Genomic DNA, 72,089 nt, shown 5'->3' with positions numbered 1-72,089 from the left:
TCTTTTGGACACAATCTCGCTTAAATCGACGATGTCTGGTTCACAATAGAGGCCAGTGGCATGGAAGGATCGGTAGGCACAACCTACCCTTAACATAGTCTTTTATCGTTGAGTCAATTGTGCTCTAAGAACCCCAAAAAACACTGAAAATCCGACCAAAAACTATTTACCTAGACTTCAAAATTTGTTAAATCGGGTGTATATTCCTTATCAGGTCCAAGCCCGACATCGCAATCAGCATATCAGTGCGCAACAGTCCTGTTACCTGGGGATGGCCGACCACCAATCGCTGATATCGGCGTCTTCCGATCGCATCAGCATCCCGCTCTCATATCAACTTGATGCTTTATCGTCGATCGCATCGCAAGTCAACCCCTGCCATCACCGATATATACCTATATATATATAGTCCTCTGATCTAATTTCCTTCCGATCCGCCGATCCACTTTAATCAAAGATCGGCAATCGGGGTTTCCTCTGCTCCCTTCTTTAAGTTTGTCTCCATGAATCCTTCAATTGTGATTTTTGCCTCTTAAGGCTTAAACCCATTTTTAAAAGAAAATGCCCCATTTTCTTAAGGAACAAAGCAACCTTCTTTTCGCAATAGCTTCACCATCCGAACTCGGATTGAAGTATAGTTCGCGCTATTGGGATCAGGATGACGAGATCTATGCTCTGGTCTTGAGTTGACATCATTCTGAGCACTTTGATTTCTGAGCTTTTCCATGCCATTGTATCTGAAGATCCACCTAGATCAATCCTCCCCATTGAGGAGCTTTTGGACCACCAAAAGCTTTTCGTTAGTCAATTGGAAAGTGAGGGAATTGTTCCCTTACTTTCTCTTTCTCCAGCCATCTGGCCTTGCTGGGGTGCATTCCCTTGCAGCGAAATCGAAGATATTACACTTCTCCTCGCTGTGAAGTCTTGGTTCTTCTGTTGAGGATGATGTCTTCAGGAAATTCATCGAGATATTCTAGTGCAAAATCATTGACTGTAGGAACTATGCCCACCTCATCAATGTCCATGATTAAAGGTGATTCATATAGATTTAGGTTCTCCACATTCACTACTAAGTACATCGAAATATATACCAGCAAGTCAAGACGAAAGTCATTGTTCCCAATCTTCTCCAAAATAGTGAATGGTCCATACCGGATTGGTCGCAACTTCTTTCGTTCTCCCTTCATCCTGTCTTTGCTGATGTGGAACAACACTTTGTCGCCCACTTGGAATTGATGGTCGACTCAGTGCCTATCATGTTGAGCCTTATAATGGGCTTGACTTTTCTCCAACTTCTCTTGCACTGCTTGGTGAATCAGTTGGATTCGCTAAATGAACTGCTGAGCTTTATCCCTGTCACTACGTCCACTGGAACCATCTTCCCTTCTAAAGACCATATCCAACGAGTCCTTTGGTAGGTAACCAAAACAGATCTCAAAAGGTGAACGTTGTGTAGATGAATGCACTGCTCGGTTGTAGGAATGTTGTACATAAGGGAGATGTTCATCCCACAACTTGGGATGTTTCCCACAATAGCCTCGTAACAAGTGTACCACAGTACAGTTTACAACCTCTGTCTGTCCGTTAGTCTGCGGGTGAAATGTTGTGCTTCTTTTCAGTTTGGTGTCCATCATCCTCCACAAGCTGGTCCAAAACTCTCCAAGAAAGCGAGATTCCCGATCTAACACAATTGATGTGGGTCATCGAAAGTGGACCCAAACATGCTGAAAGAAAAGAGAAGTAGTCTGCGCTGCAGTAATCTGATTTTTACAAAGCATAAGAATACACATCTTGCTAAAACGGTCAACGACGACATACAAATAGTCGTGAACCTTCCTAGACAAAGGTAAACCTCCTACAAATTCCATTAACACACTTTCCCATGGACGACTTGGAATAGGGAGTGGTGTGTAGAGCCCAAGTTTTCTATTAGAGGGATTTGAAACAGAACACATCACACAACCCTTTACATAGCGAGTCACAATGTTTTTCATATGAGGCCAAAAACAAAATCTTTGTACATGACAAAGTCTTTTTGACACCAAAGTGTCCAGACACAATAGAGGTGTGGGTCTCTCGAATTACATGTACTCTTTCCCCTGTGTGAATACATAATTTACCAAGGTGATACAACAGTGTCCCCTGCAAGTGATAGTTGTCCACCTATGAACCATGGGTTAGTTTTGCATAAATCTCCTTAAAGTCATCATCATTAGCATATTGTTCAGCATAACTCTCAAAAGATAACGAAGCATTATGCAAAATAACAAAAGCAGAAATAGGAGGGCGAGATAGCATATCGGCCACTTTATTGCTAGTGCCCTTCTTATACTTTATTACCAGATGAAACTGTTGAAGAAAGCCCATCCACCTGAAATGACGAGATTGTTGCAACTTGGTTTGTGACTGAAGGTACTGCAAGGGCTGATGATCTGTATGGATGATGGTCTCCTTGCCGATCAGGTAGTGTTTCCACTTTTTCACACTCTGCACCAAGGCATAAATCTCCTTGTCATAAGTGGGATAGTTTATCACAGCTTGAGAAAACTTCTCAGAATGGTAACAAATCGGCTTCTTTTGTTGCATCAGTACAACTCCCATGGCATAACCACTGGCATCGGTTTCGATCTCGAATGGCTGTTGGAGATCGGGTAAGGCTAAGACTGGCGCGGTGCTGATATTTTCCTTCAATGTTTCGAAGGACTTCTGTTGTCTTCCTCCCCATTGGAAGACCTGTTTCACACTTGTCAATGTGTGCAAAGGTGCTGCAATAATAGAGAAATTAGCAATAAATCTTCTCCAATACTGGATTGCACCTAAAAAACTGTGGACCTCGGTTACACTGGTAGGCTTAGGCCAATTTACAATTTCTTCAACTTTAGAGGGACCAATTTTTAACTGACCATGACCAACAATATGACTTAGATAACCCAAAGAGGTTTTTCCAAACTCACACTTTGACAATTTAAAAAAAAAATCTTTCTTCAGTACTTCAAGCACTTTTTTTACATGACATACATACTCAGCCCAACTCTTACTAAATACTAGTAGTATATTATCTAAATACACAAGAACAAAATCATCAATGAAAGGCTGAAATATGTCATTCATAACCCTCATAAAGGTGGTTGGAGTGTTGCAAAGTCCGAATGGCAACACCATCCGTTTGAACAGCCCCTGCTTGGTCTTGAAGGCGGTTTTCCACACGTCCTGCTTTGCAATTCTGAACTGGTGGTAGCCACTGCGCGAATCCAACTTTGTGAAATAAACAGAACTTTTTAATTGATCCAATAAATCATCTATGCGTGGAAGGGGATAGCGACTTTTCACTGTGATCTTGTTGAGCGCATGGTAATCCATGCACATCCTCCAAGTGTCGTCTTTCTTTGGCACTAAAACAATCGGCGAACCACACGGGGAGGTGTTCGGCCTGATGACGCCTTGGTCTAGCAATTCCTGCACTTGTCGCTTGATTTCTTCCATCTCAATCACCGACATCCTGTACATGCCAATATTTTGCAAAGGCGCATCCTGCTGCAGATGGATTTCATGTTGGATTTCCCTCTTCGGAGGTAATCCCTTTGGCTCCTGAAACAACTCATCATAAATGGAAATTAAGTCAGATAATTCATGTTTATGCTCCTAATCACAGCCCTAGAAAGCATCAACGAATTCTTCCTCTTTTTCCCTGACCACCATAAGCATGCATCCCTTACTGCAATTCACCAGTGTTTTCATTTTTCCATCGCTTACAAGGTTGGCATTGATTTTATTTTGATGAGCCCTTACGATATATTCCACCCCATCTTTGGTGATTTGATATTTGTTTTCATGATGGAAAAAGACCGTTTTTCTATCATATAGATATGGGCTCCCTAACACCATGCCACAGATATCCAATGGTATTACGTCCAATTCTACTTCGTCTACCAGCTTAGACGCGATCACAAATTTGACTTTACACTGTTGGGTTACATTCAGTTTGGCTTTATCATGTATCCATCCCAACAGGTAAGGTTTCGGTGTGGCTTTGTCTCTAAGCCAAGTTTCTTTACCAAGGATTCTGCAATTAAGTTTGCTTGGGACCCAGTGTCAAACAGAGTTTCAATTTTGGTATGATTATAACTACTCTAATATGAAACAATTCAATCCTCTTTCAGTCATTAGAAAGGGACTCATTTATAGAATTGGTGCCTTCATGCGATTCAGAATTAACATGAAGGGTACGAGTACCTTTTGTTCCTGCTGCTGCGATCAGCGCTTCATCTCCCGAATCTGACCCAAGGTCTTGATGTGTCGCTGCCAATGTCTTCTACTTCCCTTTTCCTCCATACATCTTTCGACGCTTTTCTGGGTGTTACTTCCAACAGTGATCGTCATCGTGGCCTTCCTTCTTGCAATGATTGCAATAAGACCGCTCTCCTTCTTTGGTTGTTGTTGTTTTCTTCTCCTTCCCTTTCCATTTTGCTTTGGATTTTCCATTGGGAGGTTTAAACGGTGGCTTTCTAGACTGATCATCTCTTTCATTTTTGCCCATGTTCTCAATATGAATTGCTTTTACGCTAGCTGAATCAATAGTGATTGGTTTAAACAACAACAATGAATGTCTAATATAACTATGCAGGGAGCCAATATACTTAGTTACAAAAGTGTAATACCCAAATTCAGTGCTTGCTTCCTAAATTCTTCTGTAAAACTCTAAACATCCTACCCTTTGCCTTGCCTTAAATACTGCCAATTCATTAAAGCTTTCTGCTTGTATCCTAAGGGATAAAATTGTTCCTTTAACGCAGAAATAAAATCAGGCCATGAAGAAAAGAGTTTGCCCACATTCTTACTGCTCTGCAATTTGCTCTCCCACCAAACGAGAGCGGTGTTGCTTAGTCGTAGGGAGGCTAGCTGGATCTTTGCCTCGTCCTCCACAATCTGCGGAACCCTGCAGTAGACCTCAATCTGCGTAATCCAATTATTAAGCTTCTCTGCATTACTTTCACCATTAAACATAGAAAGATCAAATTTAACATCTAATTTAAAGGAAGGATTCTTAGATGTGTCCCTGGGATTTCTGAGATTATTATTCGATCTGTTGAATCATGTAGTAGACCTCAATCTGCCTAATCCAATTATTAAGCTTCTCTGCGTTACTTTCACCATTAAACATAGGAAGATCAAATTTAACATCTAATTTAAAGAAAGGTTTCTTAGATGTGTCCCTGGGATTTCTGGGATTATTATTGTGAGGGGAAGAAGAACCTTCATTCGTGGGAGGAGAAGGAGGGGGGTCTCCTCCACCATCTCCATGTGTTGAACCTAGTTCTTCTGCAATTCTTCCCTCTGCTCTCTCTAGCCTTAAAACCAACTGACTGACATTCTCTGCCATTGAGTAGAAGGTCTTTCTGAAATTACGCTCCTCTTCAATATGAGCTTCATCTTCAGCCATGTTTCTTCTTCGAAGTGCACGCCCTGCTTCTGGATCAAAAGGTTCTAGTTCTCCTTCACCTCTTTGAATCCTGTTTCTTGTTAGCAAACAAACATGCAATTCACATCTAAAAAGCCCTGCTCTAATACCACTTGATCCAGGATACTTTCGCTTATAGATGTATGAAAAGAATCACACTTACAAATTGCAGCGTAACACAGAATTTTAATGTGCTCACAAGAAAAGAAGAAGAAAACACATAAAAGGCACAAAATAAGACACCAAGGCTTGATAACGGAGTTCGTCCAATTCGGACTACGTCTCCGGGCCTAGCTCGAACAATGGGGAGGCATTTATATTAAATGGCATGAAAAGAAGAGAATTTACAATCATCAGCTGTGTAATAGAGGCTTATACCTCCATTCTGAAAGATGGTTGTGAGAAGAAGACCTCAGATGGAGAAGTGGGCAGCATCAAAGTGTCCGTGGCTATGAAAGGGGCTTAAAGACATCTACAACTCGTCCCAAAATAGGCGAAGTGCACGATCGGCCTCCTGCCAAACGAACAGCGTGCTGCACAAATCCTCTTCCCGTGCTTTCCAACCATCGTGCTTTTATAATGGGTCTTTTGGACACAATCCCGCTTAAATCAAGGTTGTCTGGTTCACAATAGAGGTTGATGGCGTGGAAGGATCGGTAGGCACAACCAACCCTTAACATAGTCTTTTATTGTTGAGGCGATTATGCTCTAAAAACCCCGAAAGACACTGAAAATCTGACCAAAAACTATTTACCCAGACTTGAAAATTTGTTAAATCGGGCGTATATTCCTTATCGGGTCCGGGCCCGACATCGCAATCGGCATATCAGGGCGCAACAGTCCTGTGACCCGGGGATGGCTGACCGTGGATTGCCAATCGCTGATATCGGCGTTGGTCGATCGCATCGACATCCCGCTCTCATATCGACCTAGTGCTTTATCGCCGATCGCATCACAAGTCGACCCCTACCATCGCCGATATATACCTATATATATAGTCCTCCGATCTGATTGCTTTCCGATCCGATTTAATCGGAGATCGAGGTTTCCTATGTGCCCTTCTTTAAGTCTGTCTCCATGAATCCTTCGATTTCGATTTTTGCCTCTTAAGGCTTAAACCCATTTTTAAAGGATAATGCCCCATTTTCTTAAGGAACAAAGCAACATTCTTTTCGTGATAGCTTCACCATCCGGACTGGGATTGAAGTACCATTTGCGTCATTGGAATCAGGATGACGAGATCTACGCTCTGGTCCTGAGTTGACTTCATTTTGAGCACTTTGATTTCTGAGCTTTTCCATGCCATTGTATCTGAAGATCCACCTGGATCACCATGCAACCTAGCCGGTGCACAAAACTAGAAGAAATGCATAAAGGTTTTTAACTACCCACAATAAGGATAGTGAGATCTCTAAATTTCCAAAGGAGTTAAATTTCTCAACCACCCGAAAATTGTTTTCCTAGGCTCTAGCTTAGGGTTCCATTCGCTTTTTGGTGTGAAAAGTAAAGTTTTCTTCTTGGATTTTAACATCCATAACTTATTCACAGATTGTATCCATAGGCTTCTTGGTGTGAAATGTATAGTTTTTTTTCTTTGATTTTAGCATCAATAACTTATTCACCAATTGAACAAAGACTAGCATGCCACACAGTGACTTGTAGTCATCAATGGCTAGTATTTAGTGAATGCTTTAGATCTATTTCAGCTCAAAACCCTCCAAAACGCAAGCTAAGATGTTGAGCCTAATTATTCAAATACCTCCTCTCAGATGCACAAGAAGTACTAATTGACTCAATATATCATTAAATTATTAAGGTGTAGTTTATCAAAAGATCAAGCGGGATAATGATAAGTCTTCTATATCCAAAGTCTCATAGACTACTCTTTGTGAAATGATAATAGATTCAAGTCCCTTGTTTATTAACTCACATAAAATTAAAATAAAATAAGAGTAGATTGCCATGATGTTGCCTTGAGATGAGTATGGGCGTGCCATAATGTTGACTTTAGATGAGTATGAGCTTGCCATGATGTTTCCTTTTGGGGCATTTTTACAATAACTTAGGAGATTAGTTCTTTATTATACTTTGTTGTGTGGGTTCTACAGTTTGGGGCTTGTATATATTTTTGAGCTATCCTCCTAGCTTTCATGATGAGATTTTTTTTCTAAATATGACTAATTCCATTAATGTAACAAAAAATAGTACATGGAGGTACCGGCCTCTACAAATCTTGTCTCATATTATTCCATGTTTAACAAAAAATAACTGGAAATGACTACCCACATCAGGGAAACCAGTCTAAAACTAGAGGAGTGTGCTGCCCACGCAGGGGAACCAGCCTGTAAAACCATAGTGGAATTTTTTTTGAACAAAACATCAAAAATGACAACAATTACAAAAAGAAACAGTAGAGAAGACCCCTAAGTTTGGTGACCATGAGCTCCAAATGTGAAGTAAACTTTGGTCGACTAGGTGTCATTAGGTGGCGGAGGTTCCTCCACAATTAGACACCTATATGCCTCCATGTCATCTTCTTCGTGCTATTGATCTCTCGTCGTAGCTTCCATATTCGTGTAGCCGTCTGAAATATTGTGTCCACGCACTGCGCATGTACGGTCCGGAGCTTCCTCATGGGTTCTGCGTGTCCCGGAGCTGCTACCATGAGTTTTCCTTCTGTTGGTGTTGCGAGCTGGGTCGTCAGAGCTTTGAGGCTCCTCCCTGAAAGTAATTGAAATGGTAGCAATTACGCAAGGGCGTTCCATCGTGCAACGAAACTGGAATTGGGTGGAGTGGCTGGGTTGCAGCGTTGGGACAGAGGCAATAGGTGACCGAGGTGCCTCTTCAGCGCACCTAGAGCCGGCCGTCTAAGCACGCCCTCTATCGCTGCGGGTGGCAGGATTACGACCCGCGGAATGAGCTTTCGTCGAGGGGGAGGAGGAACCCGAAGGGGTAGAGTCAAAGAGGGACAACGAGGGGGACGAATTGCTCTTCCTCTACTACTGCCTCTTTTATAGTGCATCCTGTGACGCAGCCTAGGCATATTCGCCTGGTCAGAATTGGGCCAATGAGGACTAAGAGGCGCAAAGCGAGGGATAGAATGGCCAATGGGAGCAGGAGAATCAAGAATGCGAGGTTCAGAAGCAAGATTCAAGGCCGAAGCAACAGTTCGGAAGCAGCAAAGAAGATTATGCGAGAAGTGGGCACCTTCAACCATTTCAATACAGCAAAGAATTTGGCAACGTCTCCCCATTGTCGTGCGCAAGCTCAGCTCTGCAGCAGCAGGGAGACAGTTGCAGTTCAAAGGAGGCGGAACAAGGGGAGGGCAGTCCAAAATCGCCATTTTATGGATCAGAATGAGGTTTCCTTGGCCCGCACAAAGCATTAAAATGCCATTAATTTTGGTAGTGAGCTTCTGGGTGGAAGCGTGGGTGGCCATGTGGCCGCGCCACTTGCCAGCCCAGATTTGCTGCGTTGTACCAGTGATATTAAACATCCGCATCCGGGAGCTACCATGATGAGATTAATGTGCCTAGATTTTAGCATTATCAGGGAAAATGTTAGAATCATACAAATTGTTTGTTGTTAGTGGTAAGTGGTGGGTATTTATCCTATCAAAGCCTCCCTTGATTCACACAGGGAGTCATTTGGTTTTGTGTGTGCAGATGTACATCCGCAATCACAAGTACGTCATTTCGAAATACATGACTTATATTAGCTATTTGCCTACACCAAACTCAACAAGCAACCATTGCTATCACTTGCATTTGTTGCTCAAATTGTACTTCCAAAACAATTTTTTTTGTTGGTTAGGTTTACAACATCATGGGAAAATGATATATTATAAGTTGTGCATTTGAAGATAGAAAATAGACACTATCATGATTTTTGCTTGAAGCTGAAGTTTCAAGGTGATTGTAGTGGTCATATTGGTGTAGTGGTTCAAAGAATTGTGATACATAAGGAACACAATTATGATTTTATGCCATTGGTCAAGTAAACGTGTTTAGAAGTGAATTTCTTGATTGAATATTGTTAAGTTTTGGTATGTTCTATGCTAGAGCAATTTATTTAAATTTTCACAGTGAGCAATCACATCAGCATTACGATAAATTGCAGATAGAAAATAAATATAAAACACAGAAGACAAGCCAAGACAAGAGGACACAAGATGTGGCGCGAGCCAGGGACAAACCCCACAATGTGTGGGGAAACCCTTTGATCAAATCTTCTTTTATCTTCAAAGTTCAGCAGAGAGAGAGAGAGTACATATACATCATAAGTCAAAACTTTGACTTGACAAGATAAGAGAAGAGATCTTCATCATGAAGATGATATAATGAGGTTGCAGATCTGATGACAAGGACTGCAGATCTAAACTTAGGTGACGACATATTTCTTCAAGGTGATTTCATCACCGTACTGCATCCAACCATGCTGCATCCAATCATGCTACATCTTCCAGAATGCTGTCCTTCTCCGGCAGTACTAGCTGTCGCTGCTATATGAGCTGGTGCATCAAACTTCAGTTCTCTTCCTTTATTCAGTCATGCTCCAAGTTGAGGTTTCAGTACTGCCATACTTGCAAGACTGATTTGCGCAACCCTTAACACAATCTATGCTGCTGGCTATGGCCTGTGGCTTAGCCCGGCAGCAAGTAAGGTCTACACATTGACTCAATACACAACAACCTTGCCTCCAAATCTGTTGTCCCACACTTCCCTTGACTGTTCCTGGTTAGGGCACTTTAGCACACTGCAACAACCCTCAAATAGTCCATGAACAGTCCTCAAACAGCCTTCAATACCTGCAGCCCACCTTAGTGTGAACCCTCTACTTCTACGCTGGAGATTAGGGCACAATACAGCCCCAAAACAGACCCACGCAAGTGTTTAGCTGTGGTGGTATGGCCTGCGGCCTACCACACAGCCTACCTGTAACTTACGTTCTGCCCAAACAGCGTTTTCTTACCTTTTCAACGTGCCACAACAGACCTGCCCTACTCCTTACCTAACTCGGCCTCCCAGCAAGTGAGAACAGAGTTCAATACAGCTCCAAAAGGCTCCTACGCTGCCTCTTTCCCACGCTGAAGTGTCCTCTGCCTGAAGCCCAATCTAAGGTAAGAAGTTCGAGTTCCTTTTCTACGGATTAGGCCTCTTCTTAACAATGATATGCCCTGTGTATAAGAGCCTTCAAGAACTGCGTATAAGATCTCCATGATCAACGTATAAGGTCTAACCATGAACAGCGTATAAGGTCTCTGTTTGCTGTGTGGATCATCCTTATAAGCCTGCGGCTTACTGTGGTTAGGGCATCACTGTGGTTAGGGCATCATCTTTTGCTGCGTATTAGGGTCTCCTCAATGGCTGTGGATCTAGCATTACCCAAGCCTTCCTTTGTTGCGGATAGGGCCTTCCCTTTAGCTGCGTATGGGGCCTCCTTTACTGCGGCCAGATCTTCTTCAACTGCGTACAGGTGTCTCCCCTTTCAACTGCGGCTAAGTGACCTTAGTTGATTGCGTCTAGGGCTCTCATAGAAAACCCTTTCCACTACGTCCTCCTTGAGAGAGGACAACCCAAACAAGTGGAGAAGAGAGATCATATGAAGAGTGTTCTCAAATGACTTCAAATCCTCCTCTATTTATACTAAAAACAAGGAGGTTGAATAGACACGTCAACTGGGCTTCTAGAGCCTACATAAGAACTGGTCGGCTTGACTATAATTACATAAACAAAATAAATTCATATCTCCATAAATACTTATCGGAATCGGATGATCTTTGGATCAATCCTACACCTCTCGACGAGAGGGATCCAATAAAAATATTAGCTGCCATAAATAAGCCGACCCACATGGAGTTTGGCCCTAGTTGCCAATTTAACACTCCCTCTCAACTAGGGAGAACTCCATCCGCTGATCCATATGTATGACTGTACTATCTCTGCCATTAGTGCCTTGCACTACTCTGCCTAGCTCTGCTGGCTCTGCTCAGCTCTGTTGGCTCAGCTCTGCTCTGCTCAGCGCTGCTGGCTCTGCTCTGCTCAGCTCTACTGGCTCTGCTCTACTCAGCTCAGCTCTGCTAGCTTTGCTCTGTTGGCTCTGCTCTGCTCTGCTCATCTCCGTTGAACTATGAAGAGGAAGAATTGATCGAGAATGAGTCATATCATTCTCCACTGACCTGAAGTCAGTCTCAGAGTGCATACCACTAGTCCCTGACCCGAAGTCAGCTTCATAGTAAGTACCACTCCTACCACTGGTCCTAGACCAGTATCGCAGTCTCAGAGAGTGTACCACTGGTCCCAGACCAGTCTCAACCGACCCGAAGTCAGCGTCATAGTATGTACCACTCTCACTGGTCCCAGACCAGTACTGCACTGACACGAAGTCAGTGTCGGAGTATGTACCACTGGTCCCAGACCAGTCTCAACCGACCCGAAGTCAGCGTCATAGCATGTACAACTCCTACCACTGGTCCCAGACCAGTATCATTGATCCCAGATCAATGAAGGACATCCTAGCGTAGGGAGTACGGTAGATACAACGATGCATCCATCGGTACTACTATGGTCCCTAACTTCATTTCCCTGCTCATTGATCAGATGAGAGGTACTTCCCATGAGTCCCAGACTGCATGGGTAGAATGCCTCGACAGGAGAACTTAATCAATCCTGTCCTCACAGGAGAACACATCAATCCTGCTACAATCGCCATGGAGAACACATCAATCCAGGCTGCCATGGAGAACACATCAATCCAGGCCTCACAGGAGAACACGTCAATCCTGCTACAATCGCCATGGAGAACACATCAATCCAGGCCTCACAGGAGAACTAATCATCCTGCTACACAAGAGAGCGAATCATCTTGTCCCACAAGAAAGCGAATCATCTTGTTTCAGAGCGCACCACCAGGGGAGGGTGAGTCACCCTGTGGTCGTATGCTGCTCCAATAGAACTACAAGCCCCTCAAATCTCCTAGAGCTCAATGTATGTAGCATGCAGGACCCTTTTACGAAGGTCTCTCGACGACTCCAAGTCGTTCGGGAAAATCACAAATTTGATCTTTCCTCAGGGCTCTGTCCTGTACATCATCTCAGAGTGATGAAGCCTCCTTGATCATCGACTTACCATATCCCAGATAAGGCAGTATTTGATGTCTATCTGCCGGAGCAACTGTCAAAATACGGGATTCCTCAATAATCGAATCCCATCTCTGGTTGTCACAGAGAATCACAGTGGTATTCATCATGTGTACAAACAACTCACTAAAGAGCTTCAGCAACCAGACTGCCTCACAGAAGCCCATACTATCAGCAATGTATTCTGCCTTGGTGGTGCTCAGAGTCACCGACTTCTACTTCCTGCGCATCCAGGATATCGAGGCAGATTCCAAAGAGAAACAGCACTGAGAAGTGCTCTAGTGATCCTCCACACTGCCTGCCCACTCATCATAATCATGTGGTTTCATATTTCCGGTAGTGTATCTCAATCCATGACAGAGTGTGCCCTGAAGATATCTCAGAAGATTCTTGGCACCAATCCAGTGAGGCTCAACCAAATATGAGCTCACCATGCTAACTGCAACACATATGTCCAGACAGAGGTTCTCCAAGAACATCAACGCGATTGAGTTTATGAAACTCAGAGGCATTTCTCAAATCTGGTCCGACATCATTACCATATAACTTCTGAAAGTTAAGATCCTGGAGGCAGTCACAAGCTTGCAACTTAACTTCCCACATTCAGAATCCAACTCCCTCTGTCTCCTATAAATGAGAGGGTCTGCACCTGTCAGACATAGGTGCTGGTACGAGAGGTCCACAACCTTCGAGTAATGGTTTGGATCGGTTTCACTCCTAGTGAATCTCAGTTGCATTAGACAGCTATCAATCCTCTCATACTATGCCCGAGGTGTTTTTCTTCAAGCCATAGAGGGCTTTCTTCCACCTGTATACATGAGATTCCTTGATCATGATTCTCAAACTCCTCGGGTTGTTCCAAACCTGTGAACCTGCTGCATGAGGGGAATGGTCCCCTTATAATATTTTCCTTCGGTACATTTCAGACATGCACCTTCATGCTTCTTTTTGAATTCAAGCATCCTAGTCACCATCTGACTCACAGACCTCCGGTGCGGAGTCAATGGACATGGTCCCCAGTGGACTTCCTGCAACTTGATACAACCCTGAACTTAAAAACATCTTTAAAAGATCTATTTTCAAACACGTACCTTTCCATCGATAAGAGCCACCTTGTAACCTTTGACTTCCATTTCCGAGATAGACATCAGGTTCAATCAGGTACATAAAAGAGATTTTGGGGTTCCTTGCTTTCGTGGAAGAGTCGACCATTTCCTTGATGACCTGCATTACCAGTCATTCTTTTGATCATGGAAGATGTCCCAGGAATGATTGTTATCTTCATCAAGAGATGTGTCTTTGCCATTCATACACTCCTTCGCATAACGGCCGAACTTATTTCAACAAGGCATCCGCCTTTCCTTCCACCCTTAGATCCGAACTTCCCAATGAAGTGATCTTAAGATGGACCATCAAAATCTTCCGCTGCGCCATTCTGATAACATTATCTGCTTTGACTTCACCCTAGGTGAATTATGAGGAACCCATTGTTCCTTCTGTCTTGTCCCAACTGTCTTTGGTGATTGCTCTTTCACTCTTGCTTGGGCATTGTCTTCACCTCAGCTCCGATACCATGTTAAGTTTTGGTATGTTCTATGCTAGAGCAATTTATTTAAATTTTCACAGTTAGCAATCACATCAGCATTACGATAAATTGCAGATAGAACATAAATATAAAACACAGAAGACAAGCCAAGACAAGAGGACACAAGATGTGGCGCGAGCCAGGGACAAACCCCACAATGTGTGGGGAAACCCTTTGATCAAATCTTCTTTTATCTTCAAAGTTCAGCAGAGAGAGAGAGAGTACATATACATCATAAGTCAAAACTTTGACTTGACAAGATAAGAGAAGAGATCTTCATCATGAAGATGATATAATGAGGTTGCAGATCTGATGACAAGGACTGCAGATCTAAACTTAGGTGACGACATATTTCTTCAAGGTGATTTCATCACCGTACTGCATCCAACCATGCTGCATCCAATCATGCTACATCTTCCAGAATGCTGTCCTTCTCCGGCAGTACTAGCTGTCGCTGCTATATGAGCTGGTGCATCAAACTTCAGTTCTCTTCCTTTATTCAGTCATGCTCCAAGTTGAGGTTTCAGTACTGCCATACTTGCAAGACTGATTTGCGCAACCCTTAACACAATCTATGCCGCTGGCTATGGCCTGTGGCTTAGCCCGGCAGCAAGTAAGGTCTACACATTGACTCAATACACAACAACCTTGCCTCCAAATCTGTTGTCCCACACTTCCCTTGACTGTTCCTGGTTAGGGCACTTTAGCACACTGCAACAGCCCTCAAATAGTCCATGAACAGTCCTCAAACAGCCTTCAATACCTGCGGCCCACCTTAGTGTGAACCCTCTACTTCTACGCTGGAGATTAGGGCACAATACAGCCCCAAAACAGACCCACGCAAGTGTTTAGCTGTGGTGGTATGGCCTGTGGCCTACCACACAGCCTACCTGTAACTTACGTTCTGCCCAAACAGAGTTTTCTTACCTTTTCAACGTGCCACAACAGACCTGCCCTACTCCTTACCTAACTCGGCCTCCCAGCAAGTGAGAACAGACTTCAATACAGCTCCAAAAGGCTCCTACGCTGCCTCTTTCCCACGCTGAAGTGTCCTCTGCCTGAAGCCCAATCTAAGGTAAGAAGTTCGAGTTCCTTTTCTACGGATTAGGCCTCTTCTTAACAATGATATGCCCTGTGTATAAGAGCCTTCAAGAACTGCGTATAAGATCTCCATGATCAACGTATAAGGTCTAACCATGAACAGCGTATAAGGTCTTTGTTTGCTGTGTGGATCATCCTTATAAGCCTGCGGCTTACTGTGGTTAGGGCATCACTGTGGTTAGGGCATCATCTTTTGCTGCGTATTAGGGTCTCCTCAATGGCTGTGGATCTAGCCTTACCTAAGCCTTCCTTTGTTGCGGATAGGGCCTTCCCTTTAGCTGCGTATGGGGCCTCCTTTACTGCGGCCAGATCTTCTTCAACTGCGTACAGGTGTCTCCCCTTTCAACTGCGGCTAAGTGACCTTAGTTGATTGCGTCTAGGGCTCTCATAGAAAACCCTTTCCACTACGTCCTCCTTGAGAGAGGACAACCCAAACAAGTGGAGAAGAGAGATCATATGAAGAGTGTTCTCAAATGACTTCAAATCCTCCTCTATTTATACTAAAAACAAGGAGGTTGAATAGACACGTCGACTGGGCTTCTAGAGCCTACATAAGAACTGGTCGGCTTGACTATAATTACATAAACAAAATAAATTCATATCTCCATAAATACTTATTGGAATCGGATGATCTTTGGATCAATCCTACACCTCTCGACGAGAGGGATCCAATAAAAATATCAGTTGCCATAAATAAGCCGACCCACATGGAGTTTGGCCCTAGTTGCCAATTTAACAAATATTCAATGTAAATTAAGGTATTCAATGTAAATTAAGGTAGGAAGAACTGACCATTTATTATTCTACTAAACACCATGCAACCTATCCAGTGCACAAAACTAGAAGAGATGCATAAAAGTTTTTAACTACCCACAATAAGGATAGTGAGATCTCTAAATTTCCAAAGGAGTTAAATTTCTCAACCACCCGTAAAATTGTTTTCCTAGGCTCTAGCTTAGGGTTCCATGCACTTTTTGGTGTGAAAAGCAAAGTTTTCTTCTAGGAATTTAACATCCAAAACTTATTCACACATTGTATCCATAGGCCTCTTGGTGTGAAAAGTATAGTTTTTTTCTTGGATTTTAGAATGAAAAACTTATTCACACATTGAGCAAAGACTAGCATGCCACATTGTCACTTGTAGTCATCAATAGCTAGTATTTAGTGAATTCTTTAGTTCTATTTCAACTCAAACCTGTCCAAAATGCAAGCTAGGATGTGGAGCCTAATTATTCAAATACCTCCTCTCTAACGCACAAGAAGTACTAATTGACTCAATATATCATTAAATTATTAAGATGTAATTTATCAAAAGATCAAGTGGGATAATGATAAGTCTCCTACTACTTTTAATTTATTTTAAATAAGGACTATAATTGAATCAAATTTCTACTTACATATTTATTTACCCCATTTACCATCGATCCAAAGTCTCCTAGAATACTCTTAATTTATTTTAAATAAGAACTATAATTGAATCAAATGTCCACTTATATATTTATTTACCCCATTTACCATCTTTTTCCTGGACTAATCTTAATTTATAATTTATTTTAAATAAAAACTAAAATTGAATCAAATTTCCATTTATATATTTATTTACCCCTCAAAAATATCAAGTATAAAAATATTGAAACAAAATGTCAATATATTGACAAGTGAAACAGTCATAAAAAAAAATATTGACATTACAAAATGTCAATATATTGACAAGTGAAACAGTCATAAAAAAAAATATTGACATTACAAAATGTCAATATATTGACAAGTGAAACAGTCATTAAAAAAAAAAACCGTTTAGTTTAATTTCCAAAATATAAAATATTTACCAAAAACATAAAAAGGAATGTCTAGTTAATTCCCAAAATATAAAATATTTAACAAAAGATAAATTATTTATAGATTTTGGTGTCAATGTCAACATATTTTTAGTTTAATTACCCAAATATAAGATATTTATAAATTTTTTAGTTTAATTACCAATATAAAATATTTATACATTTTGGTGTCAATGTCACCATAGTTCTCATATTTATTCATATTTTTTTGTCCATCACATTCAATTGTGACGAATGAAGAAAATTTGCCAATACATGTGAATCACCTTTGGATGTACTTCTTGAAGCTTTCAACGAGGGAGTGAGCTATGGAGTAACACATTTGAAAGAATCTTTAGACTTGCTAAAACTGTTTAAATAGAAAAGAGAAATTGATACTTAGCCACTATCATTCCACAGATATGTCTCCTCTTTCCTAACTTTCTTGATGGAGTGACGTACTAACGACAAATGGAAATAATCACTGATAAGCTCCACAGGACAGAACTCGGTGTGAATGGATTCCACACCCTTCCTTTGCGTTACACCTTGGAAAACTTCACTGTTTACAAGTTCATGTATACATGTTGCCAAGATTGATCCTCGCTAGACTAGGGGTTCATCAGAGCTTCGCTCCATGCATACAACAGTCGAATTTTATTGATTAAAAAGAAATATGTTCAACAACATTAACTGCTGATGATTCAGAGTAGAGTATTTTCTGAGAGCAATATTTACAAGATTCCTAATTTGTAATAATCCCAAAAAGAAAAAGGAAGGTGCTCAGTTTAAGACCAGGAGTTCCCAACATAAACCGTAATATCGTGTACTCGACGAATGATGAAATCCCATTTCCCATATACCAAAATGTTATGTTCCCCTGAAATGGCTAGCACCTAAAACCGTAGGAGAAATTTGTTGTACCTCTGCATCCGTATCACAGATACATTTTGAAAATGTTAATCTGAATATATCATCGTCAGACAGCCGTTGCTACGAATTTTGTAAGAATAAATTAACAAAAAATCCAAATAATGCCACGTGGAGAATAGTCAAGCAATCATCCATGCTAAATAAGTCAGTTATCAAACCTTAGCACCTGATATCATCAATTCATTGAAATTAAGAATTATTTTCAAAGCATATGCAACAACACATAGAAGTTACGGAGTGCTGATATCAGCAATTCAGTAGAATTTATAATTATTTTCGAAGTTACTGCACTAACACAATATATTCCAAAAGGGGTAACCAAGATTGAATCACTCTGATTAAGTCACACCTTGGCTGAAAAAATTTGCCTTTATTCTGCATATATTTGGTTTCAGTAGGGAGTTTTGCAGAGTTTATTAGAAACGGTCATTTTCCTTCCGTCCAATATTTGTCCAGGTCGCGTTTGAAAACTACCGAATAAATTTCTTGACCAATAAAAAATTGCATCTAAAAAAGATATGATAACCAGTTTGTAAAATACCCGTTTAGCCGGCTCAAAAGCAGCATAACATGACAGTAAGTTTGCCTTGTGTAATTAATTGAGTTATTCAACACTGAACAATGACCAATATAAACCCCATACCACCTAATTCAGATTTATTATTGTGAATTGTACGTGCATAGTGCAAATAGACATCAGAAGTAAGATAATCAATGAATAGATATATTACTGTATCAGGAGTTGCAAAAGCCCTGACACTCGAACTACATTGACACCATAGACTCTCGCTGATATTAAGCACACGTTACGATACAATTATCCCTCAAGTAAGTATCAGCAATTAGAAAGTATTGAAATAATCGTGAATAAAAATGTTACAATTGGAGGAATATTGAACAGTCATCAAATATTGAACAGTTACCATTGATGAAGCTCTCCCAAACGAATTACCTTGCACTCGTATTCATAGTAAGAACGCCCTGGTACATTTTGATTTACTCAAAACAGGCTTAATTTGCAACAAAAGCTGATGGGCTAATTTTGATATGATGCTTGTTCTGCCCACCAGAAACCCAAGCAAGAATAAATCTTCGAGCAGAATCCCATATTTTAACCAACTACTACTTTTCGGAAGACATGTCACGGTGATGTCAAACTACAACTTTCGTAGTTGACACCTGATTAAAGGAATCAGGAAATATCATTATTTGAGTTATATTTTCAAAAGAATTCGGCTGCCTTGGACTGAAATTTTCTATATCCAAGGAAGAAAGTAACTCTGCTTAGTCAAATACGATTTGAAGTGAAAATATGGTAAGCCTTAGATATAGACCTGCAGTATTCAACCATACATGATAAACACAGACTGAGAAGAATTCATTAACTGCTGAAATATCCTTCAGAAAGCACCATATACTCCTCGCTATTTTGCAAATTGCAACTGATGCTAAGATTTATCAGCATCTTACACGAGAGAGGGAGAGAGAAAAGGGGAGGGAGGTGGGGGAAACTTTAACTGGCAACTAGTTTATCATGCTCTATCTCAAGAAAATAAAGCATTAATCTTTCTCCATTGTACAAAAAAATGAATGAAAAACAAAATATTACTTCGGCAGGACATTGAACATTACAATGTAAAAATTTGAGAATCTCCAGTCTTGGACAATGCCGCAGGTTTTGCTAATGCTGAGGCAAATGAGGCCTATTCTCCAACTTTTCGTAGTATACCAAAAAGTTGTCCTGCAATGTGATCAGATTTTCAAACAGACTTAAATATTGGAATAAAACTTAAAATCAAAAGGTGCTATCAACTTCAACTAATCAAAATAAGGCAGTGTAGGCATTGTTGACCACAAGCCTGATAGTGGAGATGTTTTAACAACCTTCCGATCCTTCTCCCACGTAACTGGATCAAAATAAAGATAAGAACCTCGCTCGTATGTATTTGTCTTGACAAGTGGCTCTACATCTCGTATAAACCACAACCGATGTTCTCTATGATAAAACCAGCCTCTATTATACCTGCATTTAAACAAGTACCTTTAATATATACCAAACACTAGGACGTCTCAAGCTACATGGTATTTTAACTTATGCCCTTCAATGCAATATTCAAGTGTCTCAAAAAAGTGAATAAAAAGAAACTTACAATTCATTTGCAGCATATAGTTGAGCCTCATCATTAGGCATACTGCAAAGATTACAAAGTCTAATCAATAATCTTATGTAAATGAGAAAATGAAAATGTTCCAAACTATATCTTCTACACAAGTCTTTTGAACGCTACGTGACATTGCAGCTTAAACTATTATATTGTGATCACATCTAAAATATTAAAAACATCAAAGAAGAGAATGCTGGAGCACCTGTAAAATATATAAAAAAGTGTCTCTTCTTGAAATTTTGAAAAATAGCCTTGCTGCATCCATTAAATTGCACAGTATTAAATTGAAAATTCTCAAAAAGGAAAAGATAGCATAGGAACTTGTATCTCTTTATGATTAAGTTCAACTCACCTGTAATCTAGGGGCAGCAGGTTGAACATAACATTGTGGTAACGTGTATTCAGGATCACCTTTTGCAGGTGCATCAGACCAGGGAGAACCAAATGTCTTGTATAGGTTTTCTCTTGAATTTAAATTTAACCCTAAAGTTGTCAGATCTATCCCCAGAGCTAATGTTGTTAGATCAGGGTCACTCATCTTGATAACGCCAAGCAAACCTAGTAATCCAAACTTGTCAATAGGCGCCTGAATCCCTTGCATAGACTTAATACCTTGATCTCTGGCGGACTGACCAACACCTACCATCTGCTGTAACCGAAATTGTGACTGATTTTGATGATGTTGATACTGCTGAATGAGCTGATCATATGAACCCAAGCTACTTGCTGTATTATTAAGCCCAGCAGACCGCAAACCAGGAACAGCCTGAGAACTTTCAATGTTAGGTAGTCCATAAACGCTTGAATCTTATCATACAAAATGCTACTTAATGTTGAAGTAGCAGTATTTACTAAATCTGTAGTCCAAAAAAATAGCATGACAAAATATTTTTCCCAGAATCTTTCCAAAAACACTACCTGAGAGTGGTATGAAGCAGAAACACCATGAGAAGATGGGAATAGATCAGAACCATGTAAATGGAGAAGATCAGCAGTGTTGCCAGATGAAAAAGTGGCTACTGCATTACTGGTTGATAGACCAGACGGACCTTGTTGCTGCTGCTGTTGTTGCTGACGATGAGAAGTGTATGAACTGCCCAATGCGAATCCAGCAGATCTTGACATCTAGAAAAAGAGAATGTCTTAAGAACCATGCCATAGATTTCTATTGAAACTATGCATCTTTATCATTGCATAAAAGATAGTCTACATATCCACCATTTACAGAGTGCATTCAAGAAAATCACTAAACTCGTATAAATCAGTGCAAAGCAAAGTGAATTTTCAACAGTCTCATACTTACAGGAAAATGAGATGGCTGCATCATTGCTATGGCATTTTCATGTTGTTGTTCTTTCTGATGTAAATCCATTGTAAATTCAGCATTTCCTCCTGCAATCAATTTGAGGACCAGAAAGTGGTTCGCAGGAAAATGTAAAATTAGCTGAAAAAGTTCAGTAAATTCCTGGAATGCAAAACACAATTAACAGTTTCATTATGGGATATCACCCTTAATACTCAATATTGAAAACTAAATTACTGATAGGCATCATTAGCATGCTTTACATTATGTGTGACATTACAAACATATTGTTTCCAATACCCACCAAATTTGACCAATTGCAAATCAAGAACATATATAAGAATGTGACAATTTCAATATGAAAGGATTATAATTTATAGTTCTTAATTGGTAAACCGCTCTTTTCATTCTACTATTCAGGGATTCTCATGGCAAGCTAGTTTGTCTGAAGTAATAAATAAAAATTAGTAAATAGATGCTACTGTCGATTTTGAGAAAACTCAGCCCAAGCAGCTAGCTCAACTGGCTATCGCCAATGTTGTTGAGAATTTGGCTGGTTCCATGCCAGCAGTCCCTGGTTCAAATTCCCCCCAGGCAAGGCACACTAGCCTACTAACAGGTTTACTAGAGCAATCCATGAATGTGGGGAAGCATCCCTTGGGTATTGCCACAATGTTTTCCTTTGAAAAAAAAAGCTACGCCCACAGTTTTCAGGTAACAGAGGTTATTGATTTTTGACGTCCATGCACTCAATTAAAAACCATATACTAGAAATGACTCATTTTATTCAACTGTAGATATTGCTAAACTATAAGAAGGTGAAATTTAAATTAACAAAAAAACAAAAAGACATTAACTTATTACAGGTTTTAAAACACCAAAAAAATAAAATAAAAGAAACAACGGACATAAATCCAAAGATTTTGTAAGCTGGACACAAGCTACAAGAAAACCAAATAATTATAAGCACATTACAGAATGGCCATAAGAATGCACTCAAATGAAAAATAGAAAGCTGCCGAAGCATACCTTTAAACCCAGGTAATGCTGGGAAATCTTCATTCTGGATACTGAACTCTTGGCTTTGTTGAACAACAGAATTAACACCAACACCTTGCTTTCTTAGGGAGGCTGCAGAGTATCATAACACAAATACTTTGGTCACTTGATCATCAACGGGAAACAACTATACCTTAAAACCAAGTCAATTTTTTCCTGTGTTGTATAGAATTTCACCAAATGAGCCTTTTAAAGGAACATGCACAAAAATTTGAAATTTCAACCAAGCATACCTAGTTGTCCCTGAGGCCCTCCACTGGAATTTTGACGAGCAGTCAACTGGGGGAAGTCGTTCATGTCAAATGGAGCACTATCATTTGAACCCCCATCACTAGAGAGCTGGCCATTTACCATTTGTGCCTGCCCGTGAACCATTGTTCCCCCAGAAGATGAATAGGTATTTCCTAGCAAAGAGATCATCTGTGGTGATGCTGCACATATGTACAGGTCAAGAGGATCTCTCAGTCATAGAATGTTTAGAATAAAGTTATAAACTAGTCATCACCAAACTCTTACATTATATTTTCAGCCACCCATCATTATGCAAATCATATCAACCTTTAGTATCTTTAAGAGGGATTTGATATTCCCTAAACATACAAGGGAAAAATTCTCTAGTGCAGAAATGGAAAGGGTGAGGAACCTCACATAGACAAATATCTAGATTTTGGCTTGACTAAGGCCACCATTGTTTACATTTACTCTAAAAGGTATGGATTAGTGACTCCCTTTAATTGAATTATCAAAATATCAGTCCATCTTGGAAAAGGCCTGGAGATAAATACTGTCAGAGTTATGGTCAGCAAAAGGACTAAGCAACATAACATAATGTTCAAAGCATTTAACCCCAATCACAGCTGCAGAATGTTTGAGACATTCGACTTTTCAACTGAAATGACAACTGCAGAATGCTTACAACATTCATCTCCGCTAGAAGTTCTTTTCCCTGAATATTTTTTTTAAATTAGGGGCTAAACTGAATTTAAGGACACAATTCAAGCTCCTTAGGTATCTAGGACCTGCATTCATCAATGATCAAGTATGGTTGAAATTTTAACAACTGCTATTGGAACTCATTCAATTAAGCCATGTCTTTAATCCCAAGACACAAATTCCTCTTCTAGGAGGCCTGTTGGACTCGTAGAAACTAAATAGGTCACTCTGTTTTGAGTGGACGAAGGATTTCCCTGTATATTCCACTTTTAAGTCTAATACTACCACTTCCCTCACTACACCTAGTTAAACAGTCAACTTCAGCGAACAAAATACAGAATACAATAACAGGGCAACGATTCACCCCTCTTCTGATTTGCTCACTGGAATCCAGCAATCCAATCTTTGCTGAAATTCACCATCTAATTGCCTGAAATTACAGATTCTGATCATTCACATATGGATTAAGCAGTTTCGCAAACCCCCACTGCACCCATATTATGCAATTTATGGATCTGATATATCCAATTTCATCAAACAAAGACAAGTTCCACCAGATTTCATTCAGAAATCACTAGTATGACTCCTGTTATATACAACACCAGAATAAAAAACCTAATATTAAAACCTTGATAACTGGTGATTCATATAAGAAAAGGGGAAAAGTTTTACGTGTTTGTTCATTTAGCTTATGATCACCTAACCGAACATACAATTGTTTCACTACATGTACATTCACAGAGAATCATCTCAAGGATGGACCAGCTACAAGAAGTTGCCATTTTAGACAGAAAGCAAGTTCAATTCCAATGTGGACATGTTACAGCTAGAGACAAGCTGTGTATATCAAAGGAAACTATACTCATACAAACTCACGAAAATTTAACCCAAGCCAGAACCAAGGTTGAAAGATTTCAGGGGTGCTGGTGAAGGGCTGAGTTTAAGTGCAAGCCTGCAAGGTTCAGGGATGGCATTTTTGAAATTTGGGTTTGTATGGGTACAGCAGTGTAACATTCGACATGATAAAATTGATTATTGTAAGCTGAGTCAAAGTTCCATCATCAATGTGCCAGTGTCTCTTGCATATTTAGATTCTGGTTCAAAATACTCACCAAGTACTCCAAGCTCATCTGCAGTGCTTGTAATTATAGGCAGGTCACAGAAAAATCAGTTTTCTTCATCCATGCATTTAGGATCATCTGTCAGACAGCCCTGATGGGTAGCCCAAATGGTTGAAGCCCCCGCTGCCATGTCTTTGACCCTCTGTCTTGAGGCATGGGTTCAATTCTCCTTGGATGTGTATGGGTGCAGCAGTGTAACATTCGACATGATAAAATTGATTATTGTAAGCTGAGTCAAAGTTCCATCGTCAATGTGCCAATGTCTCTTGCATATTTAGATTCTGGTTCAAAATACTCACCAAGTACTCAAAGCTCATCTGCGGTGCTTGTAATTATAGGCAGCTTAACAAAAAAATCAGTTTTCTTCATTCATGCATTTAGGATCATCTGTCACACAGCCCTGATGGGTAGCCCAAATGGTTGAAGCCCCCACCCCCCCCCCCCCGCCAAGTCTTTGACCCTCTGTCATGAGGCACGGGTTCAATTCTCCTTGGGTCCATCATGGTCAGGCTTCATGGTTGAGTCAGCTGGGCATGAGGCTCCTTCTGGTGGGCCCACCTAAGTTATTACTGGGGAAAAAGAATCATCTGTCACACATTTCCTGGACCTCAATCTTTTGATAAGGAACTTGTAAGGATTCTGAATGTCAATCCAGCTTCTGCATTCTCCCATGTGGCTTCTCTTCAAGTAATGAATAAAACATTAAGTACTCCATTTCCTTTATGGGGAGAAAGAACTGTTCACATCTGAGAAGTATCAATAAAGCAAATGTTTGTAGAGCTGTGGCATGTCTACCATGAAGTGCCCAACAATCTATCAGATCCCTATATACAAACCTATTTTAGAAAGCCTAGATTGTGCCAAACTTAGGTTGCCCACATGAAAATACGGCAAGTTGACTCCAAATTGTGAATGAAAACCTATTTTAGAAAGCCTAAATTGTGCCAAACTCATATTGCCCACATGAAAATACGGCAAGTTGACTCCAAATTGTGAATGCCTTCTCTCATGTAGCATAAATATTCTTCACTGCAATCATCAATACGATCATGACTTTTCTATCAGGGGGAAGGATGTTGATTCCTTGTTTCTCCGATATCATATCATTTAGAATGCAAAGCTTAAGAAATCATATGCATAGGAATGCTCAACTTGTTCAATGTGCCCACATACAGATATATTGTGTTCTGATATTCATATCTGCCATTCTAGGCCTCAGATTGTAGGATAACTTTTGTGAATGGTTCCTTACAACCCCTTCTCAACAGAACTGGACCGAACTGGTCAAAACTGACCAGTCCAATCAGTTGGAAGGAAAAACCGGTTTGGACCAGTGAACCAGACCGTTTTTGGCTGGTTCAGTACCGAACCGGCCTTTTTTCATTGAACCAGATTGTACAATTCTATCAAGAACACTTTAAACGAGAATTTTTTAAGTAATGACTTGTCATTGGGTAAGCCTAGTATTTGACCATATTGCCCTAATAATGCCTAATATTCAAGCCTATGGACCTACTATTGCTATGCAATTCATGGTGATGTTAAATTCTAAAAGCACGTTGTTTTACTTAAATTTTTAACGTTACCATGAATTGACTAAGGAGCTAGGATGTTTGAGAGTGGTTCCGATCATATGGAGAAAGCAGAATTTTAGAACCCACTCAAAATCCAGCAGCCTTAACAACTGTTTAGGATTTCAGGTTGGGGGGATTGGAATGTTTGCACTGGATTTTATAACGTACGAGGGTGTGGAACTAGCATTTAATCAATAGTACCAATCCCTCTATGTACCTTGAAGTTAGTGGCATTGATTGTTGAACTCCGCTATCATGTTTCTACTAGAAATGTACCCATCACTCAAACAAAATCTTGAATTGACATGCTAAGCATTTTCTATCTTATTTTAACGCTTAGAGGGTGATATTGATGACAAAGATCCCAATATAGACAAAGATTTTGATGATATGTAGGTATTTGTTGTAGCATTGATATTTTTTGGATGCTAGAGGCCACCTAGGGCTATTTGTTGATGTATTTTCCGTTTAGAAATGGATTGTATTCAGTGTTACTTTGGTTATGTGCACCCTTACATGCTATATAAATGAGAAATTTTTCTTATTTGTGTGTAGATGGTTTGGATTCATATGGATGTCATGAATATATATGTTTTTCTTTAAAATTTGAATATTGTGTGTTTTTGGTTGACCGTTTTTTTGATCCAGTTTTTTTACCTGTTCCAGTCCGGTTTGACTGATTCTCAGTCTGGGGGGTCTACCAATTCAATGACCACTCCTGTTCCGATAACATTGGCTACCTCCTCTTATAGCCTAGAACACTTTCCCAACATCATTCAATTCACCATTAGGTACTTTGGTACAATCAATGGCACTATGAACTCTTCTAGTGACTCAATCTAAGACTAGTCTACTTTATTATGTGTTACTTTTCTTCTCTTATACAATGTACAGGGCTCTCTTCGAGTGACTTGGACTAAACCTAGCCAACTTTATTCTACATTACTTTTCTTCTCTTTTACATTGTACAAGTTTTCCTTAATCGGATAAACCCTCCTATTTTAACCTTTTTCATTTTACATTGTTGTTATCATCACCTAACTTAAGCAAACCATAGCAAACTTCTAGTAAATAGCATGTTATTGATAATGGTTGCATACAAACATCTGGATTTTTAGTCCATCTTTAATTAAATAGGAAACCCTATCCATTTTGTAGATGATCTCCATTTCATTTTTTAATGCAAGAACACAACACACCATCCAAGAGATATGCTTGTATTGTTGTTGCACTATCACCACTGCAGCTTGCAAATGAGGATTTGCATATATTGCTCACTTGCATAACCTTAAAATCACCCCAACTCATCGTTGGCCTCACATAATGGGTCCTCCAAGAAGACAGTATACCAATTTAATCATTTCATATACTTGTTCAATGAAATAAACCACAAATTTTGCATCATCACAAATATTATTGTTGCACCTCAATGCTAGTGTTTGACTAACATTGCCTCCATGATGACCATGTCACTAACAATAGCAGGACATAAAGTGCATTTCCGCTACAATAGCTAGTGAAGAACATAGAATAAAGCAGATATAGCATCAACTTACTTAAGAAAACAAAGTCCATGCCATCATACAACTAGTGTGTCTCTATGCTTCCATTCGACCTCTACCACTCGACTACTCACCCCAGGCTGCCAGTCATGACCCACTCGCTTGTGAAACCTTACACCCATCATCCACCACATCTTTACCTCTCCTACCACCACGATGTCGCCTTCACATCACTTATCATCTCAACCAACCATTTGCTCATCCCTTGCAACCAATCCCTAGCGCTTGGTTGTTGTGTGGCCCTAGTGTTGTTGTCGGCCTTTTGATAACCCAAATGTTGTCAGCATTGTTGGTCCATGAATCTAGCAAGCCAAAAAGGGTGTTGACCACCCACTTTTTCCCTTTTTTTTAATTCTTTACAAGCGACAAACAACAAAAAAATAAAGTAAATAATGTGTGACCCTACATTGTTCGTACCACTGTACAGATTCGTGCGGCCTTAAACAAGTTTTCACTCCATACGATCACAACCGACTCCTTCTCAGACTCCTCTTCTCCCTTCTGCTACTTGGCCCCACTCGTCGACCCCTTCTTCTTCTTGCCCTTACCTGCAACGATGACATTCTCCTCCTCATCTACCTCACCACTCTGGCTGCCACTCTTGGCACTTCTAGTCTCCTCCTGGATGAAATCATCCCACATCCTCCTCAAGTCTAGAAAATTTTGTCTTGCAACAATGCCATGTATGAATCCATCCCACTGTTGGGTGAAACCATCTAGTGCAATCCTAACCAACTGGTCATCAGGGATAGCCTCTCCCACTGCAGCCAACTCAGCTCTCACCTGTGTGATCTTGGTTAGGTATGAGGTCACATTGTCAGTCTTGGTCATCTTGGTGTTTCTTAGCTCCTACCTTAACTCCATCTTCTTGTTCTCATTGGAACTCTGGTGTAATGTGACTAACGACTCCCACATATTGTGGACAAACTTCTTCTTGGTCACATGAGGGAATAGGTGGTCTCTAATGGCATCAAGAATGATTCTCTTTACTTTTAAATTCTTATTGTTGAACTCACTCAACTAAGCAGGATTTGTAGAAAGTTGCACGACATTCTCCACAATGTCCAATACCTCCAACTCCTCAAACAAAAGCATCATCCTCTCCTTCCAAGGGCCAAAGTTTTCTTCCCTTGCCAATCTATCCTCCACCCTTATACTAGTCACCATGACCATCACAACCAACACAAAAATCTCAATCTGTAAACCCAAAATATGCCTCCTCCTCAAATAACCAATCTCTGGGTATCTGACAGTAGTTTCGGTTCATTGTTTACTAACTTGTAGCAGCATGTAGCTTGTTGGTTCTTATCAGCTAAAGGTTTTCCTCAAATTTGAAGCTTCCTTTCTCAGATTTGGAGCTTCCCATGCTTTGATACCATGTTCAAAAATTTTGTTATGTTGTAGCCCTTCCCAGTTTCAAGTTTTTGCATAGGTTTAATGCCTAAACCCCAACATGACATATGAATGATATAATTGTTAGTTTTGCATTCAACTTGATACATAAGACTACTCTACTCTTTAGATCATTTCACGGCTGATATACGAATTAAATGCAAGCAAATGCAATTTTTACACAAGGATTTTGGTCTAATGACCCTAGAAAAACCCATAAGGGAAAAACCAATGAAAGGAGGATTTATTTGCTTCTCTAGAAGTATTTTACAGTCATTAATACAACCACAGTTCTTATACTTATCTCTTCCCTAAAGAGTGTCTTTGAAGACCCTTTCAGCTCAATATCTGAACTAATAACTTTGTCCCAAGTTCAGCTCTTTTGAACCAGAAATTGCACACATATGACAGCTCCTCCTACACAAGAAGTTCGCGCTCAATGACTAATAATTTTACACATAAATTTCAAACCAAAAGACACACATTCTGCCTCTAAAAACTCAAGTTTATACAGCAGAATATTCACACAGATATTCCAAGTCTCCTCCTTGAAATACAAGCTAGATTCCAAGTATCTCCTCCCTTAAATACAAGTTGGTTCACCCTCTGCAATAGAACCAAAAATCTCGTTCACTGTGTATAGGACTACGTGTAGACAGAACATGGGGAGATTCAAGTTGCTTGTACGCTGACTTTAGCAGAGATACAACTCGACCAAACTTGAAATAGCCCTCGACCTATATGCAAATTCGAGTTCTCCTCTGTACTTAAACTCGACCTCCAAGCTCTTGTAGCTACTCTCTTGTTCCTTGTTGTATATTTTTCTCCCTTAACCAAATTCGTCCTCCTCTCAAAGTCCTTGCTTACTCAAGCTCCTCCTTCGCTCTCCTCAATAGCACACATGAGAACAAAGATAAAAATCCTTTGCCTTTTCCCTTTTGTCTTCTCTAAATGAAAAGAAACCTAACCCTAGAGGTCTAATGGTTGAGATTAAATCTCAACTCATTAGATCAAGGGTGGAGATCATTTTCCTCTCTTGACCCATTCTCACATGTGGTCCCAAACTCCTAGTCACTTTTAATGTTTTGTACCATGTGCACTTTTTCTTTCATAAAATCATTTTAATATTAAAAGGAAATTTTTACTTTTTCTCCCTGAAGTCATATTCAAAACATAAAGTGACTTTATTAAAAAAGATACCTAGCACATATACCAATACAAGTGACTTTATCCCGTGACATTAATATAACTCATAATCTCACATGACAAAAAGGTTATTAATGTATCTTCCTGGGCCAAAAGGATAAATGCCTAGGAAATACTACCTTGGTACCATTTTTTTCAACAAATCTTGGGCCATTTCTGCATGCCTAGACACTTAGGCTTCTGAAGGAGTATCTATCCAGGCTACAAACATCAACACAATTTTTGGCCCTTCTTTGTTTCACTACTAGGGGCATTTGTTATTTCCTTTGAAAAATAAATTTTCTAAAAATTAATGGATGAAATCACCCAATATTTCAAATGGACGACTCTTCTGCATATCATCAATCTGAAATAAGAGTAACTCCAAATACAATGCCTAGGTCCACTCAAAATTCAATTTCCAATGCCATTAATGTGAAGAAACCTACGTTACCGGATCCGCGGGGGGCAAGCGGTGAAACCTCGGATCCTTGAATCCGAAACTGGTACGGATACGGATACGGTGGGATCCGTACGATCAGTTAACAAAATGTATGTCGCAGTTCAAGTGGGTTTGGATCTTCAGTGAACAGTTGATCCAACTCAGTTAATTGAAATTTTATTATCGTTTAACTTCTAGTTTCACTCCTAGTTTAGCTGCAAGGAATTCTATAAAAGGGCATGGGCAAGTCTCGTTGGCAGCGTCGTGGGAGAGCAGGGATCTGTGCGGCGTGTGAGAGTAGGCATTTGTGCGACGTCGTGGGTCGAGCTGTGCAGCGTCGTGGGTCGAACAGAATCGATCCATCCTCCAATTCTTGCGTCGTGGGCCGGGCAGAGGACCATGCGAGCCATCCTCCAGTTCTCGTGGCGTGGGTCGAGCAGAGGAGCAGGCGAGCCATCCTCTAGTTCTCGCGTCGTGGGTCGGGCAGAGGAGCAGGCTCCGCGCGCGTCATCTGTCTCCGGTTCTTCGCGCACATCGTGGGTCAGGAAAAGCAACAGGCATCGTGGGTCGGCCCGCAGAGTTGCAGGCGGTAACAGGCGGTAAGATTTGTATGGTTAAAAACTTAAAAATTATAATATTTTTTATGCGTTAAACGTTATCATATGGTTAAGAATTAAAATAATTTTTTTATAAACAAAATTAAAAGTCGTCGACCCTGGCCCGTGGGCCGTAAGTTATATTAACATAACTTGTAAACATTATAATATTTTTTTTATACGTTGCAGATTATATCAATATGGCTAAAAATTAAAAAAAAAAAATTATAAATAAAAATTAAAAGTCCAGGCCTGTGGGCCATAGGTTATATTAATATAACCTGTAAGTTATAAATTTTTATTAAAAGCCTTAACTTGTAAGTTGAAAATAAAAATTAAAAAAATATTTTAATAATTTTATGTTTATAATTTTATTTCAATAATTATATCAATTATTCAATATGTGTGTTGTTTTTTTATTAATTTATTAGTTTTTAAATTATGTATATATAAAATTAGTTATTTATTTAAATTTTAAATTATTTATTATAAAATAATAATTTAGAATTTTATATTTTTTTTGTAATTTTATTTTGCCCTACACATGCATATATATTTAATATTATAAAAATAATATATTAGGAATAACAATTTAGAATTTTGTTTTGAGAATGACAATTTTATTAATTTTATTTGGTTATCAACGCAGGTGTGATAAACATGGAACCATTACAGCATGAATCTAGTGAAGGAATAAATGTCAATAAAGATCCAAGATCTCCTTTATGGCAGTATGTGGAAATTCTTGGCAAAAACTCTGGTGGTGGTTCGTACAAATGGAGATGTAGTGAATGCAATAGCATTCGAAATGGCTCATCAACTAGGGTGAAGGCCCATCTCACCGGGCAAACCAACACAGGTGTTTTAGTATGCAATGGTCCAAATGGTCCAAATGGCCAACCTGTGACAGGTTTGAGTCCTGCAAAAGTTAAGTTTTATGCATCTTTGCGAGATGTAGCTGATAGGAAATTCAGCAAGGAAAAACTCCCTGTGCAAGCCTCTACAACCAAGTCTTCATTGCCATCTACACCAGCTCTCACAAGTAATAAAAGGCCTACTCTAAGACCTCTTGAAGCAGCATTCAATAACCAGGGTAGAGAAGTTGCAGATGAGCATGTTGCTCGTTGCATCTATGCGAATGGACTAGCGTTCAATTTGGTGCGCTCTCCTTATTGGCAACAAATGATTAAAGCAGTTAATGAAGCACCAAAAGGATACAAGAGCCCCGGGTATGAAAAGGTACGCACCACTTTGTTAACATCAGAAACAGAATTTGTGGATAGACAATTACAATCAATCCGTGATACATGGGCAGAAACAGGGGTGTCCATCATTTCTGGTGGATGGAGAGACCAAAGAAATCACCCTTTAATTAATGTTATTGCAATTTGTCCCCAAGGAGCAATGTTTTTGAAGGCCATTGATTGTAGTGGAGTGGAAAAAGATGCAACGTTCATCTCCACAATTCTTATTGATGCAATAGAAAGTGTGGGGTCACAAAATGTTGTCCAAGTTATCACAGACAATGCAAAGGTTTGTAGAGCAGCGGGCCTGATTGTGGAGAGTCAATACAATCACATATTTTGGACTCCATGTGCAGTGCATTCATTGAACCTTATGCTAGCCAAGATTGGTGAAATTGAGTGGATCAATGAAATATATGTAACATCAAAGGAGATCCAAATGTTTATCACCAATCACTCAATGTCCCAAGCCATATATCGGAGTTTTGCAAAGTTGGAGCTACTAAAGCTACTCCAATTTTAATCAATGTTATTCATTATGAGTTCTCAATTTTAATGTTCAATTTATTTTATGTCTGATTTAAGATTCTACTTTTCAATATGTTTATGTAGGTTGTCGAAACTCGATTTGCTTCCCACACTTTAGTCATAAAGAGGCTTTTGGAGGTCAGACAAGCATTACAGGCAATGGTCATTGACCCTCTTTGGGAATCATGGAGGACTTCAACTTCTAATAGAGGACAAAGAATAAAGTATATCATTCTTAATGATGCATGGTGGGACAAGGTCCAATACCTTTTGCAGTTCACAGAACCAATTCTAACCATGATTAGGGCATTTGACACAGATTTGCCTTGCTTGGGGGAAGTCTATGAAAACATAGATAGTATGTTGGAGAAAATACGGGAAATTATCAAGGCAAGTGAGCATGACCCCTTTGAAGTATTTTACAATGAAGTGAAAGACATAGTTACAAAAAGGTGGAACAAAATGACCACGCCATTACACCTTTTGGCGTATGCTCTACACCCCAAATATTACCATTCCAAAATATTGTCTTTACCTAGTAGAGCAGCACCAAACAGATATTCTGAAGTGGTACAAGGATATAAGACAGCTTTGAGGAAAATCTATAGGGAAGTTGGAATTGCAAAGGATGTACGTGAAGAATTTGGAGCATTTGTACAATCCACTGGGATCTTTTCAGATCCAATAGCCATGGATGATCGGGGGCATATGGATCCTATTACTTGGTGGGGCTTCCATGGTGGAGATAGAACTTATCTCTCAACCCTAGCCACGAGGTTGTTATCACAGGTTGCCAGTTCCTCATCAGCTGAGAGGAACTGGAGTACATATGGCTTCATCCATTCGGTAAAGAGAAACAGATTGGGAGCAGCGAAGGCTGAGGATCTTGTATGTCCATTCCAACCTTCGCCTTCTATCACATTCTACTTCAGAGTATAAAAAGGGTCCAAATAAGATGTGGGATGTGGAACCTGAGATATCTGACTTGAACATGACATTGAATGCCATGACTCACCTTAATCTACTTGAGGATGCTACACAACCACTTCCTACTTCTGCAACAACTTCTAACATTCCTAGCACACGATCGTCTATTCATGATGTAGAGTTGCAATATGTAGATGATGATGATGTAGACCCATTTCATGATTTGTAGACACACCTACTCTATATTATCATATTAATAAAGTGATCATTGATGAAACATTCATTTTGTTTTTACTACTATCATCTTTGTATGAGGCAAGATGCATCATTTCAATATTCAAATTCATAAATTGTCTAATAATTTTAGTTCTAGTGTTGTGATTCACGAATGGTTTTGATTTTAAACATCAAATGTATTTTTTAAAATTTCAAAAAATATTATTATATATTTTTGTACTTGTCGTATCCTCGCCGTATCTGGATCCTAGCTTTTCAAAAATCCAACGGATCCGTATCCATATCCATATTCGTATCCGTATCCGCATCCGGATCCGGATCCGTATCTGTATCCGTCTACTGGTAACTTAGGAAGAAACCCTTGTTGCAATTTGTCAAGAATGTCACTCAAAACAAGAAGAAAATAGTGGTGGTTCAGAGTAATGATTATGCAGCCTTTGCAATCATCCATTTAAGGGCAACTACACGAGAGTTTACCATCATGTATTTGCTATTTCAAGGGATGGAATAAAAGTATGCACCTACTCGTTGAAAAAAAAAAAGAATTGAAATGACTAGATTTCACATGGTTGCCACAAGTGGTATTATTATTGTAGACAAAGGAGGAGGGCAGTGATGTTATTTTTAAAAACCAAAGAGTTATAGGTTCAATGGAGCCTATCAAGAAACAACCAATAACCATGATCAAATTGATGCAAGGAAGAGGTGGATTCTGTTGAAAAATGTGTAACTAGGTTCGGTCTTCATAAATATGAAATGTACTTTTGATTATTGTATATTGTAAAATAAAAGAAAATGTATTATTGTTATTTTTGTAGCATGGGTTTCATGCTCAAGGTCTTTTATTTAGAGGTCAAGCACCCATTGAGTGCTTCGAACTTGAGAAAGAGAGAGAGAGTTGGAGAGACTTGAAGAAGATTGTGCGAGAGAGACTTGGAGAGTAAGAGCAGAACTCCATGAGCCAAGGTTGATTCAGTGTTTGCATCTGCTACTGCTACCAGTGATCTTCTTACGACAGGTTGTTCAAATTTGGGTGAACTTACTCATTCTCTTGATCTCTCATTGAAATTTGTATCTTTGTTTAACAATATCTAACAGAAGAAGAATCTAGTTGGGTTTTCACCATGTGGGTTTTTCCCTAGTCATTGGACTTAAATTCTCTGTCTCATTTTTGTTCTTGGTTGTCTTCTTTTGTGCATTTGGTTTATGTCTACCTACAATTGCTTAACTAATATCAGTAATTGTTTCAGCATTAAACATCAGAATTTCAACAATTCTTAAGGCTTGGAACATAGAGGACATCCCTGAGATGGAGAGAGCTACCATACTCCCTTCTCAAAACTGATAATACCTACTCCCCTAGCCAAGTACTTGCGATCATCGCTTACCTCAATGTGAAACTCCATCTCCTTCTTCAGTTGGCTGATATATTCCTTATTCCCAATCATATGCAAGGATGCTCCAAAATCAATGTACCATACATTGCTGCCTACAGAGCTTGCCATGCAAGCTATCAATGAGAAGTCATTCTCGAACTAAAAAGAAAGTGCATCTACCTCAATCGATGCAACCACATGGTCCTTACTGGACCCCTTCTGCTTAGGACACTTAGTGGCCCACACTGGTGGCAATGGAAGCATTTGATCTTGCTCAGATCTTTCTTCTTATTCTCGCCCTTCTAACTAGACTCAGCCTTTCCTTCGCTCTTCTTGCCCTTGACTTTGCTTCTATTCTCCTCGTCCTTCGTCTTTGCTGAAACTCTAGCTCTCTTCCCCCTCTGGATTTTTTCTTGGACACAATTTGACCATAGTCTTTCCCAATTGGGAAGGTTCTCTCTGCCAATGACTGCATCTATGAAGTCCTCATAGCGCAAGACTCACAAAGTCTTTGTCTGCTACAGTCTCACCCACTCTAGCTAGCTCGTCCCAAACCTAGGTGAACTTGGAAAGGTACATAATGATGGGCTCTCCCTTGCGGATTTGGATATTTCTTAGCTTGTCCTTCAAGGCAAGCTTCCTAGCATCATTGGATCCCTAATACAAATCCTAGATGACTTTCCACATCTCATATGTTGTCTTCTTCCCATGGAGATGAGGGATAATATGGTCTTTGATCCCCTCAAGAATGATTCTCCTGGCCTTGGCGTCATTCTTGTTATGTTGGATCAATTGTTGGGCATCTGTAGGTGGAACTATTTGATTCTGCACAAATTCTAGCACCCCATTATCTTTCAACAACACTGAAATCCACTCCTTCCATGAGCAGAAATTTGAAGCTCCCTATAAACAATGATCTGCCATTAGTCCTTGAAAAGACACACTGCTTATCCAAAATACTGCTCTTCAAATCTCTAGCAAAAGCCTACTGACTGATTCGCACTCTTCACTGACTGAACAATTTTGGTGTTGGTATTTATGCAGAACTTTGCCATGATACCATGTTAAATTTTCTTTGAAACTCTGTGCATACTTAGATGAATTACTGAAAACAAAGCAACTAAAAACTGAAACCGAATTTACTTTCACCAAGACACAGTTTCTTAACAGTCAATAACCAGCAGAAAAATAACACCAGATATAAAAGCACATGCACAAAAAATTGACACGCTTGTTTTAACCAAGAAGCCCAAAAGGGAAAACTTGTTTTCTTTGTTGTGGTATTTTATTGATTGTTCTTTGAGCAAATGGATCTATTACAATTCACACTGCTATTGTAGCTAACAATTTGCCACTGACAATGATATGTGATCTTGTACCTTCATCCTTCTCTTTATAGAATAGAAATCGATTAATGCAGGAGGCCTAGTCAAATTTCAGTTCACACTAATGTCACATGTTCCCTTTGCTAGTTAACCGGAGCAAGTCCCAGTTACACTTGGACTAGCTCTCAGTTAACCAGCTCGAGTTCCTCCCTCAGTCGCTCGCTTCCTCAATCAATCTCTTAGTCGTTCGTTGCCCAAATCAATGCAGCAGTTTCCCAACCTTTTCTGTTATTACAGAAATTCTTCTTGCGATTGGAGTTCACCCTATTGCCTATTATGTGGACCGCTCCTCACGTGAAATGGCTCGTACGGCACTCACTTATCACCTGGAAGTGAAACAAACCAGTTTTTCCCCCTGCAGCCCTGTGGCTATGAGCTCCAAACAACCTCCTTTGCCCCTCCAAAGGTAATCAAACCCAGACTTTGTCGCAGAATAATTGCTAATCTGTCTCATACCAGAATTACATCTCAGAAAATCTTCACAGAACAATATTGCTAGCCACAGCCAGATGAGAGACAGCTCTATGTATTTCGCTGCAAGGTTAGCCCATCGAATCTTCCTTTGCCCAGAACAATCCAAAACTTCTAGATAAAACAGAAAAGCTTACCATATCAGGCCATAAGTGCCAGAATAAGGAAAATGGGTGTCTAGGTAGGGTGGGATCAGCTCCACTGAAACTAGACAAAGCTGACATAAGGTGGGATCACCTCCACCGAAGCTAATCAAGAATATGGGGTAGTAAACCCTCAGAGCCTCAGATCAAGAAAACAGTGATATCAAATCCAAATTGATGATGATATGACTCCAACTCTCCTTTATTTATAGATTTCCCCAATTTGTGTTTTTTGCCCCAGCCGACCCAATGTTGCCCCAACCGTTGGATAATTTATGTTTTCCCCCTTTATCAAGACTATAGCCTACACAGTTGGATAAGCTATTCCGTCCTCCCATGGGCAATTAACCCATTGGGGACATTACAACTTGCATGTATAAGGCAAGGGATGTCTAGCAAAGGTACTTGCAAAAGCTGCCAAGTTCTTGGAACTCTAAAAAGACATTGGAACCTCCTCAAATTTCATAGTATACCCAAGCAACAAAAGAAGAAGTCCTCCTTAATCTCAACATCACCAAGATGACACAGCTAGCAAATAGTATATAATCAATCAATCTCATGGTTTGTCACCATCTACAATCTATGAGAACCCACTTTGAACTAGCCCACAGGGATGCAAAAAGCATGCATCTAATGGCAAAGTGTGTAATGGGGTCAAAAAATAAGTGTGTCCGTCAGATCCATGAAGTGAAAACTTTACATTTATGGTGGCTAACAGTATTGATTTACATTGATGCATGTGTGCATATTGCATGTTTTATGTATATTTTAGAGGACTGTTCACAAGTTCAATAGTTGGTTCTGGTTCTGTTAAGTTTGCTCACTCATTTTTTCCATTCTGCAATTTAATTTCAACGAAAATGAGGGGATCAACAATATAGTTGCCTATAGCATGACATTCAGGTCACCGGTTTAAATATTTGGTGCTTTAAGATTTCCACATGATATCATCGCATTCAATTTCAAGAGATTAAACAATTATTCGAACCTAAGAATAAGAATTAAACAATGCATATTGAACTAAAAGACATCCTGGCTGAGAAAAATGCATACCATGTTGAAGAACACCACTCATTGGCCTGCCAGGCCCTTGAATATTGATATTTCCAGTTCCATTATTTGGTTGCAAATTTGCACGAGATGTTAAACCAGGAGCAGTTAATCCCCCACCACTACTTAAAGTTCTCCCAAGGTTACTACCAGCACCACCACCCCCAGCTAAATTGCCAACAGAACTTGAAATTCGAGGAGCAGCATTACCTACAAGTGGAGATACTCCCAATCCTGCAATAGCACCTCTATTGCCAACTGTCCCAGAAGCAGAACCCCCAGGAACAGAGCCAACTCCATTCATACTACTGCTATATGTATGAGTCCCTACAACATTAAGACCTCCTCGATTTGTCAATCCTGAGTGCCCATGCAAGCCACCATGGGATAACTGCACGTTACAGATCAACCATAACAAATATTAGCCAAAGCTTTCCCCTGTTAAAAAAGTCCATTTTATAGCCAAGATATTGAAAAGCTGAATAAAATACTTTTTAGCCAACAGATATAGTGTTAATTGCCATTGCGAGTAGAAAGATGTACTGCATGGAGAATACCTGGGAGAGTGCAACTGGAATGTTGTTCGATGTAAAACGTCCACTAGATAGGTTTCCAGAGGGTTGATGGACCCCACTTGATGGAACACCACCCAGACCCGAATTTCGGGAAGACAGTGCAGTTGGCATGCTTGGCATGTTGTAGCTACCATGCAAATTATGCATTCCTGCATTTGCACATCTAAAAATATTATCAGAAATTTAACTGCACTGCCAATGATAATGATGATACCAAAAGAAAATTTGCATAAACATATTCAACCTGGAATTCTCACCAGAATGATGAAAAACTGGTGTTGACCCTGATTGACCAGAAAATGATGTTGCAAAAGGCCGTCCTGTGCTTGTAGAATCTGGAAGGTTCGTTGATGAGCTGTTAAGCATGGACTGCAAGCATAAGTTTCCATCAAACATGTAAGGCAACGCAATCTGTGCCTCATTACAGACCAACTTAAAAACATAAATTCTACATGTTTGTTAATACAAACAAACAGATAGCTCGAGAAGTGGAACATTCAGATAATATGAATTCCAAACAACAATGCCTGTAGAGGCAAAGAAATCTAAGTTGAGAAACTAGAATGACAACTAAGCACAAGAAATAAAAGGACGTTAATTCTTCAAACATTGGAGGACAATGGCCATAAGCATTCTTTAAAGGTCAAAGACGCCATCATGACAATATACAAGCAAAAAGTATTTAAAGCCATCATCTTCATAAACAAGAAAAAGTATTAACAAGAGAAAATTCTACGGAGATCAATGTTAGGATTTAGTTGCAAAACTTCAAAGGAGAAAAACAAAATAGTTGGGGGGAATTCTTTTTGGCCTGCACAGTTCACTAGTGGTTGCTACAGTGATAGAATGGCAAGGGATTAAAATCAAAGTTTGACTGACCCTCAGCCAGAAACTCATTTCATTGCCTATACAAGTTAGAATCACAATTTGCCAAGTATAACTAACCAAGCACATCCCACTAACTTTTCATGATGATGAAGACTATCATGAAAATGAAGCTGTGGGACTTTGATTGGAAGTCATGATTATCTAAAATGGACAAGTGCAAAAGTTTAATCCAAAGCTATCATGCACTTTAAATTTACAGTCCATCACATAAATGCCATATCCCCCTAAGTGGAGAAACATGGTGTTTGAGTGAAATGGAATGAATTTCTCCGATGCCAAAAGAGGAACAAACACTAAGAGAAGGATGCTGCAAGCTCTTGTATGAGAAAAAGTGCAGCATGGAGAGAGATTCAGCGATGATCCTCTCTAGAAATAGAAGGGAATTGAAGAAATAGTGTTATGGATTCTCCCTTAGATGAAGTAGCATGAAATAAATCAACAGATATGGCATTTGCACCCTTTGAAAAACTAACCGGTCTGACTTTGTCCATAGAGACAGTAGATTCTAATGGAATGCCACTGGGACTATGTTTGTACTTAGCAGGCAAAATAGATGTTACGAGGCAAACAGACTCAACACACATAATGTAACATCAACAAATGCCAGAGACAATTCAACACAAGTAAAGTTAACTTTGATTGAGTTACTGGAGTCAGGGCTCAAATGCATATCCTCACTCAACTGCCAACAATTTATTGCCACCTGCCCACATTCTAATATGGTGAGAAATAATAGGTGACAAGTGAACATGTACCAGGGCTTAAACACATCCACACTTATTAATTGCCAACAAGCTATTGCTATGTGCCCACATTCTAATATGGTGAGAATTAATAGATGACAAGTAGCAGTATGTCATATTGCATATTCTAATTGTAACTCAGTTAATGAGACAAACTGCAATCAATCTCTTGATGGTCACTTCACACATCACTGCAACGATTACTCCCCAATAATTGCTCCATTGACTGATCTATTCCAATTTTAGGCTCTCTATACTTTCATTAATAACTACTAACTTATAAACTATAGTGTGCACCATTCAACAATCTCCTTCACGCCTTCTGTCATCTTATGCAAGTGTTCATTGTTGTCCCATTTGTGCGCATATCATGAACAAGAAAGCAAGAGATGTAAAAAGAAACCTGGCAAATGGAAGCACAACGCAATATATATAACATTGGGATGTTAGAACTGGCTTTCTACCTATTTCAGTTTTATCTATGCTATATAACCTTCACAACTGAGTTGCCCAAATACAAATTTGGGTATATAGTGAAAGCTGCTTCTTACACAAAGAGAGCATGTTTCTTGCATAAAGAGGGTGTGCTGGGATAAGGAATTGAGGGAATAATCAGTATGTATTAGAACTGGTCTAGGAATAGAAAAAAATCTCGTACAAATTTCTAGCATATAAATATCAAAAAGGGGTAGTTACTTTATTTAGTTATCCGAAGAAAATTATGAAAAATAAAACCGGTGGGAATTCACCTAAACTCAAGTAACATTTCATTATTGTTTGTGAAATAAGTTTTCACAGATGGTATGAAGCCTGCCATTGAGGATGCCCTAAATAAATTCTAAATACTAAGAATAATAAGAATGATTGGACATGCTCCTAATTCAAGTGACACTCTAAAATTTTAAATGCGGCATATTTTTCATAATAAGAACCACAATTGATATTCAATTTAATGAGTTAATGCAAAACCTCAAGTGTAGAGGATTACAAAGAGAAAGGAACGTTCTCCATTGTGGCAAAGAATAAAAAATAAGAAATAGAGGATTTTTGTATGAGGGATTTAAAGCTTAATTACAGACCTCTTTGGCATTGGCATCATGACGATAAGGGAAATACATATTTGAATCACTCAATCATAAGCTTTATGCATCATTTCTCCAATAAAAGAATAGTACTTTGGCTGCTTTGACTGTTACAAATGTACCTGCTGGCAAAACAGAGAAAGTACAACATCACATTTCAAACTATTTCACGATTTTAAATATTCACAACAATATTCACAAGTTGTCAATGAAGTCATCGCTCTGCCACAAAGACACCAGCATGTTATGAGTACCAAGTGCAAAGTCCTTGGTGATTGTGATGGAAGAGTGCCCCACTATAATAGCAGCTTACAAGAAGAAAATTAGACAGGTGCAATGCGTCTCTTTTGAGTTTAAAATAACTTTGTATTTAAACTTAAAGAGATATAATCAAATAAAACCATCATTTTGACGTCTGATTGTTGGTATGAACAATCAATTTTTAGAGGACATATATTAATATGAAATAAATGATGACAGTGGACCTGAGAAAGAAGTCTGCAATATCTTTCAACATGAAACAATATTTCAGAAGCTTTCCATAGGGAGGTTAGATCTAGAGAGGAGTAGCTAAAAATTTCTACTTACAGTCAATCATTTACAGTTTCTCCTGCCAGATATAATAGATGAGCTTTGAATGGTTGCAGTTTTAGGTTCTTTGACTAGTGGATCACCCGGTAGGATTTTGGCCAATGGAGCTGCTTTCATTCAGTAAAGAGTTCTTCATATAAAATGAATGCGTTCAAAATGTTTAACCGGTAAAATAAAGGGTAGTGCAAAACTTTAACCGTCGTAAAAATTTGATGTGACAGGTAATGTGAAGGTGAAATTCCAGTCCTGGCTGCGGGTATTTTTGGCATTATAGTTTTTTGGCTATGCTTGTGGAGGCCGTTTTCCCGACTCACTTTTTGGTAAGGCCCCGTTACCTGGATACACTTTAGCGGTATACACTTTTTAATCGTCAGAGGAGACTTTACATATATAGTTATGGTAAATATATTTTGGCTCTGAAAGGTACGTAAACCATCACAGACTGACAGATTGTTATACAGATCTAATTTAAATCTTAGAAAATCAAGAGTCAGGAGCGATTTGCTTTAGTTTAGCGCGGAAAAATGAGATTAAAAAAAATTGCCTTGACTAGCTAGCATGCGTTTCATAACACAGGAGGCAAATGAAAATTCAAAAAAAAAACTATAGACAATTTAAATATAAGGGGCAGTGTACCTGTAACTTAAATATCCGCCATTTTCCGTCAGAATGATTGTAACCCTCACTGGACCCGTACAAATGCACGCCGAATCACGTTTAGAACTATAAGCCTAAAGATTTTTTCTCCTGTCTCCCACTCTTTCAGCAAGCAAAACGCTGCAGCACAGAACTGGCCTAAATAATGTCTATGCAGAGCTCGGCCGATTCACATAAAAGCAAAAGTATAAACGCAACCGCCAACCACAATCTCTGACACCCGAGATGGCGAGATTTTCAAGGGAAAATTTGTTGAAGTCTTTTCAAAAGGTCAAAATAATAATTTCGCTGTCGACCTTAGAAACCCTTGAAGAAGTAAATATACTATCGCGACGCATCCAGAACCGGAGGATTGGCACCGAATCTTCGGTCAAAAACGGCAAAACGCCTGCTACACCGAAGCCAATTGCAAACAAAAAAAAAAAAAAAAACAAAGAAAGAAGTTTTTCTTGTTTTTTTCTCTTGAACTGCTGCAAAGATTTTACCGATTCGGTTCAGAAAATGAGTCCCGAGAGGTCTTGTGAGTATTAGCCAAAAGGAAATTTGACTGTTTTCGGAAAGTTAGCAGTGCTTCAAACCTAAGTCGAAAACATTTGGGCTTGAAAGTGGATTCGGATTCCGCTGAAAGTTTCTGATCCAGGAGCGTGGTGGGTTATATAGAAGACGAAGGCAACGGGGAGATTTGGGTTGGGAGACGACCATCCATGTTTTGAGTATTTATTTAAGTAATGTTTTATAATTTTTTATTATTTTTAACAATTCCGTAAAAATACGTAATAAAGTAATTGCGCATACTTTTTCTAGACCATTGCAATGTGGACTTCAGTTTCATCTTCCTCAGAGATTTACCCTCTCTTCGCTTTTATGAGATTTTAGATTTCGTTTAATAGTTTTTCAAGGACTTTGTTTTCCCAGCCAACCCTTTGGATGAGAGGATAAAAAGGGATTGCCTTTTATGAGATTTTAGATTTCGTTTAATAGTTTTTCAAGGACTTTGTTTTCCCAGCCAACCCTTTGGATGAGAGGATAAAAAGGGATTGCAATAATGACATTATTTGATCATATGTGTTTTTTTTTTTTTTTTTTTTTTTAATATTTATATTTGTTTGATTTTTGATATTTTTTTTTTTTTTTTATTTTAGCGTGGGTAAATAGAATGGTGGGAAATAAAGTTATTTGAATGTAATTATAAGTATTTAGTTGTATATGTATGTTTTAAAATTATTTATTTATATTTAAAAGTTTGTTTTTATGAGATTTAACGAAATAGGTTAACGGTGATCTAAGATTTGGTACGAGTGAAAGTTTATCTCTTTATTACTAACAAGTAATTTCAAATGACATAGTTTTCCTTAAACAATAATAATGAATCAATTTACATTCTCTTATAACAACTAATAATAATTATCTTATTCGGCTAATTTAATAATTAAATTATAATTTTTTATTATATAAAAAATATTTAATTTTAATATATATTAAATTAATATTATAATTTCAATAAATATATATTAAATTAATATTATAATATTAATGATATATATATATAGATTTTACATATATTAATTTTCACCAGCACTATTAATTCAATACATATCTCTAATAATTTATAATGCACCTAAACGCAATGTTTAATGGCTTACGATTATGAAACTAAATTACCAAAATTAGATCAAACTATTAAACAACCACACTTACTGGTGGGAAACACGTTGACTTACTAGTTGGAAACACGTTGACTTACTAATTTTAATGTGATTATCCTTGAAAACATATCTCAAAACTTAATATGAATCACAAAAGCTTTAATTCAATAACTAAATAAACATTTTGTAATTTTTATATATATAATATATTATAACACATATAATACAATTAATATATATTTTTATTTTCTTTCTCTTTCTCCAGGACTACTTTATTTTGTCACAGTATACAAAATATTAAAATAATTAATTAATTAATACATTTTAATTATTAAAGGTGTTAAATATGTTGTTCATCTTTATCCATATTTCCACCTCATAATTTTATTTGATTATGCAGGTTTGAATTGACATTTGATTTGAATCGTGGAATTGGATAAAGAAGTTAATTATTGAGATCGACCTTAGTACAGTGAAAATGTATCTTTCTGAGTGAGTTATAAAAATTATAGGTCATTTCATGGGATTATGACCTTAGTAGAAAACATTATAAGGGGATTATTGAAAAAGGGACATGAACATGGGTAGAAAACCTTCTTTCCAGCCAAAAATTTCTTCTTGGTAGCCTTTGGTGCTCTCTTTGAAGGGGGTTATGGTTTTTTAATTAGGATAAGGGCCAAAATTTTCTTCGCGGTAGCCTTCTAGTGTGGTATTTGAAGGGGGTTATGGTTTTTTAATTAGGGTAAGTTACATATGAAGTTGTACAGGAATGAGATTTGAAGTTAAAATTTTGTTTTAAATTATGATTTAAATTTAATATTTAAATTTTAAAATAAACTAAAATTTAATATTAAATATTAAATATATATATATATATATATATATATATATTATAAAGTAATTTAAAAATAATAATAATAAATTATTATATACTAGAACATATAATAATATGAATTGAAATATATTATATTTAAAATAAAAGTTTTAATTATATAATTAAATTTGGTTTAAAAAACATATAAGAATATTGTTATATGAATTGAAATATATTATATTTAAAATAAAAGTTTTAATTATATAACTAAATTTTGTTTGAAAAAATATAAAACATATAATAATATGAATTGAAATATATTATATTTAAAATAAAAGTTTTAATTATATAATTAAATTTTGTTTGGAAAAATATTTATTTTAAAGTGTTATTTGTTATAATAATAATAAGTTATTTTTAAAATTATGGTTAAGTTAAATATTAAATTAATGTATGAGACGTTTTTGTTTATGGGATTGTGCATTGATTTGATAGTTAAAGTTTATGAAAATATACAATGAATATTAAGATTTTGAGGTCATATCATATTAGTTAAGAAAATCATAAATAGGTGAACAAATATTTCAAAAAAATATTCACCCATTATTTATTTTAGTTATAAAAAAAAAGAATTGGAATCTTTAGTTCTAATTTTTTTTGTTTTTTTAATAATCATAAAAAATCAAACTCTAAATTAAGTCTATCATTGATCAAATATAAATAGAAATTGAAAGGCAATGACCAAAAGTCATGTCATGGTTCAAAATTATAACCAGTCTAGATTCATTTTAACTCTGGATCCGAGAGGGATCAAATATCTTGAGGTGCAAACCTCTTTTTTGAGTGCAAAACTTGAGGAAACGTTTGCACCTCGAGAGACTTGATCCATCTTGGTGCTTGATAGATTCAAAGTTAAGATGGATCCCTCTTGGTGCTTGATAGATTCAAAGTTAAGATGGATCTAAGTTGGTTTCATTTGTGTGCGACCAAGGAAAATCTATTGAAGATATGATTAATTTGTAAGTATGGGGGTTTACGCAGTGCATTATATTAGATATCATTTTGGGATTCAACTGCGTTAAGAAGTGGAATTGAAACTAGTGAAATGAATCACATAACATCAATCATCACTTCTGGGGCTTGCACCCGGTAACCAAGACTTCCCAGGAGGTCACCCATCCCAGATCTCCTCTGACTCAAGCGCGCTTAACTGTGGAGTTTTCCCCACAATCAAGCCCACTTAGCTTGCTACCGCATTTGCAAAACCTTAGCAAGTATTGTGCCTCGTGAACCTTTCAAGTAGAGCTCCCTTCACTCTTTTTGAATTTAAGTATGGGGGTTTATGCAGTGCATTATATTAGATATCATTTTGGGATTCAACTGCGTTAAGTAAGTCATTCATGTATGACCATTTCCATGAGAGGTAGTCGTAATTGACTAATTTATCATGATTTTTGAATAGTTCACTTAGCACTCATTGCATCGGGTGATGCTCACAGGGGTGAAGAAGTGGAATTGAAACTAGTGAAATGAATCACATAGCATCAATCATCACTTCCGGGGCTTGCACCCGATAACCAGGACTTCCCAGGAGGTCACCCATCCCAGATCTCCTCTGGCTCAAGCACGCTTAACTGTGGAGTTTTCCCCACAATCAAGCCCACTTAGCTTGCTACCCCATTTGCAAAACCTTAGCAAGTATTGTGCCTCGTGAACCATTCAAGTAGAGATCCCTTCACTCTTTTTGAATTTAAGTATGGGGGTTTACGCAGTGCATTATATTAGATATCATTTTGGGATTCAACTGCGTTAAGTAAGTCATTCACGTATGACCATTTCCATGAGAGGTAGTCGTAACTGACTAATTTCTCATGATTTTTGAATAGTTCACTTAGCATTCATTGCATCGGGTGATGCTCACAGGGGCGAAGAAGTGGAATTGAAACTAGTGAATTGAATCACATAGCATCAATCATCACTTCCGGGGCTTGCACCCGGTAACCAGGACTTCCCAGGAGGTCACCCATCCCAGATCTCCTCTGGCTCAAGCGCGCTTAACTGTGGAGTTTTCCCCATAATCAAGCCCACTTAGCTTGCTACCCCATTTGCAAAACCTTAGCAAGTATTGTGCCTCATGAACCATTCAAGTAGAGATCCCTTCACTCTTTTTGAATTTAAGTATGGGGGTTTACGCAGTGCATTATATTAGATATCATTTTGGGATTCAATTGCGTTAAGTAAGTCATTCACATATCCCTTCACTCTTTTTGAATTTAAGTATGGGGGTTTACGCAGTGCATTATATTAGATGTCATTTTGGGATTCAACTGGGTTAAGTAATTCATTCACGTATGACCATTTCCATGAGAGGTAGTCGTAACTGACTAATTTCTCATGATTTTTGAATAGTTCACTTAGCACTCATTGCATCGGGTGATGTTCACAGGGGTGAAGAAGTGGAATTGAAACTAGTGAAATGAATCACATAGCATCAATCATCACTTCCGGGGCTTGCACCCGGTAACCAAGACTTCCCAGGAGGTCACCCATCCCAGATCTCCTCTGGCTCAAGCACGCTTAACTGTGGAGTTTTCCCCACAATCAAGCCCACTTAGCTTGCTACCCAATTTGCAAAACCTTAGCAAGTATTGTACCTCATGAACCATTCAAGTAGAGATCCCTTCACTCTTTTTGAATTTAAGTATGGGGGTTTACGCAGTGCATTATATTAGATATCATTTTGGGATTCAACTGCGTTAAGTAAGTCATTCACGTATGACCATTTCCATGAGAGGTAGTCGTAACTGACTAATTTCTCATGATTTTTGAATAGTTCACTTAGCATTCATTGCATCGGGTGATGCTCACAGGGGCGAAGAAGTGGAATTGAAACTAGTGAATTGAATCACATAGCATCAATCATCACTTCCGGGGCTTGCACCCGGTAACCAGGAGGTCACCCATCCCAGATCTCCTCTGGCTCAAGCGCGCTTAACTATGGAGTTTTCCCCATAATCAAGCCCACTTAGCTTGCTACCCCATTTGCAAAACCTTAGCAAGTATTGTGCCTCATGAACCATTCAAGTAGAGATCCCTTCACTCTTTTTGAATTTAAGTATGGGGGTTTACGCAGTGCATTATATTAGATATCATTTTGGGATTCAACTGCGTTAAGTAAGTCATTCACGTATGACCATTTCCATGAGAGGTAGTTGTAACTGACTAATTTCTCATGATTTTTGAATAGTTCACTTAGCACTCATTGCATCGGGTGATGCTCACAGGGGTGAAGAAGTGGAATTGAAACTAGTGAAATGAATCACATAGCATCAATCATCACTTCCAGGGCTTGCACCCTGTAACCAAGACTTCCCAGGAGGTCACCCATCCCAGATCTCCTCTGGCTCAAGCGCGCTTAACTGTGGAGTTTTCCCCACAATCAAGCCCATTTAGCTTGCTACCCCATTTGCAAAACCTTAGCAAGTATTGTGCCTCATGAACCATTCAAGTAGAGATCCCTTCACTCTTTTTGAAATTTGGGTATGCGGGTTTACGCAGTGCATTATATTAGATATCATTTTGGGATTCAACTGCGTTAAGTAAGTCATTCGCGTATGACCATTTCCATGAGAGGTAGTCGTAATTGACTAATTTCTCATGATTTTTGAATAGTTCACTTAGCACTCATTGCCTCGGGTGATGCTCACAGGGGTGAAGAAGTGGAATTGAAACTAGTGAAATGAATCACATAGCATCAATCATCACTTCTGGGGCTTGCACCCGGTAACCAGGACTTCCCAGGAGGTCACCCATCCCAGATCTCCTCTGGCTCAAGCGCGCTTAACTGTGGAGTTTTCCCCACAATCAAGCCCAGTTAGCTTGCTACCCCATTTGCAAAGCCTTAGCAAGTATTGTGCCTCATGAACCATTCAAGTAGAGATCCCTTCACTCTTTTTGAATTTAAGTATGGGGGTTTACGCAGTGCATTATATTAGATATCATTTTGGGATTCAACTGTGTTAAGTAAGTCATTCACGTATGACCATTTCCATGAGAGGTAGTCGTAACTGACTAATTTCTCATGATTTTTGAATAGTTCACTTAGCACTCATTGCATCGGGTGATGCTCACAGGGGTGAAGAAGTGGAATTGAAACTAGTGAAATGAATCACATAGCATCAATCATCACTTCCGGGGCTTGCACCCGGTAACCAGGACTTCCCAGGAGTTCACCCATCCCAGATCTCCTCTGGCTCAAGCGCGCTTAACTGTGGAGTTTTCCCCACAATCAAGCCCACTTAGCTTGCTACCCAATTTGCAAAACCTTAGCAAGTATTGTGCCTCATGAACCATTCAAGTAGAGATCCCTTCACTCTTTTTGAATTTAAGTATGGGGGTTTACGCAGTGCATTATATTAGATATCATTTTGGGATTCAACTGTGTTAAGTAAGTCATTCACGTATAACCATTTCCACGAGAGGTAGTCGTAACTGACTAATTTCTCATGATTTTTGAATAGTTCACTTAGCACTCATTGCATTAGGTGATGCTCACAGGGGTGAAGAAGTGGAATTGAAATTAGTGAAATGGATCACATAGCATCAATCATCACTTTCGGGGCTTGCACCCGGTAACCAGGACTTCCCAGGAGGTCACCCATCCCAGATCTCCTCTGACTCAAGCGCGCTTAACTGTGGAGTTTTCCCCACAATCAATCCCACTTAGCTTGCTACCCCATTTGCAAAACCTTAGCAAGTATTATGCCTCATGAACCATTCAAGTAGAGATCCCTTCACTCTTTTTGAATTTAAGTATGGCGGTTTACGTAGTGCATTATATTAGATATCATTTTGGGATTCAACTGCGTTAAGTAAGTCATTCACATATGACCATTTCCATGAGAGGTAGTCGTAACTGACTAATTTCTCATTATTTTTTAATAGTTCACTTAGCACTCATTGCATCGGGTGATGCTCACAGGGGTGAAGAAGTGGAATTGAAACTAGTGAAATGAATCACATAGCATCAATCATCACTTCCGGGGCTTGCACCCGGTAACCAGGACTTCCCAGGAGGTCACCCATCCCAGATCTCCTCTGGCTCAAGCACGCTTAACTGTGGAGTAAATACATCTAATATTAATATAAACATTTTAAATATGCTAAATATGTTTGAGATTATTTTAATTTTAAATTTGCCTAGTTACCTCAGTGATGATAAATATTGTTATTAGCTTTAATGATGAAATGAAAATTTTGAATGCAAAGTGACAATGTAATAGTGTTGAATGATAGAAAATGTGAATAATAAGAACGCAGTCAATTACAAATAGTCTTTATTGTGATCAATCTCAAACTATTTTCTTATACTATTCCTATTGTCACTCTTATTAATTTTGTTATCTTTTCATATCGATTATTGTCACTCTCCTCCTCTCTCTTAAGTCCTCTATCTCATCCTTCATCTCTCCCTTTCTATCCTACCTCCCTCTCTCTTCCCCCATCACTCTCTCTCTCTCTTCCCTCCAATCCTCTCTCTCTCTCTCTCTTTGCCCTCCAATCCTCTCTCTCTCTCTCCAACTATGTTATTTTATCCCTCCCCCTCTCCTTCTCTCCCCCCTTCTCTCCTTCTTTGTCTCTTTATCTCACCCCTAAACATACACACTCTCTCTCCATCTCTCCCTTGTCACTCCCTCTTTCTCTCCATGTCTTACAATTTATGTCTTTATTCTTCCCTCCCTCTCTCCCCCTCCAACTCCATCTCTCTATCCCTCTCTCTTTCCTCCTCTCTCTCAAGTCCTCTCTCTCGTCCTTCCTCGCTCTCCCTTTCTCTCCTACCTCCCTCTCTCTTCCCCCATATCTCTCTCCCTCTCTGCCCTCCAATCCTCTCATTATCTCCCCTCCTCTCTCTCCCCTCTCCATCTCTATGCCTCCCTCTCCCTATCTTACCCTTCTCTACCTCTCTCGTTCCTCTCCCCCTCTCTCTTCATTCCTCCTCTCCCCTCTCCTTTAGTTTATCTCCATCTCTCCCTTGTGACTCCCCCCTTCTCTCCACCTCTATCACTCTATGTCTTTGTTATTCCCTCCCATATATATCTTGATTTACTATATATCATGATATATTAATATATATTATAATATAACAAATTTAATGTTGTATTAATTTAAAGTTATTAAATTTAATAATATTAATATTATATTGTATTAATATGAATATTAAGTTAATAATAATAATAATTTAATATTAATATTAAGGTTAATAATATTTTTTTTTTTGCATGGTATTAATAATAATTTGGCCCATGGTATATGGAGTAAATATATATATATATATATATATATATACCATACCCTTTTTTATTTAACATGGTATTTTGCCCATGGGCTTGGTATATAATTAGATGTTGATTTCTAATCCTATTTGATATATTTTTATTTATTTACCATACCCAAGTTTATTTATATTTTATTTATTTACCATATCTCTTTTTTGTCTTTATACATAATAATAATTAGATTGATTTTTAAATAGGCTCAACATTAGATTAAAAGTGTTAAATGTTAAATGTTAAACATTGCATGTTAAATGTTTACGTTTACATTTACATGTTTACATGAGATCTTCACAAAAAGAAATATTAAAAGATTTTGGATTCTTTATGTTGAATTAACCTTTTCCTTTGATTTAAGAAATGACATTGATTTTAGTAAAGAGTTAAATGGTTTAAAATTTTAATTAATTTGGAATTTTAATGTGGTAATTTTTTTGTTAAAGGTAAATTTATGATCCTTTCAAATTCACATATATGATAAAGGAATTATTAAAAGCATGAGCTAATTTATTATCCATTCAAATACATAGTTATATTTTAATAATTAAGCTTAGTCCATTAATAAGTTTAAAAAGTTATAATAATTTAAGATTGGTAGACATTAGCTAAAATTATTTTTATTATTTTTTATTAGGTGACATATTTACACATCAGGGTGGAGAATTGGAGAATTGGTAACGGAGTTGTCTATAATGCGATTTTTTGGAGATTCCGGTGACGGAATCCGGCGGAAGAAATTGAGGTTAAATCTTGATTTGTTGCAGTTAAAATGGTTTTTTAACTGCATATTTGGATTCAGCACCCTGGAAAACCCCTGGGACGCTTTCATTGTGCAGAAACTAGCTATCAAACTTGCGATTCCAATAAATTCCTCCCGGATTTCGATCGGAAAAACCCGCCAGAAAGGCTTTCAAAAAGTCGCGTTATAGACAACTGCATTGGTAACTAGTCGGAGTTATCTTGCGAGACCCAATTTTAAATCTGGTTGGCTATCATTATAACCCTTGAGCTATTGTGAATAACCGGCATACTAATATCTAGTAGGAAACTTATGACTTAGTAAAAACTAAGGTATTCCACTTGTGAACATTTACCTTTCTAACTTTATCGCAATAAATACATTTACAAAAATAAAAAATCAACTTAAAAAACAAATTACCATAAAAATAAATTCAAATTTAAAAATACTCTAAATTCAAATTTTAATTAAAAAAACAAAACATTATTATTAAATTTAAAAATAATATCCCACCAAAAACATTTCCACACTAAACAAAATAAAAAATATATAATTATCAAATGTTTCTTAGAAATTCCTTAACCTTTAAAACTATCTAAACCAAAAAAAAATGGAAATGACCAACTTGAAATAAATAAATGTGAACTAGCAAATCCCATTCTTACTTAAACTAAAAACAACTCAACCAGATTAGATAGATTTTAGTAATGTCTAATTTAAAAAATCATTCAATTTAGATTTTAGTAATGTCCCATTTAAAGTAAATAAAGGTCAACTAGTGAATCCCCTAATTCTGGCACAAACTCAAACAAATCAAATCAAAGGCACACCATACAATAACACATGACATTGAGAGAGGCATCTCAGTGGTGAGTGGAGAAGGACTTCCATTATAATGTGTCAAGTCTGAGAAAGGTGCAAAAGTGTAGCACAAGAGATTTAGGTTGGCCAAGGAGATCAAGGATAAATGTAGGGCTTCATCAACTAAATCGGATCCGGGGTAAGTTGTAACTGTAAATTTCTTGGTTGGGTCATTATCTCAAGATTGTAGGTTTTAATCATGTACAAAAATTACTTGCAAACGAATTCTTAAAAATAGAAAATATACAATGGCGAGAAACACAAAACAAATACACAGAGATTCTCCCCTGGATCCCAAAATCAAGACTACCAAATTGATTTTTCATTATGTTCCTTTTAACATTATATATATATGTGCGTGTGTGTGTGTGTGTGTGTTGAAGCATTCATAAACCCCATTCCATTAACCTTGGATTAGAACATAATCGTAGTTCCCTTGACTGGATCTAAAAAATACCATGGGCAGAAAACCATCATGCCCAAAACCATGTGCAAAACCCATGCACAAAACCATAGGTAGGTCTGCCCACCTAATATAGGGTCTGAAAAAAGAAATCATGGAAAGAATATAACACACACCCAACATTCTTTCACTTGTTGTTTTCTTTTCCACATAGGGGATCACAGGAAAGCTTAGTCATTGGTCCAACCCTAAAACGCCCATTGTTTCTCTACACCAATAAAACTTCTCAGTGCTCACAGACTTTGTCAATGCATCTGCAACATTTTTTAAAGTGTCCACCTTTATCAGCAACACCTTTTTGTCCTCAACCATATCCCTCATACAGTGATACTAAACATCAATGTGCTTTGTCTTTGAATGATTAGCAGGGTTCTTTGCCAAGAAAAATGCACTTTGGCTGTCATAGCCCATCCTTATAGTTCGTTGTACTAACCCCATACTTCAACACAATCTCTACAACCAAACTGCTTCCTTGCTTGCATGAATGGGTGTCATGTATTCTGCCTCTATAGTTGAAAGTGCCACTATAGATTGTCTCTTGCTCATCCAACTGACTGCACCTCCAAATAGGTTAAACACATGCCCACTTGTAGATCTTCTCTGATCCATATCTCTAACCCAGTCTGCATCAACAAAGCCACGAATGTCCAAAACTCTATCTAATCATGGTCTTCCTTAGTAGCACATACCATAGTCACTAGTGCCATGCAAATACGTGAAATCTCACTTCATTATTGTCCAATGCTCCTTCCCTCGATACTCCCACTGCATGTGCAATGCCTGGTCTAGTACAGACCATTGCATACATTAGGCTACCGACTGCACTTGCATATGGAACACGAGACATGTCCTCTTCCTCTTCTTATGTCCTAGGACACTATTCAGCAGCTAACTTTACACCTATAGGAATAGGAAACTTCACCATTTACTATCCTACATATTAAACCTGTACAGTATTGTCTCAACATACTTCCTCTAGTTTAACCAGAGCTTCCTCTTTACCTGATATCATTTAATTTCCATGCCCAAAATATAGTTTGTAGCACCAAGATCCTTCATGTCGAATTTGGAGGACAATTGGGTCTTCAAATCCTCGATAATTTTTTTGTCATTTCCAATCAACAACATATCATCCACATACAAGACCAGATAAATAACACGGTCACCAATTAATTTAAAATAAACACAGTGATCTGCTTTGCTTCTGGTGAAGCCAAATCCCTGTATAAATGTATCAAATTTTTTATACCACATTCTTAGTGATTGTTTTAACCCATATAGAGACTTTTTTAACCTGCATACCAGTTCTTTCTTTCCCTTCACTACAAAGCCTTCATGTTGCTTCATGTAGATCTCTTCTTCTAGATCCCCGTGAACAAATGTTTTCTTCACATCCATCTATTCTACCTCAGAATCAAAAGCAATAACAATAGATAAAAGTAATATAATAGAAGCTACCTTGGAAACAAGAGAAAAAATATCACCAAAATCAATTCTCGGCACCTAGGAATAACCTTTTTCTACCAACTGAGCTTTGTATTTCTCCACCTTGCCTTCTGCATTCATCTTATTCTTAAACACCCATTTACTTCTAATGGGTTTCCTTCCAACCAGCAACTCCACCAGATCCCAAGCCTCATTTTTGTCCATAGATGCCATTTCATCAACCATGGCCTCTTTCCAAAGTTTTCCATCCTCTGAATCTACTACCTCCCTGACAGTTCTCGGATCATCATCAATAATAGATAAAGAAAAATTTAAACAAAAACTAGATGGACTATACCTTTATGGTTGCCTTCTTTCTTGAACTGACATTCTCACAACTAGAGTTTGTGGCTCTTCATCTTCTGAATCTTGTTCCGCTATAGAGTCTGATTCTTCCTCCTTTAGCTCAAACTTTATCTTCTCGGGTTCATTTGGTAAGACTTCATGTTTAATAACATCTTTCATCTCTCTAAACACCACATCTCGGTTGTACACAACCTTTCTTGTTTCTGGGTTCCAAATATTATAACCTTTTAAACCATTCTAATACTCAATAAAGATGCACCTTTCAGATTTACTATGGAACATGTACGTATGCATCACAGCCAAATACCCTCAGAAGTGAAAGAGAGGATTTCTTACTAGTACATACCTCATGTGGAGTCTTATCCTCTAACGCTGATGAAGGTGATCTATTAACCAGGTAACATGCAGTCTCCACCACCTCTGCCCAGAATTCTTGTCCTAAGTCGACACCACTCGGAATGCTTCTTGCCTTGTCCATCAACGCCATGTTCATTCTTTCTGCAAGTCTGTTTTGTTGAGCTATGTATGGAGTAGACTTATGTCGTGCTATACCACACTTCTTATAGAACTCTTCAAATTCCTTCTTGTAGAACTCTCCACCATTATCTGTCCTCAACACCTTTCTCTTTTTTATGTCTAGTTTTCCACTAGAGCCTTAAATTATTTAAACCTATCAAAGACTTCAGATTTCTTCCTGGGGAAATATATCCATGTATTCCTTGAGAATTAATCTATAAATTATACATAATGCACATACTTACCTAGTGATGGAACCGACACAGGTCCAAACACATCACTGTGCACAAGCTCTAATATCCATTTCGCCCTCTTAGCACCAGAGGGGAAACTCAACCGATTCTACTTCCCATATACACAATGTTCACAAAAATCAAAATCTAGAGAGAAATTATACGTACCTTCTACCATACAATTACCATGAAGTATTCGAAGGCCCTTCTCTCCAATATGTCCAAGACTTTGATGCCATAGCATGGTCTTTTCTCCAGAGACCACTAGATTTTCTGTTCCACTTTCAGGAACCACAAAACTGTTACACCCATCAATAACAGTACTACCCAGAAGCTTGTACAAAGTTCCAATATGAACTCCCCGCATCAATACCAGTGATCCTCGAACCATCTTTCATGTATCTTTCTCGAACACTGTTTTTACACTTGCATCATCCATCTTGCTTACATAAATCAAATTTCTGGCCAATGCAAGAATATGCAAAACACCCGGAAGTGTTCTAATCCTTCCACCTTGCAACTTCAGCTTGACTTTTTCACATCCGATGATTCTAACCTTCCTATCATCCCCTAAGAATACATCACCACCATCATATTTCTCATACTCGCAAAACCACTCCCTATGGGGAGTGAAGTGAAAGGATGCACCTGAGTTAATCAACCATGCCTCATGATCTACATGTGTACTTGAAGAAGAATCCAAGTACACATCCCCACCTTCATCTAAGGTGGTTTTTGCCTTTGCAGAAGGAGCATCATCAAATCCATTTCCTTTCTCAAGATCTTTAAATGTACAATCCTTTTTGTAGCTCCTTTCCTTTCCACATTTCCAAAATATCTTTACAGTTTTTCCTGGAGATTTAGATCTCCCACTCGAGGACTTATTTTTGTTTTTGTTCTGGGACTGTCCTCATACAGACAAGGCATCTCCATTCTGGCTCTCCATATTTTTCCATCTCATCTCCTCCGATAACAAGGTGAGACTATTTCATCAAAATTCAAGGTAGTTGTATTGCTACGTATAGCAACAACCAGACTATCCCATGAATCTCATAGAGAACACAACAAATTGATGCACTTATCTTTGTCTGAAACTTTTATATCAATAGATAACAACTGGCTTACCACAATATTAAAGGCATTCATATGCTCTGTCACCGAGTCTCCATCCTTCATCCTCAGGTTATACAATTTTTTTTGCATGAACAATTTGTTCAGTAGAGATTTTGATTGGTACAAAGTCCCTAAATTGACCCACAAATCCTTCACCGTATCTTCCCCTGATACATTCAACAATACTGAATCTGAGATATACAACCGTTTTATGCTCTTTGCCTTCCGGTCCAACTTTGCCTAGTCTTCTATTGACATTATCGTTGGTTTCATACCCAGATCTACTGATCTTTATCCATCAACAAATCCTCCATCTTGAGCTTCTACAACTCAAAGCTCTTACCATTAAATTTCCCGATCTCTATCTTTCCACTGCTCGCCATCTTCTTTCACCGCAAGAATCGATCCTGCAGATCTCCCTGTTGGCTTGTATGGACCTGACCCAGGTTCAAAGGTGATTTAGCCAAACAAATCTCGGTAATATTGGCCCTTTCAGCAACAGTCCGCGGAGCGCGGACTGAGGCCTCACCCGAAGTAGTATGGGAGTGTGCTAGAACCAGGTTTCCGCACCCTGGGGATGTCTGATGAGCTTCTAGCGGGCCGCAGTTTGACCCTACGCGCATGTCGCTACGCGCACCTATTAGTCCCTCGCAACCTGTGATGTTGCCTTCACGCAGCCCTACTCGGGGTGCGATCCATATTATACCTAAGTTCCTTACTATTTAACCTGTTATTACCTGATTACTTAACTTATCTGTGTAATTCTAGTGATAATTAATAGTATATCCAACATTCATGTAAGTGCGCGTGATAAACAAAACAACAGAAATGTATAGAATGCAATATACAAGTAGATGCACAGAACTTGGAATTAACTTCTCTTTTATTATTCTTTTTTCAAGGTTACAGACTCGACACCACCCTACGCACTCAACTGTAAGGGTCCGCGCACTCAGTTGTGGACTCCACTAGGCCTCCATGCACTCAGTTACAGAGCCTCTTCCTACTACTACGACCCAATACACTTAGACTCTTACTCTATGCTCTATCTCCAATTCGCTCCTTCCTTAGTTAGCTATCTTTACAACTTAAAGCCTCGCTCTATTTATACAATCCCATGGTCCGCGGACCATGGGTAGGCCGACATGACATCACATTACATTATAATACTTAGGGCGGACAACCCTATGACTCAACCTATACTTCGTGCTCCGCGCCCGCAATTTGCGGAGTCTTACAATACATTTGATCAAAACCTGGGCTTTGAGCCCCAAAACATGCTGTGGGGGGATTCCATGCCCAACAGGCCCCCAACACAAACATCGTGACTCGCCCACGAGTCACTTTGTCAGTGCGGCGATCTTGGTGGGGAGTCCTTCCAACTGGTCCCGAACGGCTTGAATGTTGGTAGTGCACTGAGCTGCTACCTATTGTACCTGCTGCATTTCTTGCTTCTGAATCGGCTATGTTTGAATTGTGTCCTTACCTTGGTACCGACATCTGCTGCATATGTTTATAGTCCCGCGCCCTTGTCCAGCTCCTTGGATCACGAAGACGGTGCTTCGGCTGGTTAGTCAGATAGTTGGCCCACCCGTGTAGGGCTTCAAGCGACTGCCTTTACTTTGCCTGGGAAGGGTTCTCCATTTAGTTTGACTAGCTGGACCGCGCCTTCGTCTGTGACCTCCTTAATCACGTATGGTCCCAGCCAGTGCATTCTAAATTTTCCCAGAAATTTTCAAACTTACTGTCATACAGCAACACTAAGTTGTTTACCTTGAAGGTGCGCAACTTGATATGGCGGTTGTGCCAGGCCTTTTCACACTGCTTTTATACCTACTGATGAAATCTAGCCAGAAACCGTTCTTCCTCGAGTTCTTCTAATTGCACGAGCCTTTCTTCCAGGGCTTTGCGGTCTGTCATGCCTGTGAGCGTTGCTATTCACAAACTAGGAATGATGTATTCCATTGGCATGATAGCTTCCGTGCCATAGACTAATCGGAAAGGTGTATGTCTGTTAATTTCTTGCACGTTGTCCTGTAAGCCCATAATACGGCAAGTACGCGCAGGTCCCAGTTTTTTCGCTGCACGTTACATACTTTGGTCAGCGCAGTCTCCAGTATTTTGTTGAATGCCTCTACTATCCCATTCGCTTGTGGGTGGTACGATGTACTTCTCTGATGATACACCTGAAACTCTTCTATGAGCACGTTGATGGTTTCATTCAGGAAATGTGTTCCGCCATCACTCATTAAGATTTTCGGACAACCAAATTGTGTCAACACGTTTTCGAACAAAAAATTCGTAGCTGTAGCAGTCGTGCAGTCCTTGACTGGCCGCACTTCCGCCCATCGTGTCAGGTACTCTATCGCGGTGATGATGTAGTGTGCCTGTCTTTCCTGAGGTTTGATCGGTCCCACAAAATCGATTTCCCATTTCTCAAACAGTTGCAGTGTCATTTATGGATTTAATGGCATCTCGTCCCTTCGTGATGGTTTTCCGGTCCTTTGACATATATCACAAACCTTATAGTGCGCTTTTGAATCTTGGTGCAGGGTTGGCCACCATAACCTTGCGTGAAGAATCTTTTGTGCGGTCGTGCATCCTGCATAGTGTCCTCTTGCAGCACCCCCATGTGCTTCCGCGAGGATCGGACCTCGTTCCAATTCAGATACGTATCTTTGCAATATCTCATTGTTGGCCATTTTGTAGAGGTGCCCCGCGATGACAGAAAAGTCCGCCGCGCGTACCACCAATTCCTTCTTCTATTAGACAGAGTATTCCTTCGGCGCAATCCATGTTGTTTGAAAGTGGATTATGTCTTCGAAGTGTCCATCCGCAATGCGCACTGCAAAGAGCTATGCATCAATTAGTCCCTCCTCCAAATTCGTTGGTTCCTCGCCCGTCTCAATTCGTGACAAGTGATCTGGTCCTGCGTTTAGGCGTCTCGGCTTGACTATGACCTCAAAATCATATTCTTGAAATAGTAAGACCCATCTGCATATGCGCCCCCCAACACAAGCTTATTCACCAGATACTTCAACACGGAATGGTCGGTATACATCTTGAAATGTCCCCCGAGTAAATAGTGTCGGTATTTTTGGAGCGCATACACCATTTCCAACCCCTTGCGCTCGGTGGTGGAATAGTTCTTTTTTGCTTTGGGCATTATCCAACTTGCAAAGGCAATCAGGTGATCCACGCTCTCCACGCCCTCCTGTGTGAGTATGACTCCCAGCACAATACACGACACATCAACATGTACATGAAATTCCACATCCCATTTTGGGAAGACTAGGATTGGAGCGAAGGCCAATTTCCCTTTTAGGACATCTAAACTCTTCATGCAATCATCATTCCAGCAATATGTAACATCCTTTTTTAATAGCTTTTCCATCGACGCTATTATTTGGGCATAACTTTTGATGAACTTCCTATAGTATCCAGTGTGCCCCAAAGTAGCGCACAATTGTTTAACACTTCACGGTGCTTCCAAATTTAGAATAACAACAATCTTTGCAGGGTCCACCATCAGTCCTTGTTTGTAGACCACATGTCCTAGCAGGTTTCCAAAGGGGACGAGGAATGTGCACTTTTTAAGGTTCAGCGCAATCTGGTGTCATCGGCAAGTATCCAACATCAAGCGTAAGCTCGCTACATGGTGCTTAACTAATCCAAAGATAGTCCAATCATCTAGATAGACCTCTAAGAACTTGTGGATGTATTCTTTGAACACAGCCACAACGATGCGTGAAAATATAGTTGGCGCGTTCTTCAGTCCAAACGGCATAATGGTGTATTGAAAGCAGCCCCATTCTGTTGCGAAGGTCATTTTTCTCCTATCTTCCGGCGCGATCTTGATCTGATGGTACCCTGAGAACCCATCCGTGAATGAGTATGCTTCCTGACCACCAACATTCTCCAGTACTTCATCTGTGAATGGTGTTGGGAATGGATCATGTACATAGGCGTCGTTCAGCTTTCTGAGGTCCATGCATATTCTTATTTCGCCCTTCTATTTTTCTCCTATACTACCATAGGACTCACCCAGTTAGATTCTTCCACTGGTTCAATAATTCTGGTTGCGAGCATTTTGTCTAATTTGTCGTAGACCTTTTCTTTATACTTCGGATTCAAGCGGTAAGGCCGCTGCTTAACTAGCTTCGCGTTGGGTTTCAGGGTGATCTTCATCATCCCTAAGTCGCCAATGATCCGTTTTAAGTTCGTAATTTTGGTCGGGAACAAGTCTTGGTATTCGCGGAGTAACTCAGGGACCTTATCCATTATGGCATCGTCCCAATAGCCCAAGCGTTGCGTACTTCGGCTCCGCCTCCGTTCCAATGTTGACCTGCTTTGTCTTTAGTGATCCGGTGATGTCGGGGTCTTCAAGTGATGGTCCTCGAATCTTGTGACAGCCTTCCGTTTATGAAATGTTAATATTTCGTGGGTCCTCATCATCCTCCTCAACATTTACGTTGTAACACTCTAGTGCGTAGCTTAACTGTGTCGCCCATTCTGGCTGAAGTACTTCAATTGGTTCCTGGGGTATTTTGAAGATAACTTATCTTACTGCCTGTAGCGCATCATCAACAATATCTAACCAATGATCTTCAAATGTGAAGGTTAACAGAAATCTCTCGCGCAAGACATCCCATTCGCTCGTACCATGGCGAAGCTCCATCTCAGTATACCAATTCATGGGTATGACATCCAGGGTATGATAGAATAAATGTACCCATTCAAGCTATCGCTCTTCTCCATAGACCTTGGTCCATTTCGTGAGGTCTGTGCATGGATGATCTCGTCCATCATATTTGTCTACTAGCCATATCTGCGGTTTTCCAAATCGTAGGCACATCATTCTTCTGCATCCACGCCAGTCATCAAAACTTCCTTAATGCGTACCCCACCATTGTGCGGGCATTGCACGCAGTGCCCACTTCAGCGCATCGAACCGCTGTTGTTCTGGTATTGTGCTTTCAAATTTGTTCAGGAATTGATCCACCGTTATCAACCCATCATATGTAGGCAGATCCCTTGCCTTTGTTGTCACGCAGCGCAGTGATCTAGCTATCATATTGCAATTAAGTGTTGTTACTTTGTGCAGTTGATTCTGCCATCGCTCTATCTCTTCGTCTGAATCCAAAGCGCAGGAGCTTTCACGCTCCCACGAAATCCTTCCATCTGCAGTCAGATTCACCCAATCCTATTCTCGTGCGGTTATCTTGTAAATACAATCAAGATTGTCATCACTATCATCGCCGCGCATCGGTTCAGTGTATTGCGCTCCTTTGGCTGGATCCAGCGGTACTACTATGCGTAGTGACTTTTTCTCAAAGATCATTTTGTGCTTCTTCAGATTTATGACTCTGTTCATATCGGTGGCCCGGTCTATTCCTAGTAGCATGAGATAGGGATTACTATCATCGACAATCTCTATCACTTCAAAATCCGCCTGCGCGCTCGCACCTTCAATATCTACTGTTACCCCGTGCAATCTTCCCATGGGCAAGATCTTTCGTTGGTTCTCCATTCATAACTTAAAAGGAGACCACTGTAGTGCAGGTCCGCCCATGCGTTCCCATGTCTGTTTTGGCAGTACATTTGTGTCCGATCCGAGATCCAGGATTACCTGATCCATTTCATACTCGTTGATTTGCGCAGTCAACCTCATTTCCCTTCCTATGCGCAATGCATGATTTCCAAGTTTTTGGACCACGCGCGGTTCTCCCGACCCCGCGCACCTAGTGATAACTTCCTATAGTCCTTTTACTACCTTGCTGTCGCGTAGCAGTTTCATGCATGTCTCCAAAAAGGTAGTGAGCATTGAATGATCCATCCCTGGTTGTAGTTGACCCTTACTACCTGAAGTGGAGGCCTCCATGAAGCTCTTCTTAGCTTCCATGAATGTCTCCTTCACACGTTCTAAATCAAATTTGGGTTTCTTTGTAGGAGCCTTGCGAATCCACGCACTTTCTTCTGATTACTTCCCTTTATCATCGCTAGTGGTCATGCTGCTCCTAAGCATCATGTTTACATTCGGGTCTTCTTCGCGCGGCTTAGACCTCATCATCTGCAAATTCTGAGTTGGAGGGGGTTGAAGTACCCCTTTTTCACGCAGTCTCACTATCAATGTAGGGCAGTCTTCCGCCTCATGATAAAACTGAGTAAAGTACAAACATGATGTCCTCATCAAGCTTGTACAATCGCGGGCATAGTGCCCTGGCCCTCCACAATTGTAACAGATTAGCTATCTGCAACCCCTTCTTGATCCCATTCCACCTCGACCTCGACCGCGCCCCTGAAATCCAGTGCGCGCCATTCCCGCATTTGGGTCGAGGGCTCATGTTTCGGTCTGCACCCCGTAGGTAGGAGTCTGATCCATCCTTAGTTCGCAGCTTCTGCAGGTGCGTTCATCATGGCTTACTGACCTGCAGAAATTACAAAACAATTGCTGGTACGTCTACGTATACTTCTGCAATAGATGACAATTGTCCGTAGTGTGCTTTCCTCCTATCTGACAGATCAAGCACCATAATGCAGGTGTCGCGCTTGGTCCTGCCTATGTCTCAGGTCTTAATGGCATCGACCCTCCTCCTGCCAAGTAATTCGCGAACACTAGACAATTGTCCTTGCCATGCCTCTGGCCTTTGCATTTTATGCACCATACCTCCTCGCGCACCTCTGGCCGAGGTGTCCTGTCCTATTTCAAACTTTGCATCTCCAAACACAGATTTTGAAGTTGCGCGTGGATTTGTTGGACTCCCAACCCAGGGTCTTGTGTAGGGGTCTCATGCAATCCCATTGCCATCTCCAAAGCTTTGGCTTGGATGAAAAGTTTTTGTTGTGATAGCGTCGTCCTTAAGTGCAGTGTTAGTGATGCTACAAACCATGCACGGTGTTGTTCATCTGTTAACGTCATGTTGGCTTCGCGAATCATACCCTTCAGTCTTTGGTCCAAATCCCAGGGGGTCTCGCCCAGAAGCATCGTGATCTCCTTAAAACCGATGATTGACTGTGTTTCTGACTTTCGCCTGTTAAATTCTCTATTCAGCGCGGTCTAGATTTCTGCGATTCCTGTGTTTGGATAGTCATTAGAATGCTTGATGTACAATGTTAATGCGCCATCCTGCAATGTGCTCACCAGCGTAGCCTTCTTGATATTGTCATCCACGACTCCTTGTGCTTCCCATACTCCTCTTACCACAAACCAGAATTGGTCTGGGTCTTCATTCCCTACTCCTCTGAATACCGGTAGTTTTATCGCACTTGCCATACTAAACTGTGGTGGTGATGGAGGTGGGGTGGGTGGAGATGGAGGTGAGGAGGGAAAGACGGGTGGCAGTGTAGGTGGAGTTGGTAAGCGTGGAATTCGCTGCCTTATCAGATTGAGCACGCTTCTCGGAGAAACTTTCACGATCTCCTCCTTGCTTTCCTGCGAGGAGGAAATTAAGGGACTGGTTTCTAATTCTTCACTACTTCTGCTTCTGTAGATCTTCCCACTTCACGTAGTCCCAAACATTAATTTATTGGCATAACCCACTTTTCACACAATAAAATCTTAATCCAAGTGTTCAAAGATTTAATATAATTACCTCGCGGTCCCTTAAGGAAATGTCGCTCTGCCTCACTGTAGCTGACGGTCGTGTCTACCGCGAACTCAGTGATAAATCCTCTTATAATTCGGTCGAGCTAATGGTCCATAGCTCGCGTGATCTTATCTCCTGACGCTTCTAGTCTGCGCACTAATTCCGGAGTCCACACGATTGGTTTGTCGAGCCTACACCTTCCCTGACTGTCTGCTAGCTTCGCGATCCACTCATATAGCTCAGAAGGAAAGGATGCAAAGAAAATTTTGTGGATTTCCATATACAAGTAGCGCTCCAACCACTGTTCCTTAGATACTCGCGAATTTATGTTTTCCTGCGCCGCGAACTCGTGAATCTTCTTGTCTAACCACTCTTCAATTTCTTTCTTTGTTGGATTCCAGTGGCACGATATCAGACATCCCTTATGCAAATCCCGATCCTGGCAACAGAACCATTTGTTGGCTTGTATGGGCCTGACCCAGGTTCAGATGTGATTTAGCCAAACAAATCCTGGTACTACTAGCCCTTTCGGCAATAGTCCGCCGAGCGCAGACTAAGGTCTCACTTGAAGTAGTATGGGAGGGTGCTAAACCATGTTTCCACACCATGGGGATGTCCGATGAGCTTCTGGCAGTTTCGTTGTTTGACCCTACGCGCACGTCGCTACGCACACCTATTAGTCCCTCGCAACCTGTGATGCTGCCTTCGTGCAGCCCTAATCGGGGCGCAATCCGTATTATGCAAAAGTTCCTTACTATTTAACCTGTTATTACCCGATTACTTAACTTATCTATGTAATTCTAGTGATAATTAAAAATATATCCAGCATTCATGTAAGTGCGCGTGATAAACAAAACAATATAAATGTATAGAATGCAATATATAAGCAGATGCACAGAACTTGGAATCAACTTCTCTTTTATTATTATTTGTTGAAGGTTACAGATTCGACACCCCCCTGTGCACTTAGCTGCAGGGGTCTGCGCACTCAGCTGCGGACTCTACTAGGCCTTTGCGCACTCAGCTGCAGAGCCTCTTCCTACTACTATGACCCAATACACTTAGACTCTTACTCTATGCTCTATCTCCAATTCTCTCCTTCCTTAGCTAGCTATCTTTACAACTTAGAGCCTCGCTCTATTTATACAATCTCATGGTCCACGGACCATGGGTAGGCCGACATGACATTACATTGCATTACAATACTTAGGGCGGACAACCCTATGACTCAACCTATACTTCGTGCTCCGCACCCGCAATTTGCGGAGTCTTACAATACATTTGATCAAAACCTGGGCTTTGAGCCCCAAAACATGCTGTCGGGGGGATTCCATGCCCAACACTCGCACTGAACAAGATCTGCCACAGCCCGAGAAAAACCCCTTAGCAACAAAGGCGTCCCCTTGAAGCTGAAACAACTCTGATATTAAATGTAGGTTTTAACCCTATACATAAATTACTTGCAAACAAATTCTTAAAAACAAAAAATATACAATGCCGAGTAACACAAAACAGATACATAGAGATTCTCCCCTGGATCCCACAACCGGGAATCCCAGATATATTTTTCATTATGTTCCTTTCAATGTTACAATACATATATATACATGTCGAAGCATTCATAAACCCCAATCCATTAGCTCTAGATTAAAACATAGTAGTTCCCTTGATTGGATCTACAAAATACCATGAGCAGAAAACCATCATGCCCAAAACCATGTGCAAAACCCATGCACAAAACCATAGGTAGGTCCGCCCACCTAATATAAGGTTCCAAAAAAAAAAAAAAAAAGTGGAAAGAATATAACACACACCCAACAAAGATGAGAGCCAAAGTAGGTTTCGATATAATGAAGAACTTATTTGATTAGGTAGAATTTGGATGTGTCACATGCGATTGAGATCGATTCTTAATATTTTCTTTTGCTAAATAATTATGTTAAGAACCTAGTTCTGCATTTATTTAGTAGATCTATTATCTACTAGCTTAATAAAGTGTTAACTGTTAGGTTCAAGAAATTAACATGGTATCAGAGCGATAAACTCTGAGAACTAATCTTAAGGTGCCAAGGTTATACAATGATTGTCGGCGCTAAGTTCGACCATGACCTTATGAGAAGTTAGGTTTACTTTTGTAGATGTAGTGATGTAAAATCAAATTTGGCTTCAAATTAAATATAGAAAAAATAAAAAAGGTGTTGGGACAAGTTTTGGGTGGATAGAATTGCAGCACTCTAAGGCAGTTTTGGTAGTGTGCGTAGAAGGATGGAGCAAAAACAACATGCTGGAGAATTGTGAAATTATTTCAAAGTGTCCAAAGTCTGCATGAAATGGAGAACCTCGTAGTCACCAGCGACGCAGAAGCAAAGGAGAAAGAACAGTTAAGTTTGATTGTATCATTTTCCTTGTGTTGATCTAGTCTAGTTTAGCATTTGTAGCATGTCTGCCCATGGTAATTCCATACCTGGGTATTTCCCATAGTATTTCACTTTATGAAATCATGTATAAATTGCCATAAGTCGAAGGGGTTAAAGTTGGTTCATTGTTGGTTTGTCGTTAGCTCATTAAGGAATTATTGGTTCACTAGTGAATAATGGTTTTGGATGGTCTTTTTATCTTATTGATGTATCTTTGTAACAATGAAAGTAGGTTGGTGAGCTAAGGTAAAATGTTGTTGTAAGTTTTGCGTTAAGCGCTCCTTTTTAAAGATTAATAGTAAATGGTTGGAGTTTAGTTTGTCTGTAGCCTCTATGTTTTATGAATAAATCGTGTTTGATGTTAGTAAGGCTCTATTATTATGGTTGTAATGCATGGATGAATTGGGTACAACGTCCTAAATAGTTAAAGGACCCATTTAAAATTTTTGGTTTATGTACTATGGTAGTTTATTATCTGGTTTGGGTATTTCTTGTTGAAGTAAATATGAGTTGTTGAGCTCTGTAATGTGTCTACATATTCTCAATTACAATCCCCTTCATCACTGCAAAACCTGGTTCCTACAACCCCCCATTTGTGCCTCGAGTGAGACTTCGCATGTCCGCAGGTGATGTTATAAGGCTTAGTACCAAGCAAAGTTTTGTTGGTCGCCTTATGTACTTAAAACCCAGGTCAGATTCAATTTAGTGCCAACAAATGGTTTTTTTGCCAGGATCAAGGTTCATGATTATAGGGGATGTTGAATCCTATGAAGGAAGAAATCAGTCACTGGTTTGAAGAAAAGCTGCAAGAATTTGCTATTAGCGAAATCGAGAAGTGACATATCAGTGCTGATGCTTGGCTCCAACAATATGTGTTTACTGATCTTTATGAAATATTATTTGTTGAGTTTACAGAATTGCTTGCAAAGTGGATCTATAAATTATATGATCTGAATAGGAACTAGCACCCAGTTGAACATAGAAGGTGGACTATTTTAAGTGAGTTAAAAATTACAGTTTTTGGATTAAAAAAATTCTCGAGTAGTTAACTTTTGGTTTGAAAATGTGATTGGAGGATTTTTATTTATTTATTTTTGACAAGTTCGGTTGCTGTATTAATCTCTGAAAAAAAGTGGGAGTCAGGACTCCTTAAGTACAATAGATGCCGAAGAAGTTCAAGATCTGCGGAGTTACATAGCAGAAAGCTCTCCTTGATCCTGCTTGTTCTTGTTTTAAATGATTCTCGACAAGAATAGACTCTTACAAATTGAAATAGCAGAAATTGACAACGACAGTTCATTTCTGAAATATGCTAATATGAATATGATGCTGAGCTGAATAATCTTTCCACTTTTCTACTTGAGGAATTCAGGTTTTCGCTGTTGAAGAAATTCTTCAAAAGATTCTGGGCTGCTTTGAGCACCTCCTCCTGGCTGCCTCTTATCTCGAGTTGAAAAAGATAGGTCCCATGCTGGCCAAGATATGAAACTATGGTTGACAGCGTATTATAATTAACAGAGAGGTGTTCCAATAGCATCACTCCATCGCCAGAGTCCGGTAAAGTTGCCATCATATGAGTTAAATGGGCTGAATAAGGCGCTGAGGGATATTGGTGAGTGGGGCAGGGTAGTCGAGAATCGGCCTTGGGAGAACAGGCAGGATCCATATGGGATCGGAAGAAGGCATGAAATCTTTTCCAGAAAATTGTGAAGGCTGAGGTGTAACAAGAACAGGTGAAGGTAGAGCAAATTAGGGACAGAGCGTTAGAAAGATCGATTTTGCACCTAATTCTGATGGATATAAAGTAGTAGTTGAATGTCCGGAAGGGGTGAGGCCACTTCTTGGCATCTGACCAGGAAGGATTGAAGCAGAGATTAGAGAATCGATTCATGGCAGAGATTGTTGGCTTACCACATCGTTGCAGCATAGGCTGCCCAAAGATCTTTTGCAGGCCCTGTTTGCACGCCGGTTAGCTTGCTTGTTGAGATTTCGGAGAATATGATGGTATTGCAGGTTGCCCAGTGTTTGATTCAGGAGCTGGCATCTCTAGATGATCTGCTGTAGGAGGTTGTTGGGTGACTTTTTTTGATGAATCATGAGACTTATGACCACCGAGGAATCTCCAAAAACTTTTGCAGTTCTTATCCCAAGCCTGCTAAGCTGAGTTAATCCCTGATAAAGAGCTAATGCCTCTGCCCGATTGTTGGATAAGTTCCCAAGACCCCATTCGTAATAGAGAATGCATTCCCCATTAGCATTAAGGATTAGGCCTCCCGCTCCAGCTATTCCTGGATTTGACTTAGATGCTCCGTCAAAAAACAGGTAATAGCTGTTGCAGTTCTACAACCAGTTGGCAAACTCCTCCTCCTTTAGCCTGATTTTCCATGGGTGGATTTCCTGATTGTGCTGGACTTTCTCTGTCTTACCTTTCTGAATGCCATTGTTTTTGTCCAGAATGTAGCTGATGAAATTTCTTTCCTCAACACTGTATTTAGTTACATCGATGCTGCTGTGAGTTTTGACTGAAATGGTTTCGAGCGCAAGGTTCTTTGCCTTGTTGCTGACAGTTTTTGATGCTGTGCTTTTGTCCTTGAAAATTCGCCGGTTTCTTGCTAGCCAGATACTCCATAGCATAGTGTAGGGAAGGGTGTTCCAAACTCTCTTCACTAGATTGCTTCCCTTATTTCCCCAGGGGCAGTTCTTTTTCCAGGCGAGGATCATTTCCACTATTGAATGTTGGGAAGTCCATGGAAGCTTATCAACAAGTTCTAAGTTTTTCCAACAGTCCATAGCATAGGTGCAGTCGACAAATAGATGATGCATGGTTTCCTCAGCGCCACAGCAGTTGGGGCAGCGAGATGGCCCATTAATGCCCCTCTTCTGCAGGTTCTCTGTTGTTAATATCTTCCCTTTGAGAAGGGTCCAAGTAAAGAATTTGTTTTTGGGCAAAGCCTCAGATTTCCATACAATTCTCCATTGATTCCATAACGGTATGTGGTGGGTGCTGTTGTTGATATACTGGTGGCCTGCCTGAATAGAATAATCAATTCCTGTGGGGTTCCATTGGAAGCCGTCCTTCTCGTTTTTCTTGATAGGTGCTTTGCCATGAAGCAAAGACAGAAGAGCAGTTAAGTTGTTGTTTATTTCACTTGGGCTAGCAGGGAACGTCCATCCAAGCCAAAGGTGAGACAAAGGGTACCATCTAGAGATTTGGTCCAGATAGAATATCCCTTTGTTGTTGAGGAAAGTCAAGATAGGAATAGCTTCGTTGTACCTGTTTATTGGCTGCTGTCCCAAGATTTTATCAGCCCCAATGTTTATGCTAGATCCTCCCCTAGGAACTTTGGAGATATTCTGAGTCATCATTGGAATAGCTTTTTTGCACAGTCGCCAAATTTTTGAGGAATCCCTATTGGGTATAGCAGAGTCAAGGAGTTGCTGCCTGGGGAAGTTCAGATATTTGCTTTCCAGGACCTGTTTCCACCACGCCGGAGGGCCAGTGATGAGTCTCCAAATTATCTTTCCTCCAAAGGCAAGATTAGTGAAAGTGGGAGACCTAACACCGAGACCCCCTCTTTCTTGAGTCTGAATGACTTGTTTCCAGCTGACAAGGTTGAATTTCTTCTTGTCGTTTTTCCCCCCTTGCCAGAGAAAATGTCGTAGAACAACATCCATTTTGTGAAGGAAAGAGGCAGGAGCTTGGAAGAGAGAAAAGCGATAAAGGGGAAGAGAGGAAATACCTGATTTCAAAAGGATGAGCCGGCCTGCTGGGTTGAGCCACATTGAACCCCATTGTTGAACTTTCCTCTTCATCTTGTCAATGATGCTGTCCCAGGTTTCTGCTTTCAAAGGTCCTAGGCTCACAGGCATGCCCAGGTAAGAGAAATGTGTCCAGTCTAGATTGCAGGAAACTCCAAAGATATTTGCAATGTTGTGAATGACCTGATTAGAAGCGTTCCATCCATAGATACAACTTTTTTGCTGGTTGATCAGGCCTTCGGAGTACTCCATAAATCTATCAAGAAGAGACTTGAACCTTCGTGCTATGGTGATGGAGGCTCCTCCAATGAGCAAGGTGTCGTCCGCGAACTGAGAATGATTGATGTTCATAGCTCCATTTCCAAATTTTATTCCTGAAATGAGACCCATTCTTCTGTTATGGTTCAGAGCTTGACTGAAGGATTCCGCCATAAGAATGAAGAGATAAGGGGAAAGGGGGCAGCCCTGTCTGAGTCCCCTGGAGGATTGAAAGGCATCGCCCGGCCTTCCATTGACCAGAGGGGAAATCCAAGGTCCTGAGATGCAAGCTGAAATGAG

General features: G+C 39.6%; 1 protein-coding gene and 1 non-coding gene across 5 annotated transcripts; one reads left to right on the top strand and one right to left on the bottom strand.

Moving 5' to 3' along the window:
• Nucleotides 1-18,955: 18,955 nt before the first annotated feature.
• Nucleotides 18,956-43,952, bottom strand: LOC149192359 (putative NOT transcription complex subunit VIP2). 4 transcript variants are annotated; one of them, XR_016254348.1, is made up of 15 exons: nt 43,241-43,952; nt 42,011-42,135; nt 39,558-39,669; nt 39,283-39,449; nt 38,729-39,116; nt 22,793-22,990; nt 22,530-22,631; nt 21,501-21,589; nt 21,116-21,322; nt 20,550-20,963; nt 20,400-20,452; nt 20,183-20,224; nt 19,892-20,055; nt 19,665-19,773; nt 18,956-19,366 (listed from the first exon to the last, which is right to left on the bottom strand). XR_016254348.1 is itself a non-coding variant. In XM_089404565.1 (15 exons), exons 2-14 carry the CDS (start codon nt 42,047-42,049, stop codon nt 19,714-19,716), a joined length of 2,010 nt encoding a protein of 669 aa, XP_089260691.1. In that variant the 5' UTR covers nt 42,050-42,135; nt 43,241-43,951; the 3' UTR covers nt 18,956-19,366; nt 19,665-19,713. The 4 variants fall into 4 exon arrangements, 3 of the variants coding, with proteins under 3 accessions (XP_089260691.1, XP_089260689.1, XP_089260690.1); XM_089404565.1 differs by having other exon boundaries at nt 19,917-20,055; nt 43,241-43,951; XM_089404563.1 differs by lacking the exon at nt 18,956-19,366 and having other exon boundaries at nt 19,383-19,773.
• On the top strand, nt 39,558-39,641 carry LOC149192360 (small nucleolar RNA snoR35). The gene has a single exon (XR_016255265.1). It is a non-coding gene; the product is annotated as a small nucleolar RNA snoR35 (small nucleolar RNA).
• Nucleotides 43,953-72,089: the final 28,137 nt, after the last annotated feature.

The sequence above is a fragment of the Pinus tabuliformis genome, chromosome 2_2 (assembly GCF_031772625.1).
Source record: "Pinus tabuliformis cultivar Carrire ecotype Pingquan chromosome 2_2, CPIR1, whole genome shotgun sequence".
NCBI classification, from domain to species: domain Eukaryota; kingdom Viridiplantae; phylum Streptophyta; class Pinopsida; order Pinales; family Pinaceae; genus Pinus; species Pinus tabuliformis.
Note: the sequence above shows the minus strand (reverse complement) of the source record. Positions and strands in the feature narration are given on the sequence as shown.

Coding starts and splice junctions, on each gene's coding strand:
- LOC149192359 (XM_089404563.1), bottom strand. CDS start 42,049: ATGTATTTCCCTTATCGTCATGATGCCAATGCCAAAGAG. Junction 39,450..39,557: donor ACCAGTTTTTCATCATTCTG/GTGAGAATTCCA, acceptor GTGCAAATGCAG/GAATGCATAATTTGCATGGT. Junction 21,590..22,529: donor AGCATTACCTGGGTTTAAAG/GTATGCTTCGGC, acceptor AATTGATTGCAG/GAGGAAATGCTGAATTTACA.